Source organism: Hordeum vulgare, chromosome 1H (genome assembly GCF_904849725.1).
Source record: "Hordeum vulgare subsp. vulgare chromosome 1H, MorexV3_pseudomolecules_assembly, whole genome shotgun sequence".
Lineage (NCBI taxonomy): Eukaryota > Viridiplantae > Streptophyta > Magnoliopsida > Poales > Poaceae > Hordeum > Hordeum vulgare.
In genome coordinates, this window is record NC_058518.1 from 98,628,570 (window position 1) to 98,700,658 (window position 72,089).

The window sequence follows — 72,089 nt, forward strand, 5'->3', positions numbered from 1 at the left end:
ATAAGCAAGAAAAAATGAGGGTTTCGAGAAGAATTCATGCAAGGATGCATGCTCATCACCTTTGTTCAAAGCATATTTGTTGAACTCCCGCTTCTCCTTTTTTGACAACTCCGAGAGGCTCTAGGTGAGATGCAACTCCATAGCCAATCGTCGAGCAACCCGACCCTACAAAAATAAAATAAAGTTTTGTTCATAGAAAAATTGTTCCAGAAATATACTTTCAGCATAAGAAATAAGATGAAAAAAGAGAGTCCACATTAATAAAAAGAATTTGCATCACTAAATTTAATTACAAGAACAAGGGCCCTAACTAGTACCTCGCTCTTGTTCTAGTTAATGTTTGGTCATTCTTTTTCTCTTTCTTTGAGGGACTTGGTCGTTCTTTGTAGCAAGTGAAGAAGACTCTCAAAGTATTCCACAAACCAAAAGGCAAATGAGTAGATGACAAACCAAGAGGATACACTAGCTGCAGTTGAGGGGGGTCGAGATTAGGGGGTCCTTGGGCCGCCTACCTCTCCTTATGGACCGGACTCTGTGGCCTGTTCGACCGTTGGAAGAAGTGTTGGATTCGAGATGGACTCTTCTGAAGACTTGGCGTGTAATCCAAGGGGATGTAGTAATCGGCATATTCCTTCTCTATTGTAACTGACGTTGTGTAAACCCTGACACCCCTCGCATCTATGTAAGCCAGGGTTCGAAGCTCGTAGGACAGATGAAGCTCATTATGATTTGGGTGTAGACCACAACATCGATCACGCAGTAGATCAACTCTGTACTCTGTACTAACTCAACGATAACAACAAGAGCAAGATGTAGGATTTTACCTCCATTAATAGGGCCCGAACCTGGGTAAAACACCATCTCCATCGTCTCTTGTTACACATCGACCCTAGATTTGCAGTTCGGGCCCCCTACTCAAGATCGGCCTGTTTTGACACCGACATTGATGCTATCATTGAGAGCTCCGCTGCAGGATCATGAGAAGGATCGATGGCTCTTGTCATCATCGGCAACGAGATCCGCACCAGGGATATCTTTGTCCCTCGATAGATTTTCGTGTTCGAAAGTGTTGTGTTGCATGCCGATCCCGCCGGTCACTTGGACGATGTCGGAAGTTTCTCCCCCAATCATGAGATTCAGTTTGGGAACTTGGAGTTCGTCGCCGATCCCCGGAGAGATTCTATTTTGACAACATCCCTCCATAACGATGCTTTAACATCACACGAGGTGGGTTTCGTCCTTGAAACAACTCATGCTCAGGCTCCAATCTCGGTTCCCCAACCGGATGTGGCGAATCACCAACACGTGGCCGCTTCCCAGCCTCAGCTCTGAATACTCCAAGGGTGGCAACACCCCCGGTTGATCCCATAGGCTCCGGACTCACGGACGCCGTGGATATTGAGCAATTAGACGAGTTGCTTGGCCGAATAGAGGGTATGGGTGTATCCCATGACCAACCATTGGTCTATGACCAGATAGGGATCAAACCTGATGACACGGAAATTTATGTCCCACCCAATACTCACCTGATCGCTACTATTGAGGAACCAAAGGGGGGGTTGCCCTCCCGACCACCGGAACTTAGGACCTCTTGCATCCCAATATCCGGTAACCCGGATTCTCTCGTGAACGAGTTGTGCCCCGAACTCAATTCAGACTCCGAGTTATCGCGTCCGGTCAGCCATACAGGCCCCAGACCTGGCACGCGGAACTCTCCAACTATACGATCAGTAATACCAAAGGAACGCGTGTTGTCAATACACCATATTCTTTCCCACCCACCTCCGAGTCTAGGAATCATCTAAACATCATAGAAGAACCTAGTATATGGGACCTCCATCATGTCATGCGGGCGCCAGGAGAGTTAGGCCAACAATTCTAGGTTAGATTCCTAATAAACATAAACCGGATATCGGATTAGAACTGCCGGGAAATTATAAACATATTTCGGTATAACAGCCATGATGAGGGAATCTTGAAAGCCCTTGCTCGTTGCCGCATCCAAAGCCTAATTGAGTTTTCGGCATTGGTACATAAATACTATGCCATGGGAAGTAGCTGGCAGTCTCAGCAGCTGCAAGCAGAGTCAACCCGCACCGAGCAACCGAGAAATGCTCAGAAAAAGCGCATACTTTGACAGCAACTAAGTAAATGCGGGTCGTCAAAAAAAGCCCCTTCATGGATCTCAAACCGTACTCGATAGGCTATTGGATAGCCCTTGTCCCATTCACTCTGAATTACCTCACATCGCCTCAACCCACATGCTTCGAGCATCTTGCGTCATCAGGCACGTGGATAAAAGTGGAGAAGCTATTCTCGAGGCCCAGTCACAGCAAGGGCGTTCACTCAAATCCCCCATAACAGTGTCGATGTGCCCATGATCTATGAGACTTTATCCTCAAATAATCAAAGGAAAAGAGCTCTCCGAGAAGCCGACCAAGTATTTATGGTGGCAGCAGCATACCCATGGACAAACACACCCATCACATTTACGGAGGAAGACCAGCCTGGAATACGATCCAACCAAACACCAGCCACATTAGTCTTCAATCCCATTATAGACGGTTTTAAATTATCTAAGGTGCTAATGGACGGCGACACTGGCCTAAACCTCATCTATGAGGATACATTGGAGAAAATGTAGTTCGATCGATCCCTCATAGAATGCAGTAGCACAACTTCGAGGAATCATCCTCGGAAGAGAAGCTTGGCGCACGGGTCGGGTCTTCCTCGATGTGGTCTTCGGCACCCATGAGAATTGCAGGTCCAAAGAGCTCTCCTTCCATATCGTACCCTTCAAAAGTGGCTATCACGCCCTCCTAGGGCAGGAGGTCTTTACCAGATTCTAGGTACAGACCCCATTATGGGTATATGAAACTCACAATGCCCAGACCCAGTGGTGTCATTAACCTCACAAGTGATCTGGATAGAGCCCTACGGGCTAAAAATAAAACCGCAGCGCTCGCCCTTGAGGCACTCTCAGAAGCCCTTGCGACCGAAGAACTCACCGAACTGAGATCGGTGGTTGACAGGGATGACGTGACTCTTAGCAAGAGGCCCAATCCACATCTTTCAATCTTGCCGACGAAATAGTCAAGTTTCAAGTACACCCGATGGACCCTGCGAAAACGCGTCCATCAGAACACATCTTGACCCCGCGATCGATGAAGCAGTGCGCGGATTCTTGCGAGAAAACTGGGATATATTTGTGTGGCACCCTTCAGTCGTACCAGGATCCCGCGAAGGCTGGCCGAGCACAACTTGAACATAATAGACGGCTTTAGACCTATCAAACAAACTCTGCATCGTTTTTCCGAACCCAAGCATCAAGCCATAGGCACGGATCTAGAAAAATTGCTCGAAGCCGAATTCATTCGGGAAATCAAGCACCCCGAGTGGTTAGCAAACTTGGTCATGTTCCCAAAAAAGGACAAATCTCGACGATTGTGTGTTGATTTAAAAGAACTTAAAAAGACCTGCCCTAAGGATCTGTTTCCTTTGTCTTGCATTCACCAAATCATTGATGCCACCGCAGGACATGACTCACTCTATTCCTCGAAGGTTATTCCATATACCATTAAATAAAGATGAAGGAATCCGATCAGGTGGCAACCGCTTTCATGACTCCATGTGGGCCATTCTCCTTCGACACAATGCCCTTTGGAAATACAGGTGCCACGTATCAACGCATGATTCAAACATGTCTAGAAAAACAAATTAGCAATATAGTTAAGGCATATGTGGATGATGTGGTAATCAAAACCAAACACGTTAGTCACCTAGTGGACGACCTCGAGCAAACTTTTGACAATCTCGGACAATATGACATATGACTCAACCCAGACAAGTGTTTCCTCGGTGTTCCCGCAGGTAAACTACTCGGATTCATCGTCTCCCATACGGAGTAGAGGCCAATCCAGCGAAATCTAAGCCGTATCCGGATTGGCGATCTCAACGGAGCTGAAACATGTCCAAAAACTGGTAGGTTGCATGGCGTCGCTAAGCCGCTTTATCTCCCGCCTCAGCGAAAAGGCATTGGCGATCTATCGCCTGCTCAAGCAAACCAAAAACTTCGAGTGGACCGAAGAGGCAACAACAACCTTGGAAAAAATCAGAACATTGCTGGCCAACAACCCAATACTGACAACACCCACAACAGGGGAACCAATGCTATTGTACATATTGTACACGGATCAGGTTGTCAGCGCAATACTCATGGTTGAACAAGAAGCGACAGGCCACCAATTACGAGTACAGAAGCCAGTCTACTATGTGTATGAATTCCTCAACCCATGCAAGACTCGCTACCCTCACTACCAAAAGATAGCCTATACAGTCTTCATGGCATCGCGCAAGCTCCAACACTACTTTCAAGAGTGTTAGGTAACCGTAGCATCTGAGGTACCCTTGAACGACATAATCAACAACAAGGACGCCATTGGACGCATAGCTAAATGGGCCATAGAACTATTACCCTTTGAAGTTATATACAAACCATGCCGAGCTATTAAATCTCAAGTGTTGGCTGACTTCCTAGAAGAATGGACGGAAGCAGGACTCCCTAAAGAGTATAGTACATATTCCCATTGGACGATGTACTTTGACAGCTCCAAGATGCTAACTGTCCTGGGGGTTGGTGTCATACTTACATCCCCACTGGCGATAATATTAGGTACATTCTGCAAATCATGTATACTGATTCCAATAACGCGGCCGAATACAAAGCTCTGCTACATGGCTTAAGGATGGCAACTTCGATGGGTGTACAAAGGCTAGATGTACGACGAGACTCGAACCTTGCTATCTCCCAAATTAATGGTGAATTTGATGCTAAAATTTTGAAGATGGCAGCTTATATGAATGTTATCCTCAAAATATTGGCTCAGTTTGAAGGCTTAGCATTCCATCATGTCTCTAGGGACAATAATCAGGCCAATGATAGCCTCGCTCGCATGGGTGCCAAACATGACCCTGTCCCCAAAAATACCTTCTTGGAACGACTGTTTAAACCTTCCATGGTATGGCAGGTCGAGCATGGGGATGTCGAAACCACAAAGAAGGAGCAAATTGCTCTCCCTAAAGTTGAATTAGATGACCAAACCATTGGTGTATCCGCATTAGAGGAAACACTTTTAGCTCATGAGATCATGGCTATAATAGAGCCATGGACTCCTTCGCTAGGAACTCCCTGATGACTAGACAGGAGCAAGACAAATAGTTAGAAGATCCAAGTCTTACAAAGTTCACGAACGGGAACTTTATAGAAAAAACACTACCGGTGTCCTCCAGCGATGCATATCCAAAGAAGAAGGTAAACAACTCATGGGTGAAATACATGTAGGTATGGGTGGCCATCACGCGGTGGCTAGAACTCTGGTAGGCAAGACATTCTGAGCTGGTTTCTTTTGGCCAACATCTCGAGCGGACGCTCATTTGCTTGTCCAGCATTGTGTTGGATGTCAACTCTTCACAAACTAGGGCCACATGCCTGCGACAGCTCTTCGCACAATATCGATCACTTGGTCGTTCAGGTCTGGGGGCTAGATATGATTGGGCTTCTGAAAGGAGGATCCAAGAAAAAGAAGTACTTACTAGTTATGGTTGATAAATTCACAAAGTGGATTGAAGCCAAACGGGTAACTTCTGCCAAATCTGGACCGGTCATCGAGTTTATATCCGATGTGTTTCACCTTTATGTCATTCCGCATAGTATAATCATGGATAATGGGTCCAATTTTGCAGCCTAGGAGGTTAAGGACTAGTGTGCGAATTTGGGCATTAAGCTCGACTATGCCTCTGTCAACCACCCACAAACAAATAGACAGGTTGAATGGGCTAATGGTCTCATTATGAGCGGCATTAAGCCTCGTCTAGTTTGGTCTCTTAAAGAATATGATTGCCATTGGGTAGAGGAGCTCGACTCTATATTGTGGGGCATGCGTAAAACTCCGAACACGTTCATGGGTTGCACACCATTTTGTATGGTATACGGGGCGGAGGCAGTCCTCCCCTGTGACATTATCCACGATGCACCTAGAGTGTGCATTTACAAGGAAAAAGAAGTCGACTTAGATCGACAGGATGACTTGGACGCATTGGAAGAGGAGCGCGACATAGCCCTGGCATGGTCCACCTTTTATCAACAGCACATTCGGCGCTACCAGAGAAGGGAAGATCGGGAAAAGACTTACAATAGGGGTGTCCTTGTGCTACGCCTCCCCGAGAAGAAAAAGAACAAACTTGCACTCGAATGGGAGGGGGCCTTCATCATCGATGGTGTACTTACTGAAGGGGTATAACATCTCCACAATGCGTCGGACAATTTTCTTGAACCAAACCCCTAGAATGCGGATCGTCTTCAGTGTTTCTACAGCTAAGCTGATGCAGTTACACTTACAATTTCCTCGTTATCTTTTTTTCAAATTATTTTGTCCTTTTTCCTCTATCAAAGGGATTAGCGTATCCCCGTTCATGTTCGGATTAATCAAACCGTGTCTGTGAAATATGTAATTTCTATAGACACTTGGGGGCTTTGTAAAGCCGATAATAATACATTTGTGCATTATTTTTATATAATGTGTCTTCTCTTCTTATACTTAAAGCCTCAATATGCACTAAATTTGAATTAAGATTTTGCCAAGCTGGGTTGCCTGGCTCATGTCTATGTTCCCGATTGCTCGGCTAGAGGATAAAGGGAGCACCTCTACGATTGTTATGAACACGTAATTAAGATACCAACCTCAGACTTGTCAAGCCAAAAGCTAGGGTTCTTAATGAAAAATTGGCCTGACAAAGGATGGTAATAACAATAATTTGGTGGCTAACACCGAGGGTTAAAATCCCCAAACATACACTAGCTCCGTATAAAGCGGATGCTCACAAAACCCTGAGAAAGGAACCTATAAAGGAACTATTTCCTTGGGAAGATGTTTCTTGTTAAGTAAAAAGTAATATAACATTACTCCATGATAATTATCTATCTAGTAGCATGAATTGGCCGGATTGTGTGGTTCCCCAAACTGGTCACTGATTTCATAGGCTACATAGTACGTAACAGTTCCTGATGGTTATCCATGAAGATAGAAGCGGATGATCGGTTAAAACAACACTAACAAATCAGACGGAGATTTGCAAATACTCAGTTGCATAAAATCATGCATTAGGATGTTGATCTAAGTTATCTATTATTGCATCTAGGCGGCAATCTTGTTGCGACACACATGTGGCCGGCATTACTTGGTCATAAACCAAGTGAAGCGACACCTCTTGACCGTTGGGCCCAGCTGGCCCGACGCGTGCCAGTTCCTCAGGATTGAGCTTCATAAACCTTGTCTTCACCATCGCCCATGCCTCCCGAGCACATTATTAGGAGGCTGACGTCTTCCAGAGCTCAAATCGGCCTTGGACCCCTTTAAAGAGCTCAGCCAGTTCTGCCATCCTTTCCAGACGCTTGTGGGCCGACCATAAGGCCTTTAGCATGCTTCTCATCGCTTTGCGGCCACGCCCATAACTTAGGGACAAATCTTTGAAAATATCACCACTAAATAAACTGGCTTCTTCCTCGGGATGCCCGGTCAAGAGTGTTGTACCAAAGGAAGGGACTTGTTGATCAGATTCTAGAAGTCATTTCACTAAATTCACACACCTCGGTATGTTACTTACCGAACATTCCACCTTTTAGTCTCTTGTTTTCTTTGGTGGCTTGCCCTAGTTGAGTGTTTAAACTCTCAACCTGGCTTATATATACTTGCTTTTCTTCCTCAAGCTTCTTATTCTCATCTACATTTCAGAATAAGGAGTTGCAGTTGGCCTCATTGTCAGACTCGGCATATCTTTGCAATTCTTTGGCCGTTTCTTGATCTTTTTTCAAATGGCCTATAGATTCATATGATACAAAATATGTTTTCATTTTAAGAAGAAGGAAAATAGGACAACTATGCATATGAGGTCCAAACAAAAAATCTTACCATGTGCTTTTCTGGTGAAACTTTTCACTTGTTCTAACTCAGCTTTAGCAGCTTCGAGTGTGTTCAGTAAGTCCCAATCTCCTCGGACAATTCTTTAATTTTGTCCCTCGCGGCCCACAAAGAATGTCGACGGTTAGGGTTAGACCCTCGAATAGGCCATCCTGCCCAGTCGAGGATCGGGGGCTAGTAGCTGGGAATTTATACGCAAAAATAGCAAAAATCCAAATACATACCTTAAGGCTTGTTGAAATATGGATGGCTACTCCTTCGAGTCCTGCTCGTACAGCTCCGAGGTGCGCATCAACCGAACTCAAGGCGTTAAAATCTTGTTTGGTAAAATAAAGATGGCGCATGGATTCTTTCCGTCGTCGATGGTTCAGTACACTCTCCACTTCAGAATTGGTAACAAAAACATCATCGTACTCCTTGGTGGCCTGACCTACAGGAGGGATTTCCACATGGTCCACCACCGTCAAAGGGGGTGGCTGTGTTCGGTCCTATCAAATACAGTGATAGGTGTAAATACCCGTCTTTTATTGAAAAAAACCAATGCTTGTTCTAAAAATGATACCTCTTGGAGGAGGGAGAAGTGCGAGCAGTCCCTGTAGAGGCTCCACGTTTGGAGGGCCGACCGGTATTCAGCGTAAAATCAACATACCCTATAATAATAGGTGTTCAATGCGTGGAGCGTTTACCCGTTGTAACAGGAGGGGTCGTTGGGATAGCCGAACGACCTTTTCGTGAAGGCGCTTTCTTCTTTTTCTCCTTGTTTGATAGTTAGAAATGAGGGTGACCTCGGTGTCATTTATACTCTTCTGATAAAAGAACCCGCTTGCAAAAATTATTGACGTATCTAGGTCATCATGGAATCTGGGGTCGTCATCGTTGGCATAGTTCTTTGGCTGAGGAGGAGGGCACGTGATCTTTTCTACCACACGCCTCCAATCCTGTTTAAAGAACAAAATTTTAGGAACTTAGTAAACCAAGAAATGACATAGGAATACGAATTAAGGCAATTAAACTATACTGACCCATTCGATGGTATTGTGGTTTGAATGACCGTGACACCCTTGATTTAATCGTATGCTAATCATACACGCAAATGCGTACGATCAAGCTCAAGGACTCATGGGAAGATATCACAACACAACTCTAGACACAAATAAAACAATACATGCTTCATAATACAAGCCAGGGGCCTCAAGGGCTAGAATACGGAAGCTCGATAAACACACGAGTCAGTGAAAGCAACAATATGTGAGTACAAACATAAAACATGGGGTGCCTTAGAGAAGGCTAGCATAAAATATACAACGATCAAACAAGGCGAGGCCTCCTTCCTGGGAACCTCCTAACTACTCCTGGTCTTCAGTAGCCTCCACGAAGAAGTCACCAACGGGGGGGAGGCAGGCATCGGCACGAAACTCCATTTCGTGGGCTCCAACATCTGGTCGCAGCAATGGATCAAGGGGGCAAAGGGGGAGCAACGCAACGGTGAGTACTCATCCAAAGTACTCGCAAGTCTTACATCAGAACTATGCTAAGTATGCAACAGTATTAAAGAAGGGGGGGGGTTATATGTGGACTCACTGCAGCAATGCGAGAATAGAGAGAAGACCAAGTCCTATCGAAGACTAGCATCTTCAGGGTCTTGCAGCAATAGACGAGAGTAGAACAAGGAGCACAAATAATAGTCATATTGTTGCAGCAATATTAATATGAGGTCACGTCCAGAGATCCTCCCTCGACTCCATGCAAGGAAGCAATCCCAGGGCAACAATTCTAGTTAAGTAACAATTGTAGTTGTATAAGATCAGGGCACAACTCCAAGTCGTCCTATAACCGTGTACACGGCTATCCGAATAGTTAATTTTCATCCCTGCAGGGGTGCACCAAGTTTCCCGTCACACTCGGTAACACTCTGGCCGGACACACTTTTCTCGGTCATGCCCGGCCTCGGAATATCGACACGTCGCAGCCCCACCTAAGCTCAGCAGAGAGGTCAGCTCGCCGGTCTAACTCCTAAGCACAAAGGGTTCACGGGCCCACTTGCCCTTCGCTCTCCTGCACGATGCGAGGGCGGCCGATGTCAGTCCTAGCACCCCTTAATACAAGAGTGATGCATTTCGGGACCACTCGGGCGCGCGCCACTACATCACTAATGTATGAAGAGCTTCGGCTGATACCGCGACATCGAGTACCCATAATTCTTCCCACGTAGCCGGTTAGTGCGAAAAGGTCTCCGACCAAGCCAGATCAAATACCCAAATCCATTATCATTTTAATTATGTCATCGACACAAACACGCAGAAATCCATCCGCCTAACATCTATTCATCAAAGATCCTAGTAACATGGTCAAGTAACCGTGTGGTAGAAACATCAGGGGAAATCCGAGGTATCACCCTCGTGGGATTCCGAACGATGTATCCGTCAAGGTGGACTTAGAGGAATCACCCTCGAGGGTCCCACACTTGAGGGGTTGCACGACAGAGGCATCGTCGGGAATGGTGAAAGAGGAATCACCCTTGATAACCAGGACCGACTAGCTGTGCTACAGAGATATCATCAGGAGTACTTCGCAAGGTGTCACCCTCGGTACCGGATAGTATCTCTGTAGCGTCGCACAACTAAGGGGGGTGTATGTGCTGTGTCGGATCTGGCTCGTCGATCAGGGATCGAGATTTGAAAACAAAGCGGGGCAACTGGACTACGGGGTCAGAGGGGATGACTGCTCCACCTATACTAAGCAAATTAAAAGTACAGTACTAAAAGTAGCAGTTCATAAAAAATAGGCTATGCATCAGATATAGGAGCCAACTACAACAGTAGAAAAATTCTAATGCAAGCAGGAGGAAGAAAGACATAGACGATATATGGATGATCAAGGGAGTTTTGCTTGCCTTGTTGCTCTGCGACAAAGGGCTAGTCGTCAGGAGGGTAGATGTAGCCGGCAACAGTGTCAGTCTTGGGGTCTACCGGAAGAAGAGGGGGGGAGAAACAATAAATAACAGCAACAGGTGCAACACTAAGAATGACATGGCAATATGCAGGCTAGGCATGAGCTAACGTAGTAACATCCTTCATAGACGGGTGCTACTTCTTGAGCTTGCATTGGTTTTTCCCTTGAAGAGGAAAGGGTGATGCAGCACAATAGAGTATGTATTTCCCTCAGTTTGAGAACCAAGGTATCAATCCAGTAGGAGTATCAAGACAAGTCTCCAAAGTACCTGCGCAAAAACAAACAAACTTGCACCCAACGCTATAAAGGGGTTGTCAATCCCTTCACGATTAATTGCAAGGTGAGATCTGAAGGTGGAAAATGCAACAAAGTAAAAGTGTAGAGCTGAAAATATGATGTGAAGTAGACCCGGGGGCCAAAGTGTTCACTAGAAGCTTCTCTCATGATAGCAAGTATTACGGTGGGTGAACGAATTACTGCCGAGCAATTGATAGAATCGCGCAAAGTCATGATGATATCTAAGGCAATGATCGTACATATAGGCATCACGTCCGAGACAAGTAGACCGATACTTTCTGCATCTACTACTATTACTCCACACATCGACCGCTATCCAGCATGCATCTAGTGTATTAAGTTCATAACGAACAGAGTAACACCTTAAGCAAGATGACATGATGTAGAGGGATAAATTCATGCAATAGATATAAACCCCATATTTTTACCCTTGATGGCAACAACGCGATGTGTGCCTCGCTACCCCTTCTATCACTTGGTGAGGACACCGCACGGTATGAACCCAAAACCAAGCACTTCTCCCATTGCAAGAATTATAGATCAAGTTGGCCAAACGAAACCCACAACTCGAAGAGAATTACAAGGACACGAAATCATGCATATAAGAGATCAAAGGAGACTCAAATAATATTCATAGATAATTTGATCATAAATCCACAATTCATTGGATCTCGACAAACACACCGCAAAAGAAGATTACATCGGATAGTTCTCCATGAAGATCATGGAAAACTTCGTATTGAAGATCGAAGAGAGAGAAGAAGCCATATAGCTACTAGCTATGGACCCGAAGGTGTGTGGTGAACTACTCACGCATCATCAGAGAGGCAATGGTGTTGATGAAGAAGCCCTCCGTGTCCAAATCCCCCCTCCGGCAGGGCACCAGAACGGTCCCCAGATGGGATCTTGCAGAGACAGAAGCTTGCGGCGGCAAAGAAGTATTTTTGTGGCTCTGTGTGGTAGTTTTTGATTTTTAGAGAATTTATAGGCGGAAGAAGTAGGGCAAAGGAGCCATGGGGGGCCCACAAGCCTGCTAGGCGCGACCCCCCAGGCCACGGCTAGGGGGCTTGTAACCTCCCCCGGGGTCCTTTTCCTTGGTTCTCAAGTCCCTTCTGTATCTTCTGTTATGGAAAAAATCATTCCGCAGGTTTTATTCCGTTTGGACTCCGTTTAATATTCTTCACTGAAAAAGGTCAAAAACAGAGAAAAACAGAAACTGGCACTTGGCACTGAGTTAATAGCTTAGTCCCAAAAAAGAAATAAAATAGCATATTCATGCATACAAACATCCAAAGTTGACAAGATAATAGCATGGAACCATCAAAAATTATAGATACGTTGGAGACATATCAAGCATCCCCAGGCTCAACTCCTGCTCGTCATCGAGTAGGGAAGTGATAAAGACTGAATTTTTGATGTGGAATGCTACCTAACATATTTGTCCTTTGTAACTTCTTTCTTGTGACATGAATGTTCAGATCCTTAGATTCAAAACAATAGTTTACTATTGACATGAAAACAATAATACTTCAAGCAAACTAGCAAGGCAATCATGAAATTTTGAAATAATAAGGCCAAATAAAGTTATCCCTACAAAATCATATAGTCTGGCTATGCTCCATCCCCACACAACGAATTTAAATCATGCACAACCCCGGTATTGGCCAAGTAATTGTTTTCGCACTCTTACTTTCTCAAACCTTTTCAACTCTCACACAATACATGAGCGTGAGCCATGGATATAACACTATAGGTGGAATAGAGTGTGGTGGAGGTTGTGAGGCTCGACGTATCAACGGGCTATGGAGATGGTCACATTGACTCGGCGTATCAACGGGCTATGGAGATGCCCATCAATAGATATCAATGTGAATGAGTAGGGATTACCATGCAAAGGATGCACTTAGAGCTATAAGTGTGGGAAAGCTCAAAAGGATAACTAGTGGGTGTGCACCCAACTTGCTTGCTCACGAAGACCTAGCGCAATTTTGAGGAAGCCCGTCATTGGAATATACAAGCCAAGTTATATAATGAAGATTCCAAATAGTATATGGAAGTGTCAAAACAAGAAACTCTCTATCATGAAGAACATGGTGCTATTTTTAAGCACAAGTGTGGAAAAAGATAGTAGCATTGTCCCTTCTCTCTTTTTCTCTCTTTTTTTTGTTTGGGCTCTTTGTCCTCTTTTCATTTTTTTGGCTGGGCATCTTTGGCCTCTTTTTTTTTATTTCCTCATATGGGATAATGCTCTAATAATGATGATCATCACACTTTTATTTACTCACAGCTCAATGCTTAGAACAATGATGACTCTATAGGAAATGCCTCCGGTAGTGTACCGGGATGTGCAACGATCTAGCTTAGCGTATGACGTTGAAACATCTCGCTAGCTATCTTACGATCATGCAATGGCAATATGAAAGTGACGGCACAAGTCATGAGACGGAACGGTGGGATTTGCATGGCAATATATCTTGGAATGGCTATGAAAATGCCATAATAGGTAGGTATGGTGGCTGTTTTGAGGCAGGTATATGGTGGGTTTGTGCACCGGCGAAAGTTGCGCGGTACTAGAGAGGCTAGCAATGGTGGAAGGTGAAAGTGGATATATACCATGGACTCACATTAGTCATGAAGAACTCATATACTTATTGCGAAAGTTTTATTAGTAATCGAAACAAAGTTCTAAACACATACTCCTAGGGGAAGGGTTGGTAGGTGTTAACCATCGTGCGATCCCGACCGCCACACAAAGGATGACAATCAATAAATCAATTATGCTCCGACTTCCTAACATAGCGGTTCACCATACGTGCATTCTATGGGAATCACTAACTTCAACACAAGTATTTCTAGATTCACAACACCCTACTAACATAACTCTAATATTACCAAATCCATGTCTCAAAACTTAATTGTTAGGAATCAAACTTCCCTGACTAATCAATGCACTTGAATGTGGAAGTTTTTATTGTATCGTCTTTGGATGCCTATCATCTTTAGGACTACTTTCATAGCACAAGCCAATTACCAAAGTTACTTAGAGAGAGCACTCTCAAAAATATATAAGTGAAGATCGAGAGTTTTTATTTCTTCAAAATATGACACCGCCGTGCTCTAAAACGATCTAAGTGAAGCACTAGGGCAAAATTATCTAGCTCAAAAGATATAAGTGAAGCACATGCGAGCTAAATTGCCTAACTCAAAAGATATAAGTGAAGCTCAATGAGTATTCTAGAAAATTCACGATGAGTGCATGTCTCTCTCAAAAAGGTGTGCACCAAGGATGATTGTGACACAACAAAAAGAAAAGACTCCTATAATACACGATGCTCCAAGCAAAACACATATCATGTGGTGAATAAAAATATAGCTCCAAGTAATGTTACCGATGGATTGAAGACGAAAGCGGGGATGCCTTCCCGAGGTATCCCCAAGCTTAAGCTCTTTCCACTCTTTATCCCATTGTCCATGAGAACATCACCCAAAACTTGAAAACTTCAGAACACGAAACTTTAAACAGAAACTCGTGATATCATTACCATAAGAAAACAAACTACCAACTCTTTAGGCACTGTAGCAAACTTGATATCTATTTAGATTGATGTTAGATTACTGTATTCTCACTTTTCCATGGCTAGTACCCCCCCGATACTATCCATAATTTCATCAAAATAAGCAATCAACACAACAAACACAGAATCTGTCAAAAACATACCAGTGTGTAGAAATCTGTGTACTTCGTATACTTCTGCTATCTCAAAAATTCTGAACAATTATGAAAATTAGGGCAATTGTCATATAAACCATGAGCAAAAAGAATCAACTCAAAATTTCTTTTTGGATAGGAATTAAAAATAATTTCATGAGCACAAAGTTTCTGTCTTTTTCAGTATGATCAAACAACCATCACCAAAACTAGTCATAAAGGTTTTACTTGGCACAAACACAAAAAGGAACACAAAAAACACAATCATAATAGAATTATGATGGTGTGGACACAACAAAATAGACAGCAAAAAGCAAAGATAAATTCGTTGGGTTGCCTCCCAACAAGCGCAATTGTTTAACGCCTTTAGCTAGGCATAAGGCGATAGAATCAAGTATCGTCGTCTTTGGTGCTCAAAACATAAGTAGCCCTCATCATGGATTCATAAGGCAATCTTATTTTCTTTCTGGGAAAATGTTACATGCCCTTATTTAATAGAAATTGAAATCTAATATTCCCTTCCTTCATATCGTTGACACCACCAATAGTCCTAAGGAAAGGTCTACCAAGAATGATGGGACATGTTGGATTGCAATCAATATCAAGAACAATGAAATCTACTATTACATAGTTCCTATTTGCAATAATGGAGGCAATGGTGTTGATGAAGAAGCCCTCCATGTCCGAATCCCCCCTCCGGGAGGGCACCAGAATGGTCCCCAGATGGGATCTTGCGGAGACAGAAGCTTGCGGCAGCGGAAAAGTATTTTCGTGGCTCTCTGTGGCAGTTTTGGAATTTTAGAGAATTTATAGGCGGAAGAAGTAGGGCAAAGGAGCCACGGGGGGCCCACAAGCCTGCTAGGCGCACCCCCTAGGCCGCGGCTAGGGGGCTTGTGACCTCCTCCGGGGTCCTTTGCCTTGGTTCTCAAGTCCCCTGTGTATCTTCTGTTATGGAAAAAATCATCCTGCAAGTTTTATTCCGTTTGGACTCCGTTTAATATTCTTCTCTAAAAAAGGTCAAAAACACGAAAAAAACAGAAACTGGCACTTGGCACTGAGTTAATAGTTTAGTCCCAAAAAATATATAAAATAGCATATTCATGCATACAAAACATCCAAAGTTGACAAGATAATAGCATGGAACCATCAAAAATTATATATTCGTTGGACACGTATCAACCGGTCGGGAAAATATCAGATGATATTTTCCGGGTCTATGGCTACTACTGGTCAGACTGAAAATGATGAAAAAGTTCCACGTTTGCAATGCTAGGGACGCGTGACAGACGAACGGATGGTGTATCCGGGTTCGTCTCGTTCTGCTGATCAACTTTCATTTTGAAAATATTTTGATCTCACTTACGATTTATTTTATATAAATTTCTAAAGTTTTATTATTATTTAAGAATTAAAAACAGATTTAATTAATTATTAAAAGCTATTATGACATCAGCATGATGCCATGCTCACATCAGCAGTTGACTGGTCAACTGACCAGTGGGTCCCATGTGTCATAGACTCAATTTTTAGTTAGGTTAAATATTAATTAATCAGATTAATTAATTGGGGGACCCACGTGTCATACTCTAATAGGATAATTTAATTATCCTAATTAACAGATTATCTAATTAAACTATTTACTTAATTAACTAATTAATTAAATAATATATCTAATTATTTATTTTTTATTAATAAAAACATATATATATATATATTTAGCTTTATTTTTGTGTTTTTAGGGAGGACCCCACCTCTCATTTGGTGGGAGTGGTGGGGCCGTGCTGTCATTGGGACAGCGAGCCCACACATACACATACATTATGTACATATACTTTATGTTTCTTTTTCTACATACATGCATACATACACAATACATACATACATAATACATACATACATGCACATCTATACATACATACTTTTTCATATACATAAATACATGCACATCTATACATACATACTTCTTCATATACATACATACGCATCTACATGTATCACCATTTTTATTTTCTTCTCTTCTCTTTTTCTAACATCTCGTTTCTCTCTCACTACCATCTCTCAACTCACACAAACAAGCTACAACTAACAGGAAGGTCATAAGGGCGCGATGGAGGTCGCCGGAGGCCGCGGCGCGGGGCATCGGAACAGAACCGGAACGAGGAATAGGAGGAGAGGGTGGCTGGAGCCGCGGTGCCTCACCACCATTGACGGGGAAGCAGAGGCTCGGTGTAGAGGTGGCCGGAGGGGAGGAGGTTGAGGAAGAGGATGCCGGCGGATCCGGCGAGGAGGAGGCGTGCGGGCGTCGGATCCGGTGCGGCCCCGGGCGACGCGTGACGCCGAGGGCCGGTGCTGGGGCCGGCATCGGCCTGATGAGGAGAACGACGAGGAGGCAGGGGAGGTGCTCGGTGAAGCCAAGGCTCGCCAGAGTCGAGGGCGACGAAGGGGTCGGCGAGGCGGCACCGTTGGGGAAGAGGGAGCCGGTCGGGGTGGCGGCCGGCGGTGAAGTGGAGCACAGTGGCACGGTCGGCGGTGGGGTGGCGCGAGGCGACGGGGCGCAGCGGCGTGGCCTGGCGTGAGGTGGCGAGCGGGAGGTGAGAGCTCGATGGGGAGGAGCGCCGGTAGGTGAGCTGCGAGAGGGGAGGCGGCGACGGGAACTGGGAGGGGACGGGCGAGCGCTCTCGGAGAGGAGCGAGGCTTGCGGAAAGAGAGCGACAGGAGGGCCTCGATCCAGGGGCATCGTGGGGGGTTCGGTAGGGCACGGGAGCGACGGGGCCAGGGGTGGCGGCGCGGTAGGGAGTGGGGAGGGGCTGGACCGAGCGCTAGGGTTCCCTGCCTCGGGGTCTTATACCTCCCCAAATTAGGTGGGCTGGCTGGGCCATTTTGGCCCAGTTTGGCCCACGGGGTTTGTTTATTTTTCTTTTAATATTATTATTATTTCTTTTAGCTATTATTATCCGTATATAGTTTATGTTTTAAATACATAGGGGTTTTAAATAATTTGAAGAATGCCCGATTTACTTTTATAATTTATTAGGGAACTTTTATAACTCCCTCGACATTTTATTTTCGCATTCGAAAACTTTTCTTGTTTTGATTTTATTTTAAAATTGAATTTGGACCGGTTTGAAACTACGCGAGACTACCAATAGTAATCCCGGTGACGTGACACCATTAGCATAGGTTTACTGTAGCTTAATTTACCAGGGCGTCACAATGACCGTCCTTTGTGTTCTGGCTGATAAAGCCTTCCTTCTTGCCCTTATAGAGAGCGGCTATCATGGTAGCTAATGTCGCCAGATCCGCCGGACCTTCTTGCTTGTATCGGGTGGCATCGCTTGCACCGTTGAATTGCCAGAGAGGATGGGATCTCTGCTAGAGAGGTTGGACGCATCACCTTATTGCTTCCACCATAACGCCGATCATGGTAAGCTAGTAGTGTGTCAACAACTTTACCTTGGCGACTAGCTGCCTCAGTTCTGAGTCGTCTTCTTTGTACGGTCTTCTTGGGAGCCAATTAAACCGCTTCTTAAGTGGGGCGGTTGAGAATTCGGCCATACCCCTTCGAAAGGGGTCAAACAAAAGCACGTCTTCCATATAAAACCATTCGGAAGTCCATCCAGCTTCCATCGGGGTACCTACCGGATCCGACAATGGCTATGCACCATACTTCAGTCCTCCAAATTTTTGGCTAGTCCCTCCCTTGGTTCAGGGGACGAGGCGGAAAAATGTCTTCCACAATTTAAAATGGGCTTCACAACCTAGGAACATCTCGCAAAGAGTGACAAATCTCGTGATATGGAGAATAGATCCAGGGGTAAGGTGGTGAAGTTGGATTCCATAATATTCCAACAGGCGCCGTAGAAAGGGATGGATAGATCCGTCTAGGCCTCGTAAGAGGTAGGGAACGAAACATACCCTCTCCATCGTATTGGGAGTAGGAAACCTCCCAGCAAAGGCCTCTCCATTGGCAGAGGTCAGTCCAAGACGGGAGTGAGCCAGATCTGAGGCGGGGAAATATCCTTGCACCTCGAGCTCGCGCAAATGAAGGAGCGAGATGGAACATCTGGCCCAATCTCTAGGGAGAGAGCCATGAGGACGCGAGTAGGAGCCTGCAGCGGTTGCCATGACTTTGCTTCTTTGGTGTTCTTCTCGATGTGCTAGAAGGGATGGGGAGCATTGCTCGGGGCACGTGTATGTTATATGGTGCATGGCTTCTTTTCTTTGGGAACGAACCTCCCATTTCTTATTGGCGCACGGGAATCGAGGGGGGTGGTTAACTTTGTGAAATGAAAATATCCACTCTTTTTGGTCCCTGTGGAGTTTCGTCAGTTGCAAAGGAAGGAACAATGCGGAAGAAAGGATCAATCGGAAACAAAGAAGAACTCGCCTCGAAGCTGAAGACTGAAGAAACAAGGAAGTGGTGGACCTAAACTACGACATTGGAGGCTAGTTTGAGGGCTACTGAGGGAGTCCGGGATTAGGGGGTCCGTGGGCTGCCTACTTGTCTTATGGGCCAGACTCTCTAGCCTATTTGACCGTTGGCAGAAGTGTTGGATCCGAGATGGACTCTTTCGAAGACTTGGCATGTAATCCAAGGAGATGTAGTAATCGTCATGTTCCTTCTCTGATGTAACCGACCTTGTGTAAAACCTGACAGCCCTAGCATCTATATAAGCCAGGGGCCATAGCTCGTAGGACACATCAAGCTCATTACGATTAGGGTTTAGACCACAACATCGATCTCGTAGTAGATCAATTCTATACTCTGTACTACCTCATCATAACAAGAAGAGCAGGACGTAGGATTTTATCTCCATTAAATGGGCCCGAACTTGGGTAAAACACCATCTCCATCATCTCTTGTTACCCATCGACCCTAGATCCACAGTTCGGACCCTACTCGAGATCGGCCGGTTTTGACACCGACAATAGTAAACAATGAAACTTATGCATGTCATGATAAAAAAGCATATCGGCACTCAATGGTACACAATATGCATGACAACTTTGAGTTAGCCAAAAATAAACAGGAGAAACAGTAGCAACGCAAAGCAAAGTTTAGCAGAAAAAAAGATGAAATGAGTGAAGATTTTGTTTTAACTTGAATAACAAAGCTTAACCTCCAGTGAGCCAGAGGGAGAGGGGATTTGTTCTTGGGCCATTAAGTTGTGATACAAATTTATAAAAAGTATAACGGATAACTTTTGATGGAGCGAAGTGGAGTCCGAAGTTAGCCCATACTGGCTCGCCCCATGGCAAGTACGTCTGGGGGTGTGTGGGTGATACCACTCCCTCCTCTTCCCACGATATGGATCAATATTGACCTAGGTCGCCTCTACTATATATATACTTCGTAAGCCACCATGCATGGGATAAGTTGATCAGTTGTAAATCCCCAACGTTCATAACATCTGCCGATATAGTGAAGTTTCACCAGCTAGCGCGTGTGGTTTTGCCCCTTCATGTTGGAGGGGTTTCCACGCTAAAATCTTGTGTCCTCTATGTTCTGCTCAATCTTTTTCGTGTTTCTCGCCTACTATACCTCTGACATGCGCGTTTCCTTAGCCTCATAGAACCAGTAGAAGAGCATGTTGCCATGCTCCTCTACGAGAAGGCCTGATTCCCCATCGCCTGCATCGGTAGACGTGTGATACATCTCCAATGTATCTACAATTTTTGATTGTTCCATGTTGTTATATTATCATTATTTGATGTTTTATGATCATTTTATAGCAAATTTATATCATCTTCTAGGACTAACCTATTGACATGGTGCCTAGTGCTAGCTCATGTTTCTTTCCTTCGCAGAAAATCCATATGAGATGAGTTCCAATTGCCATGAAAACTTACGGAGATTTTTTTGGACCAGAAGGAAACTTGGGAGCCAAGAATGAGCAGCACACGAGGCCTAGGGGGGTGATACGTCTCCATCGTATCTACTTTTCCAAACTCTTTTGCCCTTGTTTTGGACTCTAATTTGCATGATTTGAATGGAACTAAACTGGACTGACGCTGTTTTCAGCAGAATTGCCTTGGTGTTATTTTTGTGCACAAATCAAAGTTCTCCAAACGTCCTGAAAATTTACGGAGATCATTTTTGGAAAATATGAAAAATACCTGCGCGAAGATCCACCCGAGGGGGTGGGCCAGTGGTCCACAAGCCCTGGCTCCGCCACCCCCCTGGTGGCAGTGGGCAAGCTTGTGGGGCCCACACGGCTCTGCCGCCCCCAATTCCAGCTCTATAAGTTCAATTTCGTCCCAGAAAAAATAAAAAGAGAAGTTTTCGTCACGTTTGCGCCGCCACAACCTGTTCTTCATCTGGAGGGCAGATCTGGAGTCCGTCTTGGGCTCCGGAGAGGGGAAATCGTTGCCATCATCAACATTCTTCCCTCTCCAATTACATGAAGCTCTTCATCGTTCGTGAGTAATCTATTCGTAGGCTCGCTGGCCGGTGATGAGTAGGATGAGATCTATCATGTAATCGAGTTAGTTTTGATGGGGATTGATCCCTAGTATCCACTATGTTCTGAGATTGATGTTGCTACTACTTTGCCATGCTTAATGCTTGTCACTAGGGCCCGAGTGCCATGATTTTAGATCTGGAATTATTATGTTGTCACCAATATATGTGTGTTTTAGATCCGATCTTGCAAGTTGTAGTTACCTACTATGTGTTATGATCCGGCAACCCCGGAGTGACAATAACCGGAACCACTCCCGGTGATGACCATAGTTTGAGGAGTTCATGTGTTCACCAAGTGCTAATGCGTTGGTCCGGTTCTTTATTAAAAGGAGAACCTTAATATCCCGTATTTTCCTTTTGGACCCCGCTGCCACGGGAGGGATGGACAATAGATGTCATGCAAGTTTTTTTCCCTAAGCACGTATGACGACACACGGAATGCATGCCTACATCACATTGACGAACGGGACCTAGCCACATATCTCTCCGTGTTATAACTGTTGCATGATGAATATTATCCAAACAAATCACCGACCCATTGCCTATGAGTTTGTCCTACTGTTGCTATTGTTGTTACTTGTCTTGCTCTGCTATTGTTACTACTGTTGTTACTTGTCTTGCTCTGCTGCTACTGTCGCTTGCTACTGTTGCTACTTGCTACTGCTGTCACTACTGTTGTTCCTTGCCACTGCTATTGCTCGTTACGCTGCTGCTACCTACTACAATCTTGATTCGCTGGTCATTGACGGGAACTGACAATTTCCGTTAACGAGGCAACTTGGCGCCATTGATACAATCGTTAGAAATAGTCTGTCGTGTCAACAGATCGATTCTGACACCGTTGTTATCATACTACTTTGCTGTTACTACTTTGCTTGCAGATACTAATCTTTCAGGTGTGGTTGAATCTAACGCATTCAGCTGCTAATACTTGAGAGTATTCTCTCACCTCCTGTTTGGTAATCAACAAATTTGGGTCGAATACTCTACCCTCGAAAACTGCTACGATCCCACGTGCTGGTGGGCCGTCAACAACATTCTTCTAGTTTCGATTGCCGGAGAGTGCTAGCAGCATTCTTCTGGTGCCGTTGCAAGGGAAGGTCTGCTATTACGGAGTTAGGGGGCCACTAGACATCGAGGCACGTTAGAGGCCCCTAGCGCGACCTGGTGTCTAGTTGGGCCCTCGAGCACCTCCTCCACCGCCTCTAAGCTCTATAAATACCCCTATATTCAGAAAACCATACAGGAGTCTTCGAAAAATTGTTTCAGCCACCGCAAGTTCCAGAGCCACGAAATCCAATCTATATCCCATTCTAGAGAGGAACACGGTCACGTAGGGGTTCACCATCTTCATTGGTGCTACTCCGATGATGCATGAGTAGTTCATATTAGACTTACGTGTCCGTAGCCAGTAGCTACATGGCTTTCTCTCTCGTTTTGTTTCTCAATACAATGGTCTCTTGGAGATCCATATGATGTAACTCTTTCTTTTGCGGTGTCTTTGCTGGGATCCGATGAATTGTGATTTTAGGATCAGATCTATGAAAATATATTCATGCTTGATTATTATAGCCTCGTATTTCTTCACCGATATTTGTTTTTTGTGTGGCCAACTTGATCTTTTATCTTTCAATGGGAAGAGGTTCTTTGTGATGGGTTCGATCTTGTGGTGCTCAATCTCAGTAATAGAAAGAGACATGACACACATGTATCGTTGCTATCAAGGATGAAACGATGGCGTCTATTCCTACATTAATAGATGTTGTCTACATCATGTCATCATCCTTAAGGCATTACTCTTTTTCTCCATAACTAAGTACACTAGATGCATGCTGGATAGCAGTCGATGTGTGGAGCAATAGAAGTAGATGCGGGCACAAGTCAGTCTACTTGTCTTGGACGTGATGCCTATATACATGATCATTGTCTTAAATATCGTCATAATTATTTGCTCTTCTATCAACTGCCCAATAATAATTCATCTATCCATCGTTTGCTATTTCTTGAGAGAAGCCACTAGTGAAACCTATGGCCCCAGGTCTATTTCACATCATCTATTTGCAATCTCTAGTTTGCTATTTGCATTTCCACTTTATTTGCTCTTTTGTTTTCAGATCTATATTATCAAAAAAACAAAAATATCTTCCTGCATTCTATTTTCTATCACTCTTATTTGCATCTATCAATATATCCTTACTTTACCCACAAGGGATTGACAACCCCTCCACACGTTGGGTTGCAATGATTTGCTATTTGTGTGCAGGTGTTCCTTACATAGTCTTGTCGATCTTCATAATCTATTGATACATTGGTTTCTGAACTGAGGAAAATACTTGCTGCCGTTGTGCTACATCACCCTTTAAGCATGGAGGGAAACCAAAGCATCTACAATACTAAGTAGTGTGCAACCCCATCAACCTCCTCCTCGCCGCCACAGTTGCCGATGATGGACCGGGTGACCTGTAAGAAGGCATGGGCAAAGAGGAATAGGAGAGGAGAGACTTGATAAAAAGTAAAAAATAAAGAGAAAGAGAAAGAGAACTAAGAAGAAGATGAGAGTAGGGATTATGAGTGACATATGGACACCTTGAAGAGAAGAGAGAGGAGCATAGTTTTTGCGGTTGTGAATTCGAGCATCTTCGGCTCTCTTTCTAGAACTTAACTTTTTGTAGTATTATCAAAACATAATTTCTCAAGTTTTGAGAGTTTAAATTTTCTTTCACAAAACCCAAGCATCCTGGGTCGCTCTCATGCAATAATACATCTCAAAAGTACCTATTTTCCAAACACTTTTGCTCTTGGTTTGGACTCTAATTTGCATGATTTTAATGAAACAAAATCAGGACTCACGCTGTTTTCAGCAAAACTGTCATGATGTTTTCTCTGCACGGAAATAATAGTTCTGAGAATTGGATGAAACTTTCTATGATTTTTTCTCGGAATTATAATAATTATTGGAGCGAAGTCCCACCAAAAGCGGACCACCTATTCGTGCCAAGCCAACAGGGCGCGCCCACCCTAGTTGGGTGCACCGTGATGACTTGTGGCACCCCGTGGCTCCTGTGACCCTAATTCCATTCCTATAAATTCACAATTATAGATAAAAAATAGAAGAGGATTTTTATCGCATTTTACAAGATGGGGTCGCCACCATCTCGTTTTCTTCCTCGGGAGGGCTGATCTGGAGTCCGTTTAGGGCTCTAGAGAGGGGGATTCATCGTCGTCGTCATCATTAACCCTTCGCCATCAAATTTTTCATGATTATCACCATCGGGAGTGAGTAATTCCTTTGTAGGCTTGCTGGACCATACTGGGATTGGATGATATTGATCATGTAATCTAGTTATTTTGATAGTGCTTGATCCCTAGTACTTACTATGTTTTGAGATTTATGTTGCTATGACTTTGCTATGCTTAATGCTTGTACCTAGGGACCGAGTGCCATGATTTCAGATCTGAACCTATTATGTTTAAAGAATATGAGAGTGTTTCGGATCCTATCTTGCAAGTTGTATGCACCTATTACGTGTCATTATCTGCACACCCCAAGGTGACAATAATTGGGATTCTTTTCGGTGATTGTCGTAGTTTGAGGAGTTCATGTATTCACCATGTGTTAATGCTTTGTTCTGGTTCTTTATTAAAAGGGGGCCTTGATTTCCCTTAGTTTCCTTATGGACTCCGTTGCCACTAGAGGGCAGGACAAAAGATGTCATACATGTTCTTATCGCAAGCATGTATGATTATATATGAAATACTTGCCTACATTACATTGATGAATTGGAGCTTGTTTTGTTTTGCTCTAGTGTGTAACTATTACATGATTGATGTCATCTAAATTATTATCCATCACCGGTCCACGTGCCTACACTTTGGATATACTGAATCTTTCTAACTTACTATTGTTGTCGCTACTGTTATAGTCACTACAAACTATTGCTGTTACCGTTACTACTTCTATTTTGTTGTGCTACTAAAATTTTGCTGTAGAGATATCCCAGGTGTGGTTGAATTGACAACTCAGCTGCTAAGACCAATAAATATGCTTTGGCTCCCCTTGTGTCGAATCAGTAAATAGGGTGTAGTACTACCCACGAACACTGTCGCCATGTCCTATACTTATGGATTATCAAGACCTTTTTATGGCGCCGTTGCCGAGGAGCATAGCTCTATTTATTGTGTTCACTTGAGGATATCCAATTACCACTATGAAGAATCTGAAAGATACTAGAACCAAGATCATACCCTCTAAGACAAGGGGAGGTAAGGAACTGCCATCTAGCTTTGCATTTGATTCACCTACTGTTTTGAATCAGCTTATGACACCACCACTTCTTGTTCGTTCTGATATGTCGCAAGTACTTGATGATGATACTTATGAAATTTATGATGATGCTACTTCTGTGCTTGATAAAAATGAATTTGTGCCACTTGGTGAATTGCTTGATGCTCATATTGCTAGATCCTTAGAAACTGGAAATCCTGAAACTGAAGAAATTATGAATCACCAATTATGCCTAGCTTTCCTAATAGATATGAATTGTCACAGGTTCCCGAGGGTTATGTTATGGATGGGGAGATAGCTAGAGGATTTCTTGCTTGTAATGACAGTGATGATTTGATAAAATTGCTATCCAAACTGAAAGAAAAATCTATGATCGAGAAAATGAAACATGATCCTAAATTTGCTACTTATTCTATATGCGTTACTCATAAGGATTATGAATTCTCTACTGATCCTGACTTAATCACTATAGTAAAATATGATCATTTACATCGTTATGAAACTGAAACTATTATGGCACACATCACTCAGTTAAATGATATTTTCACCTTGTTTGCCCATGAGGAAAAGATGTGTTATTACTATATCCTTAAGCATTTTTCCTTTTTCCTTAAAAGGTGATGCTAAGAAGTGGTTCCTCACTCGTGTTGCTGGTTGTGTGCGTAGCCCCCAAGATATGATATATTACTTCTCTGGAAAAAAATCCTGCTTATAAAAAACAAGCTGTTTTATAGGAAATATTTAACTTTGTGCAAATTGAAGAAGAGAATTTCCCTCAAGCTTGGGGGAGGCTTCTTCAGCTACTTAGATCTTTGCCTAATCATCCTCTTGAGAAAAATAAAATACTTTATATCTTTTATAATGGACTGACGGATGCTTCTAGGGACTACCTAGATAGTTGTGCTCGTTGTGTTTTCAGGGAATGTACTGTTGTACAAGCTAAAGAATTACCGAATAACATATTGCAAAATGTTGATAATTGGACACTTCCTGAACCACCACCAAAACCTATTCAAAAGAAGAGAGTTATTCTATTCCTCGGTCGTGAAGATATGCAAGCAGCTAAGAGAACTATGCAGGGAAATGGTACTAAATCTGAGGACATCAAGAATTGACCACCTTTTGAAGAAATACATGGACTTAGCACCCCTACAGAGGTAGTATAGGTAAATTCTCTCTGTAAATTTGATGCACGTGATATACCTTACACTAAATCACATAGTCTATGCATGGATGAATTTCATAATTACATTGCCAAGCAAGAGCACTTCAAAAATTATGTTAAAGAGTAATTACAACGTAATGCTATGATGATAAATCGCTTGAGTGGCTTGATGTTTAGAATTGCTAATGATGCCAAAGGTATAGGTAAACATGCATCCGTGGTTCATACTCAACTAGACCAAGTTGCTAAGTCAAAAAATGATTTGCTTGTTGAATTAAATGAGAACATGAATGGCCATGCTATTAGAGTAACGAATAGAGGAGGTAGAATGACTTACGAACCTCTTTATCATGAAGGTCATCCTAAAATAATTGAACAAGATTCTCAAAGAGTTATTGTTGATGCTCCTAGTCCATCTAAGAAGAAAAATAAAAGGAAAAATGGTAGGAATTTACATTCTTCTAGTGAACCTGTCATAGAAAAACTTGCTAAGAATCCTAAACCTACTGAGATCTTGATAACCCACATCCTAAAAATAAACGTTATGAGAAGAAAGACTTTGTTGCTATAAAACATGGTAAAGTAAGAAAGGCACGTGTCGGTGTCAAAACCGGCTGCTCTCGAGTAGGGGGTCTGAACTGTGGGTCTAGGGTCCATGGGAAACAAGAGCCGATGAAGATAGTATTTTACCCAAGTTCGGGCCCTCTTGATGGAGGTAAAATCCTATGTATTGCTCTTATTGTTATTGATGGACTAGTACAGAGTACAGAGTTGATCTACTGTGAGATCAGATGTTGTGATCTAAACCCTAATCGTAATGAGCTTAATGTGTCCTACGAACTATGGCCCCTGGCTTATATTGATGCGAGGGGTACTAGGGTTACACAGGGTCGGTTAGAATAGAGAAGGAATGTGTCGATTACCACATTGCCTTGAACTGCACGCCAACTCTTTGTAAGAGTCCATTCGAATCCAATACTCCAGAGAGTCCGGACCATGAGAATAGGTAGACAACCCAATGATAACCTAATCTCGGACTCCCTCAGTAGCCCTCGAACTAGCCACCAACGCCACAGTTTAGGTTCACCCTCTCCTTGTTTCTTTGGTATTTGACTTGCAAGGCGAGTTCCATACAATCTTTGGTTGACCCTGTTCCGCATTTGCTTCTTTCATTTGGGACTAATGAAACATCGCAGGGCCCACAAAGAATGACTATTTTCTTTCCACGGAATTGACGACCGCCTCGATTCCTGTGCCAATGGAAATGAGCGGTTCCTTCCCAGAGAAAAGAAGGGGTGTGCCATATAAATTACGTGTGCACCTCAGCAAGGCCCCATCCCCTCCAATGCATCGAGAAGAACACCATAGAAACGAAGACATGGTGACTGCCCCAAGCTCCACCTCACGTAGTCATGGCTCTCTCCGAGGAGATTGAGGAAGCTATTCCATCTCGTGCCTACATCTGCATGAACTTCGGGTGCAAGGGTATTTTCCTGATTCAGATCTGGCACCCTCCTGTCGCATGCTTACCTCCACAAACGGCAAGGAATTCCTAGAGAAATACCACATGCCCAATACCTTGGAGAGGGTATGATTCGTTCCCTTCCTCTTACGAGCTCTAGGCTTCCATATTCATCCCTTTCTTTGGGGTCTGCTATTGTATTATGGTATCCAACTTCATCACCTTACCCTTGGATCTATTCTCCACATTGCAGGGTTTGTCGCTTTTTGCGAAATGTTCCTGGGTTGCGATGCCCATTTTGAATTGGGGAAGAATTTTTTCTGTCTCCTCCCCCGAACTAAGGGCGGGACCATTTACGAAGTTGGAGGAGCCCAAGTATGGCAAATATCTAGGACTAGGTATCCGGTACGTACCCCGAAGGCAGCCCCCAAAGAGTGGACCTCTGAATGGTTCTACATTGAAGACGTGCCTCTGTTTGACCCTGTCCGAAGAGGTCTGCCTGAATTATCAACTGCTCCTCTTAAGAAGCAGTTCAACTAGCACCCACGAAGCCTGTATAAAGAAGATGGTCCGGAGGTAAGACAACTGGTAGCCAAGGTAGAGGTGTTGACACACTACCGGCTTACTATGATCGACGTAATGGCCGAGGCCATAAGGCGGTGCGTTCAACCCCTCCAACAGAGATCCCATCTGTTTTGGCAATTCAACAGTGCGAGTGATGCCACCTCATACAAGCGAGAAGGTCCAGAGGATCCAATGGTATTAGCTGTCGTATTGGTCGATCTTTATAAGGGAGAAAAGGAAGGCTTTATCAGCAAGAACACCAACGATGGTTATTCAAACCACAACCCCGTCGAATGGGTTAGTATAGTTCAATGGATTCTTATGCCGTCTCTGGTGTGACTAAGTCCCTGAAATTTTGTTTTGTAAACGAGAATGGAGGTGTGTGGCAGAGAAAATTAGCTGCCCTCCTCCTTAGACAGAGAATTATGCTAAGGACGACGACGTCGATCTTTTTTGCAAATGGATTCTTTTACCAGATGAATATAAATGACACCAAGGTCACCCTCATTGTTGACTATCCATAAATACCTCCTTCATCAAACAAGGAGGTGAAGAAGAAAGCGCCTTCCCGAAAAGGTCACTTGACTGTCCCAACGACCCCTCCTGCTATAACGGGTCGTCGTTCCATGCGCTGAACACCTATTATTATAGGGTCCGCCGAACCCGCGCCGAATACTGGCCAGTACTCCTAATGCAGGGCCTCTACAAGGACCGCTCCCACTGCTGCCCCTCCAAGAGGTATCAATTTTAGAATAAGCATTGTTTTCCAATAAATGACAAGTATTTACACCTATCGCTGTATTCGATAGGACCCAAACATAGCCACCTCCTTCAACGGTGGTGGACAATGCGGAAGTCCTTCCTGCGGGTCAGGCCACCGAGGATTATGACAATGTTTCGATTACCAACTCCAAAGTGGAGAGTGTAATGAACCATCATTGACTGAAAGAATCCATGCACCATCCTGACTTTACCGAACTTGAGTTTAACGCCTTGAGTTCGGTTGACACGCACCTTGGAGCTGCCCAAGCAGGACTCGAAGGAGTAGCCAACCGTATGTCAACAAGCCGTAAAGTATGTATTCGAGTTTTTGTCGTTTTGCATACAAATTTTCAGCCACTAGCCCCTGATCCTTGATTGAGCAGCATGGCCAATCTCAGGATCTAACCCTTACTGTCGACATGCTTTTTAGGCTCCAAGGGACAAAAACAAAGAATTGTCCCAGGAGATTGGGACTTACCGAACACAACTCGAGGCTGCTAAAGCTAAGTTAGAACAAATGAAGAGTTTCACAAGATAGGCTCATGGTAAGAGTTTTTGTTTTAAAATCATATGCATAGGTGTCCTATTGTCTCTTCCTTTTTTTAAATGAAAGCATATTTTGTAGAAGTTGAATCTATAGGACAATTGCAAAAAGATCTGGAAACGGCCAAGGAATCACAAAGATACGCCGAATCTCAGAATGAAGCCAGTTGCAACTCGTTATTCCGAAGCGTAAACGAGAATAAAAATCTTAAGGCAGAAAAACAAGAACATATAAGCCAAATTGAGAGTTTAAAGACTCAACTAGGACAAGTCACCGAAGAAAACAAGAGATTGAAAGGTGGAATGTTCGGTAAGTATTATGTCGAATTTATGAATATATCAAAATGACTTGTGATATCTGATCAATGATTCCATCCCTTTGGTAACACTCTTGATCAGGCATCCTCAGGAAGCCGCCAGTTCGTTTAGTGCTGACCTTCTAAAAGAATTGTCCATAAGTTATGAGCGCGGACGCAAAGTGATGAGAAGCATGCTAACGGCATTATGGCCGGTCGAAAAGCCCTCTGGAAAGGATGCCAGAATTGCTCAGCACTTTAAAGGGGATCGGAGCCGATTTGAACTATGGAAGACGTGGTCTGCCAGGAAGGTGCTCGGGAGGCGTGGAAGATGGTGAAGACAAGGTTTATGAAGCTTAATCCCAAAGAACTGGCATGAGTCGGGCTAGAGGGCGCGATTGTGAGGAGGTGCCTCTTAACCTGGTTTACGACCAAGTAATGCCAGCTGCACACTTGTTGCAACAAGATTGTCGCCTAGTTGCAATAACAGATAACTTAGATCACCAACCAGATGCGTGATTTCATGTAACCGACGATTTGCAATTCTCTGCCCAATGTGTTAATACTATCTTAACCGACCATCTTCTTCTGCCTTACTGGATAAACATCAGGAAGTGTTCCATACTATGTAACCTGCAAAATAGGTAAACAGTTCGGTGAACCATACAATTCGTCCATTTGGTGCTAATATATAGATAATTATAGTGGAGTAATGTTATATTACTTTTTTACTAAGTAAGAAACTTCTTCCAAGGAAATATTTCCTTTATAGGTTCCTTTCTTGGGGTTTTGTGAGCATCCATTGTGTACGGAGCTAGTGTAAGTTTGGGATTTTTCACCCTTCGTGTTAACCACCAAATTATTGTTATTACCTTCCTTTGCTAGACCAATTCATCATTAAGAACCCTAGCTTTTCGTCTTCGCCCATCTGAGGTACGTATTCGGATTACCCGGTCGTAACAATCAAAGAGGTGCTCCCGTTATCCTCTAGACGAACAATCAGGAAAGTAGAGGATAAACACGGGAGCCAGGCAACCCAGCTTGGCAAAATCTTAAGTCAAATTTAGTGCATATTGAGGCTTTAAGTACAGGAAGAGCAGACGCGTTATAAAAACGATGCACGAATGAATTATTATCGGCTTTACAAAGCCCCTAGGTGTCTAGAGAAATTACACATTTCACACACATAGTTCGGTTAATCCGAACATGGATTGGGATAAGTTAGTCCCCTTTGACAGATAAAAAAGTATACACCAAAAATTGGAAAAAGATAACAAGGAAATGAGTAAGGGTCACTGCATCAGCGTAGCTGTAGAAACACCGAAGACGAGCCATATTCCATGGGTTTGGTTCGAGATGAGTGTCCGACGCATTGCAGAGACGATATGCCCCTTCCGTAAGTATGTCGTCGATGATTAAGGGGCCCTCCCATTTGACTACAAGTTTGTTCATTTTCTTCTCATGGAGGCATAGCACAATCTCACCCACGTTGCAAATGTTTTCCTGAACTTCCCTGGTCTGATAGCGCTGAGCATGCTGTTGATAAAAGGTGGACCGCGGTAGGGCTATGTTGCGCTCTTCTTCTAGTGCGTCCAAGTCATCCTACCGACCTAACTCGGCTTCTTTTTCCTCATACATGCTCACTCTAGGTGCATCATGGATAATGTCATGGGGGAGGACCGCCTCTTCCTTGTAGACCAATGGTGTGTAACTCATGGATTTGTTCGGAGTTGTACGCATGCCCCGCAATACAGAGTCGAGCTCCTCTACCCAATTGCAATCAGATTCTTTGAGAGACCGGACTAGACAAGGCTTGATGCCACTCATAATGAGAATGTTATCCCGTTCCACATGTCCATTTGTTTGTGGGTGGTAGACGGAGGCGAAGTCGAGCTTAATGCCCAAATTCGCGCACCAGTCCTTAACCTCCCGGGCTTTGAAGTAGGACCCATCATCAATGATTATACTGTGCGGAACGCCATAACGGTGAATCACATGTGATATAAACTCGATGACCGGTCCGTACTTGGCAGAAGTTACTGGTTTGGCTTCGATCCACTTAGAGAATTTATCTACCATAATGAGTAAATACTTCTTTTTCGTGCATCATCCTTTCAGAGGTCCAACCATATCTAGCCCCCAGACCACGAAGGATCAAGTGATCGATATTGTCCGAAGAGCTGTTGCCGGCATATGGCTATGATTTGCAAAGAGTTGACATCCAACACAATGCTAGACAAGAAAATGGGCATCTGCTCGAGTTGTTGGCCAAGACAAACCATCTCGGAACGCCTCGCCTACGAGAGCTCTAGCTGCTGCGTGATGGCCACCCATACCTGCATGTATTTCAGCCAAGAGTTGTTTACCTTCTTCTTCGGATATGCATCGCTGGAGGACACCGGTAGTGCTTTTTATATAGAATTCCCGTTCGTGAACTTTGTAAGACTTGGATCATTGAACTATCCATCTTGCTTCTGTTTAGTCATTGGGGAGTTCCCGGGGAAGGATATAAGCCAGAAAAGGTTTGGTCCATGGTGCAATTATAGCCATAATCTCATGAGCTGAGAGTGTTTCCTCTAATGCGGATCCACCAATGATTTGATCATCTGGCTCAGCTTTAGGAGGAGCATTTTGCTCCTTCTCTTTGGTTTGATTATCCTCATGCTCATCCTGCCATATCACAGAAGGATTAAACAGACGTTCCAAGAATGTAACTTTGGGGACAGGTTCATGCTTGGCACCCATGTGAGCGAGGATATCGATCGCCTGCTTATTATCTCTAGAGACATGGTGGAACTCCAAGCCTTCGAACCGAGCCGATATTTTGAGTAAAATATTCCTATAGGCTGCCATTTTTTGATTTTTGGCATCAAATTCACCATGGATTTGAGAGATAGCGAGGTTCGAGTCCCCTCGTACTTCCAGCCTTTGTAGGCCCATCGATGTTGCCATCCTTAAGCCATGTAGCAAAGCTTCATATTCGGTCACGTTATTAGAATCGGTATACATGATTTGCAAAACATAACGAATATTGTCGCCAGTGGGGGATGTAAGTATGACACCAGCCCCCAAGCAAGCAAGCGTATTGGAGCCATCAAAGTACATCATCCAATGGGAATATGTACTATACTCTTTAGGGAGTTAGGCTTCCGTCCATTCAAATAGAAAGTCAGCAAATACATGGGATTCAATAGCTCGGCGTGGCTTGTACATAATTTAAAAGGGTAATAGTTATATGCCCCATTTAACTAAGCATCCAGGGGCATCCTTATTGTTGATTATGTCATTCAAGGGTACCTCAGATGCTACCATTATTGAACACTCTTGAAAGTAGTGTCCAAGCTTGCGTCAGTCCATGAAGACTATGTAGGCTATATTTTGGTAGGGGGTAGCGAGTCTTGCATGGGGTGAGGACTTCAGACACATAATAAACAAGCCTCTATACACATAATTTTGTTGGGGAACGTAGCATGGGAAACAAAAAAATTCCTATGCACACGAAGACCTATCATGGTGATGATCATCTATGAGAGGGAGATCAGATCCACATACCCTTGTAGATCGCTAAGCGGAAGCATTGATTAAACGCGGTTGATGTGGTGGTACGTCTTCACGATCTGTCCCATGAACCGTCCGCCGATCCATCCCACGAACCGTCTCACGATCCGTCCCGATCAAGTGCCGAACGGATGACACCTCCGCGTTCCGCACACGTACAGCTCGATGACGATATCCGCCTTTTTGATACAGCAAGAGAGACGGGGATGTAGATGAGTTCCCCAGCAGCGTGAAGGCGCTTCGGTGGTGGTGGTGATCTATTCCTACAGGGCTCCGCCCGAGCTCCGTAGAAATCCGATCTAGAGGAAGAACTACGAAGTAGAGGTTTAGGGTTGCACGTTGCAAAGTTGTGTCTCAAAAAGCCCTAAACCTCTAGTATATATAGGAGGAGCCAAGGGGTGGGTCTTGCTCCACAAGGGAGACTCCCTTTGGTCAGCCGAAGTGGAGGAGGGAGGAGTCCTCCTCCAATCCCACTTGGATTAGGACTTCTTCCTTAATTTCCCACCTCTTTTGGATTTTCCACTTTTTCCTCATGGGCTTTCCTTGGATGACTTTGTCAGCCCATTATGCCTTATTGTGCATCCAATAAAACTACGTGGACCCCTTGGGGAGTGGTGGGCTCACAAAGTGGGCCCCCGGAACCCATTCGTCACTCCCGGTACACTACCGGCAATGCCCGAAAACCTTCCGGAACCAAATACCAACTTCCTACATATCAATCTTCGTTTCTGGACCATTCCGAAACTCCTCGCGACGTCCGGGATCTCATTCGGGACTTCGAACAAAACTTCGGTCACCAACACATATAACTCAATTATACTGAAACGTCACTGAACCTTAAGTGTGCAGACCCTGTGGGTGCGAGTACTATGCAGACATGACCTGAGACACTCTCCGGTTAATAACCAATAGCGGGACCTAGATGTCCATATTGGATCCCACATATTCTACGAAGATCTCTATCGGTTGAACCTCTATGTCAAGGATTCAGTTAATCCCGTATGTTGTCCCCTTTGTCCTTCGGTATGTTACTTGCCCGAGATTCGATCATGGTATCTCCATACCTAGTTTAATCTCGTTACCGATAAGTCTCTTTACTCGTTCTGTAATACAAGATCCCTCAACTAACTCCTTATTCACATTTCTTGCAAGGCTTGTTGTGATGTTGTATTACCGAGTGGGCCCCGAGATACCTCTCCGTTACACGGAGTGACAAATCCCAATCTTGATCCATGCCAACCCAACAAACACCTTTGGAGATACCTGTAGAGCACCTTTATAGTCACCCAGTTATGTTGCAATGTTTGATAACCTACAAGGTATTCCTCCGGTGTCCGGGAGTTGCATGATCTCATGGTCATAGGAACAGATACATTGACATGCAGAAAACAGTAGCAATAAACTGACACGATCATACGCTACGTTTATAGTTTGGGTCTTGTCCATCACATCATTCTCCTAATGATGTGATCCCGTTATCAAGTGACAACACTTGTCTATGGTTAGGAAACCTTAACCATATTTTATCAACGAGCTAGTCAACTAGAGGCTTACTAGGGACAGCGTTTTGTCTATGTATCCACACATGTATTTGTGCTTGCAATCAATAAAATTATAGCATGGATAATAAAAGATTATCATGAACAAAGAAATATAATAATAACTAATTTATTATTGCCTCTAGGGAATATTTCCAAGAGTCTCCCACTTGCAGTAGAGTCAATAATCTAGTTCACATCACTATGTGATTTTAACGAATCCAACACCCATACAGTTCTGGGGTTTGATCACGTCTTGCTTGTGAGAGAGGTTTTAGTCAACTAGTCTGAACCTTTCAGATATGTGTGTGCTTTGCAAATCTCTATGTTATCCTGTAGATGTTGCTCCTACGTGCCATTTGGAACTATTCCAAATGACTGCTCCACTATACGAATCCTCTTTACTCCTTAGAGTTATTCGGATTAGTGTCAAAGCTTGCATCGATGTAACCCTTTACGATGAAATCTTTAATCACATCCATAATCGAGAAAAAATCCTTAGTCCATTAGTTACTAAGGATAACTTTGACCGTGTTCAGTGATTCAATCCTGGATCACTCTTTGTACCCCTTGAAAGACTTATGGCAAGGCACACATCAGGTGCGGCACACAGCATGGCATAGTTTAGAGCCTACGGCTAAGGCATAGGGGACGACCTTCGTCCTTTCTCTTTCTTCTGTCGTGGTAGGGCTTTGATTCTTACTCAAATTCACACCTTACAACACAGCCAACAACTCCTTCTTTGCTGATATATTTTGAACTCCTTCAAAAACTTGTCAAGGCATGCATTTCATTGGAAGTTCTATTTAGCGTTTTGATCTATCTCTATAGATCTTGATTCTCAATGTCAAGTAGCTCTATCCAGGTATTCCTTTGAAAACTCCTTTCAAACAACCCTTTATGCCTTCTAGAAATTCTACATTACTTCCGATCAACAATATGTCAACCACATATACTTATCAGAAATTCTATAGTGCTCCCACTCACTTCTTTGGAAATACAAGTTTCTGATAAACCTTGTATAAACCCAAAATCTTTGATCATCTCATCAAAGCGTATATTCCAACTCCGAGATGCTTGCACCAGTCCATAGAAGGATCGCTGGAGCTTGCATACTTGTTAGCATCCTTAGGATCGACAAAACCTTCTGGTTGTATCACATACAACCTTTCCTCAAGGAAACCGTCGAGGAAACAATGTTTTGACATCCTATGTGCAATATTTCATAAATAATGCAGCAATTGCTAACATAATTCCAACAGACTTTTAGCATCGCTACGAGTGAGTAAGTCTCATCATAGTCAACTCTTTGAACTTGTTGGAAACATCTTTGCGATAAGTCAAGCTTTTCTTAATGGGGACTTTTCACCATCATCGTCTGTCTTCCTTTTAAAGATCCATATATACTTAATAGTCTTACGACCATCAGGTAGTTCTTCCAAAGTCTATACTTTGTTTTATACACGGATCCTTTCTCGGATTTCATGGCCTCCAGCCATTTGCCGGAATCCGGGCCCACCATCGCTTCTCCATAGCTCGTAGGTTCATTGTTGTTCAACAACATGACCTCCAAGACAGGGTTACCGTACTACTCTGTAGCAGTACGCGACCTTGTCGACCTACGAGGTTTGTAGTAACTTGATCCGAAGCTTAATGATCATTATCTTCACTTTCCACTTCAATTGGCGTAGGCGCCACAGGAACAACTTCCCGCGCCCTGCTACACACTGGTTGAAGTGACGGTTCAATAACCTCATCAAGTTCCACCACCCTCCCACTCAATTATTTGGAGAGAAACCTTTACTCGAGAAAGGACCCGTTTCTAGAAACAAACACTTTGCTTCCGGATCTAAGATAGGAGATGTACCCAACTGTTTTGGATATCCTATGAAGATGCATTTATCCGCTTTGGGTTCGAGCTTATCAGACTGAAACGTTTTCACATAAGCGTCGTAGCCCCAAACTTTCAACAAACGACAACTTAGGTTTCTCCAAACCATAGTTCATATGGTGTCATCTCAATGGAATTACGTGGTGCCCTATTTGAAGTGAATGCCGTTGTCTCTAATGCCTAACCCAAAACGATAGTGGTATTTTGATAAGAGAAATCATAGTATGCGCTATATCCAATAGGGCGCGGCTATGACGTTTGGACACACCATCACACTATGGTGTTCTAGGTGGCATGAATTGCGACACAATTTCCACATTGTCTTAACTGTGCACCAGAACTCGCAACTCAGATATTCATCTCTATGATCATATCGTAGACAGTTTATCGTCTTGTCAGGACGATCTTCACTCTAAAATAGCCTTGAGCTTTTCAATATTTCAGACTTGTGATTCATCAAGTAAATACTCTTGTATCTACTCAAATCGTCAGTGAAGTAAGAACATAACGATATCCACTGCGTGCCTCAGCACTCATTGGACTGCACACATCAAAATGTATGACTTCCAACAAGTTACTTTCTTGTTCCATCTCACTGGAAAACCAGGCCTTCAGTGATCTTGCCCATGTGGTATGATTTTCATGTCTCATGTGATTCAAAATCAAGTGAGTCCAAACGATCCATCTACATGGAGTTTCTTCATGCATTTATACTAATAGGTATGGTTTGCATGTCTCAAACATTTCAAAAATGAGTGAGTACAAAGATCCATCAGCATGGAGCTTATTCATGCATTTTATACCAACATGGCTCAAGTGGCAGTGCCACATGTAAGTGGTACTATCATTACTACTTTGTATCTTTTGGCATCAATATTATGAACATGTGTAGCACTACGATCGAGATTCAGTAAACCATTGAAGGTAATTATTCAAGCAAATAGAATAACCATTATTCTCTTTAAATGAATAATTGTATTGTAATAAACACGATCCAATCATGTTCATGCTCAACGCAAACACCAAATAACAATTATTTAGGTTTAACACCAATCCCGATGGTAAAGGGAGCATGCGATGTTTGATCACCTCAACCTTAGAATTACTTCCAACACACATCATGACCTCACCCTTGCTAGTATCTTTTTAGTCCATGGCTATAACTTCGGGTTACTAACACTTAGCAACTAAACCGGTATCTAATACCCGGGTGCTACTAGGAATACTAGTAAGGTACACATCAATATCAGGTATATCCAATATACTTTTGTCGACTTTGCGAGCCTTCTCATCTACCAAGTATCTAGGATAGTTCCGCCTCAGTGACCGTTTCCCTCATAACGAAAGCACTTAGTCTCGGGTTTGGGTTCAACCCTGGGTTTCTTCAGCAGGAACTGTTTTGCCATTTCATAAAGTATCCCTTCTTACCCTTGCCCTTTCTTGAAACTAGTGGTTTTACTAACCATCAACAATTGATGCTCCTCCTTGATTTCTACTTTCGCAGTGTCAAACATTGCGAATAGCTCAAGGATCATCATATGTATCCTTGATATGTTATAGTTCATCACGAAGCTCTAGTAGCTTGGTGGCAGTGACTTTGGAGAACCATCACTATCTCATCTAGAAGATCAACTCCCACTCGATTCTAGCGATTGTAGCACTCAGACAATCTGAGCACATGCTCAACGATTGAGCTTTTCTCCCTTACTTTGTAGACAAAGAATCTTGTCAGAGGTCTCATACCTCTTAACAAGGGAACAAGCATGAAATCCCAATTTCATCTCTTGGAACATCTTATGTGTTCCGTGATGTTTCAAAACGTCTTCGGCACGCCAATTCTAAGTCGTTAAGCATTACACATTGAACTATCACGTAGTCATAAAAAACGTGTATGTCAGATGTTTGCAACATACACAGACAATGCTTGAGGTTCAGCACACCGAGCGGTGCATTAAGGACATAAGCCTTATGCGCAGCAATGAGGACAATCCTCAGTTTACGGACTCAGTCAGCGAAATTGCTACTATCATCTTTCAACTAAATTTTATCTAAGAACATATAAAAACAGTAGAGCTACAACGCAAGCTAAAACATAATTTGCAAAGCTATTTTTGACTATGTTCATGATAATTGAGTTTATCTAATCATATTACTAATAACTCCGACTCAAAATAGACATCCCTCTAGTCATTTGAGTGGCACATGATCGAAATCCACTATCTCAAGTCCGATCATCACGTGAGTTGAGTATAGTTTCAGTGGTGAACATCTCAATGTTGATCATGTCAACTATATGATTCATGCTTGACCTTTCGGTCTCTTGTGTTCCGAGGCCATGTCTGTATATGCTAGGCTCGTCAAGTTTAACCCGAGTGTTCCGCGTGTGCAACTGTTTTGCACCCGTTGTATGTGAACATTGAGTCTATCACACCCGATCATCACGTGGTGTCTCGAAACGACGAACTGTCGCAATGGTGCACAATCGGGGAGAAAACAACTTTATCTTGAAATTTCAGTGAGGGATCACCTTATAATGCTACCGTCGCTCTAAGAAAAATAAGGTGCATAAAAGGATTAACATCACATGCAATTCATAAGTGACATGATATGGCAATGATCTTGTGCTTCTTGGTCTCCATCACCAAAGCACCGGCATGATCTTCATCGTCACCGGCGCCACACCATGATCTCCATCATCATGATCTCCATCATCGTGCCGCAGTCGAGGTTGTTGTGTTATCTATGCTATCACTACTAAAGCTACAACCTAGCAATATAGTAAACGCATCTGCAAGCACAAACGTTAGTTTAAAGACAACCCTATGGCTCCTGCCGGTTGCCGCAGCATCGACGTGCAAGTCGATATTTAACTATTACAACATGATCATCTCATACATCCAATATATCACATCATGTCTTTGGCCATATCACATCACATGCATACCCTGCAAAAACAAGTTAGACGTCCTCTAATTTGTTGTTGCATGTTTTACGTGGTTGCTATGGGTATCTAGTTTGATCGCATCTTACTTACGCAAAACCACAACGGTGTTGTGCAAATTGCTACTTAACCTCTCTCCAAGGACCGCCTCGGTCAAATCCGCTTCAACTAAAGTTGAAGAAACAGACACCCGCCAGTCATCTTTATGCAACAAGTAGCATGTTAGTCGATGAAACCGGTCTCTCGTAAGCATACGAGTAAGGTTGGACCGGGCCGCTTCAATCCAACAATACGCCGAATCGAGAAAAGACTAAGGAGGGCAGCAAATCGACCATCAACACCCACAAAACTTTTGTGTTCTACTCGATATTACATCTACGCATGAACCTAGCTCATGATGCCACTGTCAGGGAACGTAGCATGGGAAACAAAAAAAATCCTACGCACACGAAGACCTATCATGGTGATGATCATCTACGAGAGGGAGATCGGATCCACATACCCTTGTAGATCACTAAGCGGAAGCGTTAATTAAACAAGGTTGATGCAGTGGTACGTCTTCACGATCCGTCGCACGAACCATCCCATGATCCGTCCCACGAACCGTCTCACAATCCATCCCACAATCCGTCGCGATCAAGTGCCGAACAGACAACACCTCCGCATTCTGCACACATACAGCTCGATGACGATTTCCGCCTTCTTGATCCAGCAAGAGAGACGGGGATGTATATGAGTTCCCCGGTAGCGTGACAACGCTCCGGTGGTGGTGGTGATTTATTCCTGTAGGGCTCCGCCCGAGCTCCACAGAAATCCAGTCTAGAGGAAGAACTACGAAGTAGAGATTTAGGGTTGCACGTGGCAAAGTTGTGTGTCAAAAAGCCCTAAACCTCTAGTATATATAGGAGGAGCCAAGGGGTGGGCTTGTGCCACAAGGGAGACTCCCTTGGGTCGGCCGAAGTGGAGGAGGGAGGATTCCGCCTCCAATCCCACTTGGATTAGGACTCCTTCCTTAATTTCCCACCTCTTTTAGATTTCCACTTTTTCCTCATGGGCTTTCCTTGGATGACTTTGTCAACCCATTATGCCTTATTGCGCATCCAATAAACCCATGTGGACCCCTTGGGGCATGGTGGGCCCACCCAGTAGGCCCCCGTAACCCATTCGTCACTCCCGGTACACTGCCGGCAATGCCCAAAAACCTTCCGGAATCCAAATACCAACTTCCTATATATCTCATCCGGGACTCCGAACAAAACTTCAGTCACCGACACATATAACTCAACTACGGGTTCAAGAACTATGCAGACATGACTTGAGACACTCTCTGGTCAATAACCAATAACGGGACCTGTATGTCCATATTGGCTCCCACATATTCTACGAAGATCTCTATCGGTTGAACCTCTATGTCAATGATTGAGTTAATCCTGTGTGATGTTCCCTTTGTCATTCGGTATGTTACTTGCCCGAGATTCGATCGTCGGTATCTCCATACCTAGTTCAATAGCGTAACCAGCAAGTCTCTTTACTCGTTCCGTAATACATGATCCCTCAACTAACTCCTTAGTCACATTGCTTGCAAGGCTTGTTGTGATGTTGTATTACCGAGTGGGCCCCGAGATACCTCTTCGTTACACGGAGTGAAAAATCCCAGTCTTGATCCATGCCAACCCAACAGACACCTTTGGAGATACCTGTAAAGCACCTTTATAGTCACCAGTTATGGTGCGACATTTGATAACCCACAAGGTATTCCTCCGGTGTCCGGGAGTTGCATAATCTCATGGTCATAGGAACAGATACATTGACATGCAGAAAATAGTAGCAATAAACTGACATGATCATATGCTACGTTTATAGTTTGGGTCTTGTCCATCACATCATTCTCCTAATGATGTGATCCCGTTATCAAGTGACAACACTTGTCTATGTTTAGGAAACCTTAACCATATTTGATCAACGAGCTAGTCAACTAGAGGCTTACTAGGGACAATGTTTTGTCTATGTATCCTCACATGTATTTGTGTTTCCAATCAATACAATTATAGCATGGATAATAAATGATTATCATGAACAAAGAAATATAATAATAACTAATTTATTATTGCCTCTAGGGCATATTTCCAACAAATTTGTGGTCTACCGCCTGTCGTTCAACCAGGAGTACTGCGCTCACGACCTAATTCGTGGCTGATATGTACAATAGCATTGGTTCCCCTGTTGTGGGTGTTGTCAGTATTGGGTTGTTGGGAAGCAATATTTTTATTTCTTCCAGGGTTGTCATTGCCTCTTCGGTCCACTCGAAGTTTTTGGCTAGCTTGAGCAGGTGATAGAGCGGTAGTGTGTTTCTACTTCTCAAACAACATCGCCAAAATTTGACACGTTGACGGAGACTTGCTTGGGTTGGTTTTTCCCTTGGAGAAGAAAGGTTGATGCAGCAGAGGAGCAGTAAGTATTTCCCTCAGTTTGAGAACCAAGGTATCAATCCAGTAGGAGAATCTCGTCAAGTCCAGAGTACCTGCACAAACACAAAAGAGCTTGCACCCAACGCTATAAAGGGGTTGTTAATCCCTTCAAGATTGTTTGCAAAGTGAGATCTGAAGGTAGAAAGTGCAACGAAGTAAGAGTAAGGCTGAAAATATGGTGTGGAGTAGACCCGGGGGCCATAGCGTTCACTAGAGGCTTATCTCAAAATAGCAAATATAACGGTGGGTAAACAAATTACTGTCGAGCAATTGATAGAACCGTGCAAAGTCATGACGATATCTAAGGCAATGATCATACATATAGGCATCACATCCGAGACAAGTAGACCGATACTTTCTGCATCTACTACTGTTACTCCACACATCGACCGCTATCCAGCATGCATCTAGTGTATTGAGTTCATGATGAACAGAGTAACGCCTTAAGCAAGATGACATGATGTAGAGGGATAATCTCAAACCCATGATGAAAACACCATCTTTTTACCCTTGATGGCAACAACATGTGGCGTGCCTCGCTACCCCTTCTGTCACTGGGTGAGGTCACCGCACGGTATGAACCCAAAACCAAGCACTTCTCCCATTGCAAGAATCATAGATCTAGTTGGCCAAACAAAACCCACAACTCGAAGAGAATTCCAAGGATATGAAATCATGCATAAGAGAGATCAGAAGAAACTAAAATAAGATTCATAGATAATCTGATCATAAATCCACAATTCATCGGATCTCGACAAACACACCGCAAAAGAAGATTACATCGGATAGATCTCCATGAAGATCATGGAGAACTTTGTATTGAAGATCCAAGAGAGAGAAGAAGCCATCTAGCTACTAGCTATGGACCCGTAGGTCTATGGTGAACTACTCACGTATCATCGGAGAGGTCATGGTGTTGATGAAGAAGCCCTCTGTATCCGAATCCCCCTCTGGCAGGGCACCAGAACGTGCCCCAGATGGGATCTTGCGGAGACAGAAGCTTGTGGCGGCGGAAAAGTACTTTCGATGATCTCGTGATTTTTTCTGGGATTTTAGGGAATTTATAGGCGAAAGTCCTAGGGCAGAGGTGGCCCAGGGAGCCCACAAGACTAGGAGGTGCGGCTCCCCTGGCCGTGGCTAGGGGGCTTGTGGGGTCCCTGTAGGCCCCCTGCACTGATTCTTAGGCTTCTCGATCTTTTTCTATTTCAGAAAAAAATCTTTTTGGCAGTTTCGTTCCGTTTGGACTCCGTTTAAAATCCTCCTCTGAAAGGGGTCAAAAACATGGAAAAAACAGGAACTGGAACATGGCACCGAGTTAATAAGTTAGTCCCAAAAAATATATAAAAGGCATACAAAACATCCAAAGTTTGACAAGATAATAACATGAAACCATCAAAAATTATAGATACGTTGGAGACGTATCAAGCATCCCCAAGCTTAACTCCTGCTCGTCCTTGAGTAGGAAGTGATAAAGAATGAATTTTTGATGTGGAATGCTACCTAGCATAGTTGCCCTTTGAAACTTCTTTCATGTGACATGAATGTTCAGATCCGTAAGATTCAAAACAATAGTTTGCTATTGACATGAAAACAATAGTACTTCAAGCAAACTAGCAAGGTAATCATGAACTTTCAAAATAACAAGGCCAAGGAAAGTTATCCCTACAAAATCATATAGTCTGGCTATGCTCCATCATCCTCACACAACTAATGTAAATCATGCACAACCCCGGTATTGGCCAAGTAATTGTTTTCACACTCTTACTTTCTCAAAAATATTATAACTATCACGCAATACATGAGCGTGAGCCATGGATATAGCACTATAGGTGGAATAGAGTGTGGTGGTGGTTGTGAGACCAAAAAGGAGGAGATGGTCACATTGACTCGGCGTATCAAAGGGCTATGGAGATGCCCATTAATAGATATCAATGTGAATGAGTAGGGATTGCCATACAAAGGATGCATTAGAGCTTTATGTATGTGAAAGCTCAAAAGGAGAACTAGTGGGTGTGCATCCAACTTGCTTGCTCACGAAGATCTAGGGAAATTTTGAGGAAGCCCATCATTGGAATATACAAGCCAAGTTATATAATGAAGATTCCCACTAGCATATGGTGGTGACGAAACGAGAGGCTCTCAATCATGAAGAACATGGTGCTATTATGAAGCACAAGTGTGGAAAAAGATAGTAGCATTGTCCCTTCTCCCCCTTTCTCTCTTTTTTTATTTGGGCTCTTGGGCCTCTTTTTTTTATTTGGGCTCTTTGTCTTCTACTTTAATTTTATTTTATTTCCTCACATGGGACAATTCTCTAATAATGATGATCATTACACTTTTATTTACTCACAACTCAAAGCTTAGAAATGACTCTATAGGAAATGCCTCCGGTAGTGTACCGGGATGTGCAACGATCTAGCTTGGCGTATGATGTTGGAAGATCTCGCTAGCTATCTTACGATCATGCAATGGCAATATGAAAGTGACGGCACAAGTCATGAGACGGAATGGTGGGAGTTGCATGGCAATATATCTTGGAATGGCAATGAAAATGCCATAGTAGGTAGATATGGTGGCTGTTTTGAGGAAGGCATTTGGTGGGTTTGTGCATCGGCGAGAATTGCGCGTCACTAAAGAGGCTAGCAATGGTGGAAGGTGAAAGTGCATCTATACCATGGACTCACATTAGTCATGAAGAACTCACATACTTGTTGCGAAAGTTTTTATTAGTAATCGAAACAAAGTGCTAAACGCATACTCCTAGGGGAAGGGTTGGTAGGTGTTAACCATCGCGCGATCCCGACCTCAACACAAAGGATGACAATCAATAGATCAATTATGCTCCGAATTCCTAACATAGCGGTTCACCATACGTGCATGCTACGGGAATCACTAACTTCAGCACAAGTATTTCTAGATTCACAACACCCTACTAACATAACTCTTAGTATTACCAAATCCATGTCTCAAAACTAATTGAGAGGAATCAGAACTTCTCTTTCTACTCAATGCACGTGAAGATGGAGGTTTTGTATCCTCTTTTGGTACCTATCACTTTTGGGACCACTTTCAAAGCATAAGCCAACTATCAAGTCTCGCGCCGCCGTGCTCTAAAAGATCTAAGTGAAGCACCTAGAGCAAAATTATCTAGCTCAAAAGATATAAGTGAAGCACTATGAGCATTCTAGCAAAATCACGATGAGTGCATGTCTCTCTCTAACGGTGTGCAGCAAGGATGATTGTGACACAACAAAAAGAAAAGACTCCTGAGATACATGACGCTCCAAGCAAAACACATATCATGTGGTGAATAAAAATATAGCTCCAAGTAACGTTACCGATGGATTGAAGACGAAAGAGGGGATGCCTTCCCGGGGTATCCCCAAGCTTAGGCTTTTTGGTGTCCTTGAATTTGGCTTGCGATGCCTTGGGCATCCCCAAGCTTGAGCTCTTTCCACTCCTTATCTCTTTGTCCATGAGAACATCACCCAAAACTTGAAAACTTCACAACACAAAACTTAAAAAGAAACTCGTGATACCATTAGCACAAGAAAACAAACTACCACCTCTTTAGGTACTGTAGCAATCTTGATTTCTATTTATATTGGTGTTGGGCTACTGTATCTCACTTTTCCATTGCTAGTAACCCCCGATATTAACCATAGTTTCATAAAAACAAGCAGCCAACTCAACAAAAACAGAATCTTTCAAAAACAGACCAGTCTGTAGCAATCTGTATACTTCGTATACTTTTGGTACCTCAATTTTTTTGAACAATTACGACTGCCTAGGAAAAGGGCATATCAACCAGCAGCAAAAAGAGTCAACTCAATATCTCTATCTTAATAAAAATGAAAAATCATCTTGTGAGAGAAAAGTTTGTCTTTTTCCAGCAGGATCAAACAACCATCACCAAGACTAGTCGTAAAGACCACTTGACATGAGTGGTAAGTTATATAAAAAAAAGACTAGTCGTAAAGATTTTGCTTAGCTCAAACACAAAAAGAAACACAAAAAACACAATCATAACAGAATTATGATAGTGTGGACGCAACAAAACATAAAGAAAAATAAATAAATTCATTGGGTTGCCTCCCAACAAGCGCTATTGTTTAACGCCCTTAGCTAGACATAAGGCGATAGAATCATGTATCGTCGTCTTTGGTGCTCAAACCATAAGTGTCCCTCATCATGGATTCATAAGGCAATCTTATTTTCTTTCTAGGAAAGTGCTACATGCCCTTCTTTAAAGTAAATTGAAATCTAATATTCCCTACCTTCATATCGATGATGGCACCGATAGTCCTTAGGAAAGGTCTACCAAGAATAATAGGGCATGTAGGATTGCAATCAATGTCAAGCACAATGAAATCCACGGGTACATAGTTCCTATTTGCAATAATAAGAACATCATTGATCCTTCCCATGGGTTTCTTGACAGTAGAATCCGCAAGATGCAAATTAAGAGAACACTCTTCAATCTCATTAAAATCCAGAACATCACATAAAGACTTTGGAATCGCGGAAACACTAGCACCCAAATCACACAAAGCATTGCATTCGTAGTTTTTGATTTTGATTTTTATAGTAGGTTCCCACTCATCATGAAGCTTTCTAGGGATAGAGACTTCCAATTCAAGTTTCTCTTCAAGATATTTTATCATAGCTTCGACGATATTATCGGTAAAGGCCTTGTTTTGGCTATAAGCGTGCGGAGAGTTTAGCATGGATTGCATCAAGGAAATGCATTCAATCAAGGAGCAACTATCATAATTGAATTACTTGAAATCCAAGGTAGTAATTTCATTACTACTCAAAGTTTTAATATCTTCTACTCCACTTTCAATTCTTTTAGCATCAAGATAGATGGAGTCCGAATCATTGGGGAGTTTTTCAACCAAGGTGGATTCATATCCAGCCCCATCATCATTAGGTTTGACACAAGAAAACAAAAATTCAATGGGAGTCACACCAAGCACTTTAAGATCTTCGTGATTCTTCTCACGAGAACACGCCCTTTTAAGCCATTCATGTCTAGCACGAATTTGGGCGGTTCTTTCTTTGCTCTCAATCATGGAAACGCGCATAGCTTTCCAAGTTTCATCCATATTGATATTGGGAGGAGCACTTTTAACTTTCAAAGAATCAATATCACTAGACATTCTATCAACGCTCTTAGCCAAATCGTCAATTTTGAGTAGTTTTTCCTCTATGGACGCATTGAAAATTTTCTGCGAGTTGATAAACTCTTTGATATTACTCTCTAGATCAGAGGGTAACCTATTGTAATTTCCATGAACATTGTTGTAGGAGTTTCCAAAGTTATTAGAGGAGTTACTAGGAAAAGGCCTAGGAACATAGTTTCCTCTAAAAGCATTGTTGTTGCCAAAATTATTCCTACCAACAAAATTAACGTCCAAGCTAGGGTTGCTACTCTCAATCAGAGAAGACAAGGGCATATCATTAAAGGAGAACTTCTACTAGCAACCAAATTCATTAACTCATCCATCTTAGCACTCAACGAGTTAATTTCTTCTATTGCGTGTACTTTCTTACTAGTAGGTGACCTTTCCGTGTGCCACTGAGAGTAGTTCATCATGATATTATCTAGGAGTTTCGCGGCTTCTCCTAACGTGATTTCCATGAACGTTCCACCTGAGGCAGAGTCCAAGATATTTCTAGAAGCAAAATTCAAGCCAGCGTAGAAGATTTGTATAATCATCCAAAGACTCAAGCCATGAGCGGGACAATTTCTAATCATCAATTTCATTCTCTCCCAAGATTGTGCTACATGTTCATGATCAAGTTGTTTAAAATTCATGATATCATTACAGAGAGAGATAGTTTTAGCCGGCAGAAAATACTTGGATATATAAGCATCTTTGCACTTATCCCAAGAATCGATACTATTTTTGGGCAAAGACGAAAACCAAGTTTTTGCTCGATCTCGCAACGAGAAAGGAAAAAACTTCAATTTAATCACATCATTATCCACATCTTTCTTCTTTTGCATATCGCAAAGCTCTATGAAGGTATTAAGATGGGACGCGGCATCATCACTAGGAAGGCCGAAGAGTTGCTCTTCCATAACAAGATTCAGCAAAGCGGCATTGATTTCGTATGACTCCGCACTAGTGGCGGGAGCAATCGGAGTACTAATAAAATCATTATTATTAGTATTCGAGAAGTCACAAAGTTTGGTGTTTTCAGTCATGGTGACTTCGGCAAGCAAGAAAGCACACAAGCGAACAAAGAGCAAGCGAGAAAAAGGGCGAACGAAAAGGCGAACGAAAAAGGCAAACGAAAGAGGCAAATTGGTGAAGTGGGGGAGAGGAAAACGAGAGGCAACTGGCAAACAAAGTAAATGCAAGATATGAGTTTGCGACACCTACTTGGATGAGTTCTTGACTTGATCCTCACCGGCAACGACGCCAGAAATCCTTCTGCTACTTCTCAAACAACACCGCCAAAATTTGACATGTCGACGGAGACGTGCTTGCGTTGGTTTTTCCCTTGAAGAGGAAAGCGAGATGCAGCACACGAGCAGTAAGTATTTCCCCCAGTTTGAGAACCAAGGTATCAATCCAGTAGGAGAATTGTCGTGGGTATAACTCTGACAGTAGATGTGTAGGGTACGAAAGGATGGGCAGAGCCTTAGCTACCGCGAGGATGTATGAGTTCAGGCCCCTCTACGGTGGAGGTAAAAGCCCTACGTCTCAGTGCTCTTGGGAGCTTAGTGTCGAGTGGAATATGTGGTTATAGTAAATGCCAACCCCTGCACCAGTGGGGAAGGGCGGCTTATATAGAGTGCGCTGCCCTTCACAACGGTCCGGTGGACAGGGGTGGAGTAGTGGCGAATAAATGCCTACGTTACAGGTAACGTATGCCTTAAATGCTAATAATGGTGTATGAAAACGTATGACTGTTGCCCTCCAGGGAGGTTATGATATACAGAGTGGAATCCAGTCGGTACGTTTAATACGCTCCGAATGCTCGTCACCGACTGGATGATAGGCGAATCGTCACCGACTGGATGATGAGAAGTCCTTAGTTCAGTCGGAACTGTCTAAGGGCCTTGTCCCTTATGAAGGGTAGTCCTTGGGTAGGACCTATAAGGCAGGCCTATGACCCTACCCTGGGACTATAACCCCATCATTAGTCCCCGAATGGATCGGGGTTGGAACGACGAAGTGATGCCTGGAGTACGGATCCGACTGGTATGGATGTGACTTTGGCGTTGTTTGCCTCGATCCATTTTACCCTCTCAACCAGTGATCCGAGTGAATATATCCGTGAAACGAACCGTCAAGGACCGAGTGCTTCCGCGGAATCTTTCGACGTGACCGGTCAACTGACAGCGGCGGATTTTCTGGGATCCTCAAATTTCGGTTGCCGCGCGCTCAGCGGGGATGACGACATCGTCATCAAGTAGTTTCTGCCTCGTCGATTACCGCGCCTTTATCTTCTTCACTAATATCGCAGCAGCCGGTCAGGGGATAAGATTTCGGGGCCACCTGTTAGTTACCCAGTCGGAAGCTTATTTAAACCTCCCCAGCGGGGGTTTCTCGTTGCGCTCCCCTGATTACTCGCACTCGCCTTGCTTCTCCCGTAACTCCCTGCGCGCTCCAAGCCTCCTCCTTCCTCTCCTCCTCTGCGGATCTGCTGCCTCCACCATGACGAAGGGGCAGACGAGCAAGCTCGAGTCATAGAAGAAGAAGAAGAAGGCGGCGGCTCCTGCTCAGCTACGACAGCGGGCACTGCCTGCGGGCTGGATCCAGGGGGATTTCCTCCCCTCCACGGTGATGGCGGACGACCTGCTGGAGCTGGTGGAGCAAGGCATGATTGCCAACAAGTCGTGGGGGCTGCCGGCGGAGGGCGAGACGGAGCCGGCGCCACAGGAGGGAGAGCGCGTCTTTCTACTGAGTCAGGTGTACAGGGTCTTCTCCTTGCCTCCCCAGCCCTTCTTCAGAGGTATTATGAATCACTTTGGGGCGCAGCTCCATCATTTTCCTCCAAACACGATAGCCCATCTTGCTGCATTCGTCGTGCTTTGCGAGTGCTTTATCGGAAGTCCCCCCCCCATTGGGGGCTCTTTAAGTACATCTTCTCCGCTAGGTCCCAAACTGTCAAAAGCTTAGCCAGTCGGACGACAAAACCCATATCCTCCAGCTCTGCGCGGGCTTAGGCTTCCAGAAGAAAACCAAAAGTAGCTACCCCCCTCTTCAGTTGTCCGAGTCAGATAGGAACTGGCAGTCGACTTGGTTCTATTGCCAGGACGTCGCCTGTCTCAATGCTGCAACTGGGCTGCCACCTTTCAGCTTAGACCGACCGGCTCCTCCCAGGCAGCTTGCGCTCTCGAAGATGGAAAAGATCCAAATCCAACCTCTGGTCGAAGCGCTGATAGATGTCGTCCGAAAGGGAGTCACCGGCACGGATTTGCTGGAGACTTTTCTGGGTCGGCGCATCAAGCCGCTGCAAGGTCGACACCACGCCATGTGGCACTATGCGGGGCCTGGGGACTCCACTCGGACTCATCCAGAATGCGTGACCGGGGAGGTTGTGACTGCGTGGGTCCGCAGCATCACAGGCGCCTGCGATAATCCCAGAGGAGCCCGGCGAGTGAAGCCCTTCTGCGCTGACAATCCTCCTCCGAATGAGGTGAGCACCTCTTGTCGAGTGCTTTCAATCCTCTTAGATTTATCGCTTTTTTCTTGTATCACCGCCTGACGTCTGATGTTGTCGACTGCATTTTGTGCAGGCGTGGACCAACTGGTATTCTCCTGTCTCGAACGGGAATCCGGCTGAGGAAGAGGAGGGCAGCCAGGAGGGCAGCGTGGACAGCGCCGAGTACGTCTCCGACAGTGGGGAGATGGAGGAGGAGACCGAAGAGGAGGAGGGGGAGGCTGGGGAGCAGAGCTCGCCACCTCCACCATCAGAGCCTCGATCCAAGCGCCGTCACGAACCTGCGACTCCGTGGGCTCCTCCAGCGGCTCCGAGTGCTCCGCCAGCTCCTGTCGTGGCTCCGAGTGATCGGAGCGTGAAGAGGACCAGGGACACTGCTGCCGAGACCACATACCAACCGTCTAAGGTGGCCAAACCGAGTGGGTCCAAGCCTCGGAAAGCTTTGCCTCGGATGAGGATCGTTGTTCCAGTTGCCTCAGCGTAAGTGTCTTGTTCTCCTATCTTCTTTCAGTATTTTATTAAACTCATGCTTATCGGTCGAGTGGATTTTACTCGACAGAGCTGCTACCTCCGCCACCTCTCTGCCACGCCAGGACGATGATCCCATGGATACGGATAACGTTCCTACATCCCAGTAAGGTACGCTGTGACGACTCCGAGAGTTCGCATTATTGTTTCGCGAGTTCTGTCTTTAATCTTGCCCTTTTTCTGTAATCTCATGTTGTTCAGTTGGGCTTCCTTCAGAGGTGATTCATCTGGAGGAGGACGACCAGAAGGGGTCAGGGCAAACTTTGGCGCCTGTCCTTGAGGCTGTTCCATCTGTTGCTGCTCCCACCATGGACGCGCCGCCGACCGAGACGATGTTGTCGACTGAGACGGTGCCCCTCGCGGCTGAACCGACTGAAGCGGGACTTGGGATGCCCAAGGAGTCTCCTGTCGTGCCGGGTCCGTTGACCGCCCAGTACGACGCCCGACACCTCCCGGAAGACCAAGTGGGAGCCGCCAAGGAGGCCATGGTGCAGGTGGAGTTGATGGTGGGTGATGCCAAGGGAGCGTACGATTCCATCGCATCTTTGTACAAGAGAAGCTTGGAGCTCCGGGACGATATCCGAGTAAGTGCGCTAGTAAGTGTTTACTTTCCTCTTGTAACCCACTGGGAGTTTAAGTGATATACTCGGATACAGTAGGATTATTTTGCAGTGGGTTCACTCCGAGTGAACCGAGTGGGTGTAGTCCCCGAGACTTCTGTCGAGTGCTTGCACCGACAGTTGTCTTTATATACATTTTCCGTGACTTGATCGGATCAGAGCTGATCTGGCCGAATGGTACCAGTGGGGGCACTCCGAGTGCACCCACTGGAAGTAGTCCCCGAGAGTAGTTTTACTCAGGTCAGGTAATAGTAGTCTCCTAGGCTTGTATGTTTGTCATGTAGCTCAATAGGGCGGACCTGTTCGAGCTTCATGCCAGTGGGGTCACTCTTAGTGAACCCACTGGGTGTAGTCCCCGAGACCGCTGTCGACTGCTTGCGTCAGCAGGGGTCTGAAGAACTTTGAGCTTTTATTGTTTTCCTTGTTGAATGTGTCTGATCTTCTCTTCGCGCTGATTTGCAGAAGACTTGCGAAATGGGATCAGCGTACAATGCTCTGAAGGCTAAAAAGATTCAGCTTGCTGCGGAATTGGAGGCGGTTGTGAATGACTTAGCTTGTGTGAAGGGGGCTCTTACTGACCGAGAGAAGTCTTTGGAGGAGTCCCGGGAGGCGAACAAGGCATTGGTGGCCGAAATTGAGAAAATGGGCAAGCAAAGAACTGAACTGATGGGTCAGATGAAGTTGATGAACAGTCGGTGCATATCGCAGGAGAAGTACGTCAGCGACTGGGCAAGGAAGATGATTGCGCTGCTCGGTGGTAAGCTTTTTGCCGAGTGCTTCCTAACTTTGTAGTTCATTCTGCGCTTACTTTCTGCTCGTCTTTGCTTTGCAGATTTTTGTATGGACGCTGAGGCTGAAGCAGCTGACATTGAGCGGTCGGTTATTCCGAACGTTCCACTCGGCGACGAAGCCAATCGGGACTTGCTCCGAGCGCATATTCGCCTTGGCAGAGCGGGACCTTTCATTGGCCGCCTGAGAGAAGTCATCGCCCGGATCGACAAGGAGCTGTGGCCCGAAGACGATTCCCGGCGGGAAATAGAAGGGTTGATGACTCGGCTGGAGGACGTCCCTAACAGAGTGCAGGCATGGAAGAAGTTCGCCGCTCGTTGTGGTGCAGACGTGGCGCTATCGCTGGTCCGAGTGCACTGCAAGGAAGCTCGCGAAGAAAAGCAAAAGGCGTTGCAAGTCGCCAACACCAAGAAGCTTCAATTCGAAGATTTCATGGAGACCTTCCTTGAGACCGCCACTCGCATCGCAGACGGGATCGACCTTGACACTTTTGTGGAGCCTGCCAGTCCCGGTGCCAGTCCTGACGACGCTTGAAAAGCTTTACCTGTTGGGTAACGTAGCATAAATTCAAAAAATTTCCTACGCATGTTCAGATCTTCCTATGGAGAGACCAGCAATGAGAGAGGGGTAAGAGCATCTTCGTACCTTTGAAGATTGCTAAGCGGAAGCGTTGCTATAACGCGGTTGATGGAGTCGTACTCGCAGTGATTCCGATCTAGTGCCGAACAACGGCACCTCCGCGTTCAACACACGTGCAGCCCGGTGACGTCTCCCGCACCTTGATCCAGCAAGGAGGAGGGAGAGGTTAGGGAAGAAGACCAGCAACACGACGGCATGGTGTTGGTGGAGAGACGAGGTCTCCCGGCAGGGCTTCGCCAAGCGCCGGCAGAGAGGAGGAGGAAGAAGTGCAGGGCTGCGCCGAGGGAGAGGGAAAACTGTGTCCTCCAAAGGCCAAAAGTGCCCACTATATATAGGGGAAGGGGAGAGGGGGTGCCACCCCTAGGGTTCCCACCCTAGGGGGTGCGGCAGCCCTCCCAGATGGGGAAAGTGGCGGCCAGATGGGGAGGAGGGGGTGGCGCACCCCTCTGGTGGGCCTAAGGCCCACCTAAGTTAGGGTTCCCCCCCTCTTTTTCTTTCTCCTGCGCCATGGGCTGATTGGGGAGGCGCACCAACCCAACTAGGGGCTGGTTCCCACCCCCACTTAGCCCATCTTACCCCTTGGGGTCGCAGCCCCCCTTCGGTGGTCCCGGTGGTCCCGGTACGTTACCGGTGATGCCCGAAACACTTCCGATGTCCGAAACCATCCGTCCTATATATCAATCTTTACCTCCGGACCATTCCGGAGCTCCTCGTGACATCCGGGATCTCGTCCAGGACTCCGAACAACTTTCGGTAATCTCGTATAACAATTCCCTATAACCCTAGCGTCATCGAACCTTAAGTGTGTAGACCCTACGGGTTCGGGAGACAAGCAGACATGACCGAGACACCTCTCTGGCCAATAACCATCAGCGGGGTCTGGATACCCATGGTGGCTCCCACTAGCTCCACGATGATCTCATCGGATGAACCACGATGTCAAGGATTCAATCAATCCCGTATACGATTCCCTTTGTCTGTCGGTATAGAACTTGCCCGAGATTCGATCGTCGGTATACCTATACCTTGTTCAATCTCGTTACCGGTAAGTCTCTTTACTCGTTCCGTAGCACGTCATCGTGTGACTAACTCCTTAGTCACATTGAGCTCATGATGATGTTCTACCGAGTGGGCCCAGAGATACCTCTCCGTCACACGGAGTGACAAATCCCGATCTCGATTCGTGCCAACCCAACAGACACTTTCGAAGGTACCCGTAGTGCACCTTTATAGTCACCCAGTTACGTTGTGACGTTTGATACACCCAAAGCACTCCTACGGTATCCGGGAGTTGCACAATCTCACGGTCGAAGGAAAAGATACTTGACATTAGAAAAGCATTAGCATACGAACAATACGATCTAGTGCTAGGCTTAGGATTGGGTCTTGTCCACCACATCATTCTCCCAATGATGTGATCCCGTTATCAATGACATCCAATGTCCATGATCAGGAAACCATGATCATCTATTGACTAACGAGCTAGCCAACTAGAGGCTTGCTAGGGACACATTGTGATCTATTCATTCACACATGTATTATTGTTTCCTGTTAATACAATTATAGCATGAACGATAGACGATTATCATGAACAAGGAAATATGATAACAACCATTCTATTATTGCCTCTAGGGCATATTTCCAACAGTCTCCCACTTGCACTAGAGTCAATAATCTAGTTACATTGTGATGTATCGAACACCCATAGCATTATGGTGCTGATCATGTTTTGCTCGTGGAAGAGGTTTAGTCAACGGGTCTGCAATATTCAGATCCGTGTGTACTTTACAAATATCTATCACTCCACTCTGGACATGGTCCTGGATGGAGTTGTAGCGGCGCTTGATGTGCTTCGTCTTCCGGTGAAACCTGGGCTCCTTGGCTATGGCAATGGCTCCAGTGTTATCACAGAAGAGTGTCATAGGACCCGACGCGCTTGGAACCACTCCAAGGTCGGTGATGAGCTCCTTCATCCAAATTCCTTCATGAGCCGCTTCTGAAGCAGCTATGTACTCCGCTTCACATGTAGATGCTGCCACGACTTCTTGCTTGCTGCTGCACCAGCTCACTGCCCCACCATTCAACACATATACGTATCCGGTTTGTGACTTAGAGTCATCCGGATCTGTGTCGAAGCTAGCATCGACGTAACCCTTTACGACGAGCTCTTCGTCACCTCCATAAACGAGAAACATTTCCTTAGTCCTTTTCAGGTACTTAAGGATATTCTTGACCGCTGTCCAGTGTTCCGCACCGGGATTACTTTGGTACCTCCCTACCAAGCTTATCGCAAGGTTTATATCAGGTCTGGTACACAGCATGGCATACATTAGAGAGCCCACGGCTAAAGCGTAGGGGACAGAACTCATCTTCTCTCTATCTGCTGCCGTGGTCGGCGACTGAGTCTTACTCAATCTCATACCTTGCAAAACCGGCAAGAACCCTTTCTTTGAGTTTTCCATATTGAATTTCTTCAATATCTTGTCAAGGTATGTACTTTGCGAAAGACCTATGAGGCGTCTCGATCTATCTCTATAGATCTTGATGCCTAATATGTATGCAGCTTCTCCAAGGTCCTTCATTGAAAAACTCTTGTTCAAATAGGCCTTTATGCTCTCCAACATCTCTATATCATTCCCCATCAATAATATGTCATCCACATATAGTACGAGGAAAGCTACAGAGCTCCCACTCACTTTCTTGTACAGACAGGCTTCTCCGTAAACCTGTATGAACCCAAAAGCTTTAATCACCTCATTAAAGCGACTGTTCCAACTCCGAGATGCTTGCACCAGCCCATAGATGGAGCGCTGGAGCTTGCATACTTTGTTAGCACCTTTAGGATCGACAAAACCTTCTGGTTGCATCATATACAACTCTTCCTTAAGATTCCCGTTAAGGAATGCTGTTTTGACGTCCATTTGCCAAATTTCATAATCATAAAAGGCGGCAATTGCTAACATGATTCGGACTGATTTCAGCTTCGCTACGGGAGAGAAAGTCTCTTCGTAGTCAAGTCCTTGAATTTGTCGAAAACCCTTTGCGACAAGTCGAGCTTTGTAAACGGTTACATTACCGTTTGCATCAGTCTTCTTCTTGAAGATCCATTTATTTTCTATGGCTCGCCGGTCATCGGGCAAGTCCACCAAAGTCCATACTTTGTTCTCATACATGGATCCTATCTCGGATTTCATGGCCTCAAGCCATTTGTTGGAATCCGGGCCCGCCATCGCTTCCTCATAGTTCGAAGGTTCACCGTTGTCTAACAACATGATTTCCATCACAGGGTTGCCGTACCACTCTGGTGCGGAGCGTACCCTTGTGGACCTTCGTGGTTCAGTAGTAACTTGATCCGAAGCTTCATGATCATCATCATTAACTTCCTCTTCAGTTGGTGTAGGCATCACAGGAACAACTTCTTGCGTTGTGCTACTTTCCTGTTCGAGAGGGGGTGTAATTACCTCATCAAGTTCTACCTTCCTCCCACTTACTTCTTTCGAGAGAAACTCTTTCTCTAGAAAGGATCCGTTCTTGGCAACAAAGGTTTTACCTTCGGATCTAAGATAGAAGGTATACCCAATAGTTTCCTTAGGGTATCCTATGAATACGCATTTCTCCGCTTTGGGTTCGAGCTTTTCTGGTCGAAGTTTCTTCACATAAGCATCGCAGCCCCAAACTTTAAGAAACGACAACTTAGGTTTCTTGCCAAACCACAGTTCATACGGTGTCGTCTCAACGGATTTAGACGGTGCCCTATTTAAAGTGAATGCTGCAGTTTCTAATGCGTATCCCCAAAATGATAGTGGCAAGTCGGTGAGAGACATCATAGATCGTACCATATCTAATAAGGTGCGATTACGACGTTCAGACACTCCGTTGCGCTGCGGTGTGCCAGGCGGCGTTAGTTGTGAAACGATTCCACACTTTCTTAGGTGTGTGCCAAACTCGTGACTCAAATATTCTCCTCCACGATCAGATCGTAGACACTTTATTTTTCTATCACGTTGATTCTCAACCTCACTCTGAAATTCCTTGAACTTTTCAATGTCTCAGATTTGTGCTTCATCAAGTAGATATACCCATACCTACTCAAATCATCGGTGAGAGTGAGAACATAACGATAACCACCGCGAGCTTCAACGTTCATTGGACCACACACATCAGTATGTATTATTTCCAATAAGTCGGAGGCTCTCTCCATTATTCCTGAGAATGGAGTCTTAGTCATCTTGCCCATGAGGCACGGTTCGCATGTGTCAAATGATTCAAAGTCAAGAGACTCTAGTAGTCCATCAGTATGGAGCTTCTTCATGCGCTTAACGCCGATATGACCAAGGCGGCAGTGCCACAAGTATGTGGGACTATCATCATCAACTTTGCATCTTTTGGTACTCACACTATGAATATGTGTAACATCACGATCGAGATTCATCAAGAATAAACCATTCACCAGCGGAGCATGACCATAAAACATATCACTCATATAAATAGAACAACCATTATTCTCTGACTTAAATGAGTAGCCGTCTCGCATTAAGCAAGACCCTGATACAATGTTCATGCTTAAAGCTGGTACTAAATAACAATTATTAAGGTTTAAAACTAATCCCGACGGTAGATGTAGAGGTAGCGTGCCGACGGCGATCACATCGACCTTTGAACCATTCCCGACGTGCATCGTCACCTCGTCCTTGGCCAGTCTCCGCTTATTCCGCAGTTCCTGCTTTGAGTTGCAAATGTGAGCAATAGCACCGGTATCAAATACCCAGGAGCTACTACGAGCGCTGGTAAGGTACACATCAATAACATGTATATCATATATACCTTTAACGTTGCCGGCCTTCTTGTCCGCTAAGTATTTGGGGCAGTTCCGCTTCGAGTGACCTTTTCCCTTGCAGTAGAAGCACTCAGTCTCAGGCTTGGGTCCGTTCTTTTTCTTCTTCCCGGCATCTGGTTTACCGGGCGCGGCAACAGCTTTGCCGTCTTTCTTGAAGTTCTTCTTACCCCTGCCTTTCTTGAAACTAGTGGTCTTGTTGACCATCAACACTTGATGCTCCTTCTTGATTTCTACTTCTGCAGACTTGAGCATCGAGTACAACTCGGGAATGGTTTTCTCCATCCCTTGCATGTTGTAGTTAAGCACAAAGCCTTTGTAGCTTGGTGGGAGAGACTGGAGGATTCTGTCAATGATAGAATCATCAGGAAGTTCGACTCCAAGTGAAGTCAGACGACCGTGTAACCCAGACATTTTGAGTATGTGCTCACTGACAGAACTGTTCTCCTCCATCTTACAGCTGAAGAATTTGTCGGAGACTTCATATCTCTCGACACGGGCATGAGCTTGAAAAACTAGCTTCAGCTCTTGGAACATCTCATATGCCCCGTGTTGCTCAAAACGTCTTTGGAGCCCCGTTTCTAAACTGTATAACATGCCACACCTGACCAGAGAGTAGTCATCACTCCGCGCTTGCTAGACGTTTAGAATGTCCTGGGCTGCTACGGGAGCGGGAGGGTCACCTAGCGGCGCATTAAGGACATAAGCCTTTTTACTTGCTTCAAGGATGAGCTTCAGGTTGCGAACCCAGTCCGCATAGTTGCTACCATCATCTTTCAGCTTGTTTTTCTCTAGGAATGCGTTGAAGTTGAGGTTGACGTTGGACATCTACAATATTTATAAAGACAACTTTTAGACTAAGTTCATGACAATTAAGTTCATTTAATCAAATTAAGTATGAACTCCCACTTAAATCGACATCCCTCTAGTCATCTAAGTGATACATGATCCATGTTGACTAACCCGTGTCCGATCATCACGTGAGACGGACTAGTCACCATGGTGAGCAACTTCATGCTGATCGTATTCAACCATACGACTCATGTTCGACCTTTCGGTCTCTTGTATTCGAGGTCATGTCTGCACATGCTAAGCTCGTCGAGTCAACCTAAGTGTTTTGCGTGTGTAAATCTGGCTTACACCCGTTGTATGCGAACGTTAGAATCTATCACACCCGATCATCACGTGGTGCTTCGAGACAACGAACCTTCGCAACGGTGCACACTTAGGGGAATACGTTCTCGAAATTTTAGGAGGGATCATCTTATTATGCTACCGTCGTTTTAAGCAATAAGATGTAAAACATGATAAACATCACAATGCAATCATATAGTGACATGATATGGCCATTATCATCTTTGCTCATTCGATCTCCATCTTCAGGCATCGCATGATCATCATCGTCACCGGCGTGACACCATGATCTCCATCATCATGATCTCCATCATCGTGTCTCCGAGAAGTCGTCACGCCAACTACTACTATCACTACTACTATGGCTAACCGTTAGCAATGAAGTAAAAGTAGCAAGCACAAGGCGTTGCATCTCATACAATAAATTAAGACAACTCCTATGGCTCCTGCCGGTTTTCATACTCATCGACATGCAAGTCGTGAAACCTATTACAATAACATGATCATCTCATACATCATACATGCAACATCACAACTTTGGCCATATCACATCACATGTCAAACCCTGCAAAAACAAGTTAGACGTCCTCTAATTGTTGTTGCAAGTTTTACGTGGCTGATTTGGGTTTCTAGCAAGAATGCCTTCTTACCTACATGACAGCCACAACGATGATATGCCAAAGCTATTTACCCTTCATAAGGACCCTTTTCATCAAATCCAATCCGACTAGAGTAGGAGAGACAGACACCCGCTAGCCACCTTTATGCACGATGTGCATGTCTGTCGGTGGAACCAGTCTCACGTAAGCGTACGTGTAAGGTCGGTCCGGGCCGCTTCATCCCACAATACCGCCGGAAAATAATAAGACTAGTAACGGCAAGAAAATTGACAAACCATCGCCCACAACTTTTGTGTTCTACTCGTGCATAGAATCTACGCATAGAAAACCTGGCTCGGATGCCACTGTTGGGTAACGTAGCATAAATTCAAAAAATTTCCTACGCATGTTCAGATCTTCCTATGGAGAGACCAGCAACGAGAGAGGGGTAAGAGCATCTTCGTACCTTTGAAGATCGCTAAGCGGAAGCGTTGCTATAACGCGGTTGATGGAGTCGTACTCGCAGTGATTCCGATCTAGTGCCGAACAACGGCACCTCCGCGTTCAACACACGTGCAGCCCGGTGACGTCTCCCGCACCTTGATCCAGCAAGGAGGAGGGAGAGGTTAGGGAAGAAGACCAGCAACACGACGGCATGGTGTTGGTGGAGAGACGAGGTCTCCCGGCAGGGCTTCGCCAAGCGCCGGCAGAGAGGAGGAGGAAGAAGTGCAGGGCTGCGCCGAGGGAGAGGGAAAACTGTGTCCTCCAAAGGCCAAAAGTGCCCACTATATATAGGGGAAGGGGAGAGGGGGTGCCACCCCTAGGGTTCCCACCCTAGGGGGTGCGGCAGCCCTCCCAGATGGGGAAAGTGGCGGCCAGATGGGGAGGAGGGGGTGGCGCACCCCTCTGGTGGGCCTAAGGCCCACCTAAGTTAGGGTTCCCCCCCTCTTTTTCCTTCCCCTGCGCCATGGGCTGATTGGGGAGGCGCACCAGCCCAACTAGGGGCTGGTTCCCACCCCCACTTAGCCCATCTTACCCCTTGGGGTCGCAGCCCCCCTTCGGTGGTCCCCCGGGACCACCTCCGGTGGTCCCGGTGGTCCCGGTACGTTACCGGTGATGCCCGAAACACTTCTGGTGTCCGAAACCATCCGTCCTATATATCAATCTTTACCTCCGGGCCATTCCGGAGCTCCTCGTGACGTCCGGGATCTCATCCGGGACTCCGAACAACTTTCGGTAATCTCGTATAACAATTCCCTATAACCCTAGCGTCATCGAACCTTAAGTGTGTAGACCCTACGGGTTCGGGACACAGGCAGACATGACCGAGACACCTCTCTGGCCAATAACCATCAGCGGGGTCTGGATACCCATGGTGGCTCCCACTAGCTCCACGATGATCTCATCGGATGAACCACGATGTCAAGGATTCAATCAATCCCGTATACGATTCCCTTTGTCTGTCGGTATAGAACTTGCCCGAGATTCGATCGTCGGTATACCTATACCTTGTTCAATCTCGTTACCGGTAAGTCTTTTTACTCGTTCCGTAGCACGTCATCGTGTGACTAACTCCTTAGTCACATTGAGCTCATGATGATGTTCTACCGAGTGGGCCCAGAGATACCTCTCCGTCACACGGAGTGACAAATCCCGATCTCGATTCGTGCCAACCCAACAGACACTTTCGAAGGTACCCGTAGTGCACCTTTATAGTCACCCAGTTGCGTTGTGACGTTTGATACACCCAAAGCACTCCTACGGTATCCGGGAGTTGCACAATCTCACGGTCGAAGGAAAAGATACTTGACATTAGAAAAGCATTAGCATACGAACAATACGATCTAGTGCTAGGCTTAGGATTGGGTCTTGTCCACCACATCATTCTCCCAATGATGTGATCCCGTTATCAATGACATCCAATGTCCATGATCAGGAAACCATGATCATCTATTGACTAACGAGCTAGCCAACTAGAGGCTTGCTAGGGACACATTGTGATCTATTCATTCACACATGTATTACTGTTTCCTGTTAATACAATTATAGCATGAACGATAGACGATTATCATGAACAAGGAAATATGATAATAACCATTTTATTATTGCCTCTAGGGCATATTTCCAACATTACCTCGGAAATGCCGAGTTGTATCTGTATCAAACTTTGGCCACTGCTGTTGGCCGTCACATTTGTGGTTCGGTGTGGATAGGCTTGATCCACATCGAGCCGACTATCGTAGATCCAACTTTGAATTCGAATCGAACATTTTGCTCTTCATTCGCTAAAACTTTTTTTTGACACGATTTTGGCTCGTGGTTTTTGTTTCGCGTTTCTTGGTGAAGCCAATGGCAAACATGCGGAGCGTGTAGTTGTCAGTTGTCTTCACATCCACATGAGCCTCAATGAGGGTCTGTCAAGTCTCTGAGTGCGTACTCGGAGCGAGCTTTTACTTAGGCGACTCTTTGTCGCGGCTAAGTCTCCGAGTGCGACTTTTAGTGCACACTCGGAGCGAGTTGTTACTCATGTAGTTGTCAGTTGTCTTCACATCCACATGAGCCTCAATGAGGGTCTGCTAAGCCTCCGAGTGGTTCTCTAGGATACACTCGAAGGAAGCTTTTCACTTAGGCGATTCTGGATCACAGCTAAGTCCTCGAGCGCGACTGTAAGGTTGCACTCGGAGCGAGTTGTTACTCATGTAGTTGTGAGTTGTCTTCACATCCACATGAGCCTCAATGAGGGTCTGCTAAGCCTCCGAGTGGATCTCTAGGATACAATCGAAGGAAGCTTTTTACTTAGGCGATTCTGGATCGCAGCTAAGTCCCCGAGTGCGGCTTTTAGGGTGCACTCGGAGCGAGTTTTTTACTTAGGCGATTCTGTGTCGCAGCTAAGTCCCCGAGTGCGACTTTTAGTGCACACTCAGAGAGAGTTTGTACTTAGGCGATTCTGGATCGCAGCTAAGTCCCCGAGTGTGACTTTTAGTGCGCACTCGTAGAGAGTTTGTACTCAGGCGATTCTGGATCGCAGCTAAGTCTCCGAGTGCGACTTTTAGTGCACACTCGAAGAGAGTTTGTACTTAGGCGATTCTGGATCGCAGCTAAGTCCCCGAGTGCAACTTTTAGTGCGCACTCGGAGAGAGTTTGTACTCGGGCGATTCTGGATCGCAGCTAAGTCCCCGAGTGCGACTTTTAGTGCACACTCGGAGAGAGTTTGTACTTAGGCGATTCTGGATCGCAGCTAAGTCCCCGAGTGCGACTTTTAGTGCACACTCGAAGAGAGTTTGTACTTAGGCGATTCTGGATCGCAGCTAAGTCCCCGAGTGCGACTTTTAGTGCACACTCGAAGAGAGTTTGTACTTAGGCGATTCTAGATCGCAGCTAAGTCCCCGAGTGCGACTTTTAGTGCATGCTCGGAGAGAGTTTGTACTTAGGTGATTCTGGATCGCAGCTAAGTCCCCGAGTGCGACTTTTAGTGCACACTCGGAGAGAGTTTGTACTTAGGTGATTCTGGATCGCATCTAAGTCCCCGAGTGCGACTTTTAGTGCACACTCGGAGAGAGTTTGTACTTAGGCGATTCTGGATCGCAGCTAAGTCCCCGAGTGCGACTTTTAGTGCGCACTCGGAGCGAATTTTTTATTTTTTAGACCGGAGTTTGTCAACGCGGAAGATTTTTGAACTTGCAAGAAATCAATCTGCTTTGTATTACTTCAATGATACTTGTTCTTTACATTGCCTCCGTCGGCGGTCATGTGTAGAAGCGCTTCAGGAGATCTCCGTTCCATGCTCGCGGCTCGTCCGTTTCCCTGTCGAGATTGTAGAGTCGATATGCTCCATTGTTCAGCACCTTGGAGATGATGAAGGGTCCTTCCCAGGCGGGAGCCAACTTGTGAGGTCTCTGCTGATCCACTCGGAGCACCAGGTCGCCTGCTTGGAATGTACGACTCCTGACGTGTCGCGCGTGAAAACGCCGCAGGTCTTGTTGATAAATTGTTGAGCGAGTCAGTGCCATCTCACGCTCTTCTTCTAGAAGATCCACTCCATCTTGCCTGGCTTGCTCTGCTTCGGCTTTGGAGAAGAGTTCGACTCGTGGAGAGTTGTGAAGCAAGTCACTCGGAAGGACTGCCTCTGCTCCATAAACGAGAAAGAACGGGGAACGCCCTGTAGATCTATTAGGAGTTGTGCGGAGGCCCCACAACACCGAAGGCAGCTCGGTGACCCATGCGCCGGCAGCATGTCCAACTTCTCGCAGGAGTCGAGGTTTCAACCCTTGAAGAATAAGTCCATCCGCCCGCTCTGCTTGCCCGTTTGTTTGGGGATGCGCCACAGATGCAAAATCCACTCGGATACCTTGGCCTGTGCAAAAACCTTTGAATCTGTCCGAGTCAAAGTTTTTGCCATTGTCAGTGATTATGCTGTGCGGAACCCCGAATCTACCGATGATGTCTCTGACAAACTTGATGGGCGTAAGGGCGTCGAGCTTCTTGATGGGCTTGGCTTCAATCCACTTGGTGAACTTGTCGACTGCCACCAACAGATGATTGAATCCCCCTTGGCCTGTTCTGAATGGACCGGTTGTATCTAATCCCCACACTGCGAACGGCCAAACAAGAGGGATTGTCTTCAGCGCAGATGTTGGCTTGTGGGACTTGTTCGAGTAGAACTGACAGCCTTCGCATCGGTCGACCATATCCTTCGCCATTTCATTCGCTTGCAACCAGAAGAAACCAGCTTGGAATGCTTTGGCGACGATTGCTCTTGAGGAGGCATGATGGCCGCAGGTTCCCGAGTGAACTTCTTCCAGGATTAACTGTCCCTCCTCAGGGGAGATGCATCGTTGAAGGACGCCTGAAACACTTTCTTTGTACAACTGGCCATCAATGACGGTGAAGGACTTCGACCTGCGGACGATCTGCCTAGCTTGGACTTCGTCTTCTGGTAATTCTTGCCTCAGGATGTACGCGATGAACGGCACAGTCCAATCGGGGATGAGAGCAAGAATCTCCATGATCAAATCCACCACAGCAGGGACCTCGACTTCAGTCAGATCTGTTGAGCTCTTTGGTTGTACTAGTTCCTCTGTGAAAGGATCTTCTTTTACCGAGGGAAGGTGTAGGTGCTCGAGGCAGACATCACTCCGGACTGGTCTCCGAGTGGATCCAAGTTTCGCCAATTCATCAGCTGCTTGGTTTTTCAGTCGCGGAACATGGTGAAGTTCCGGACCTTCAAACTTCTTCTCGAGCTTCCTCACTACGTTGCAGTATGTAGTCATGGTGGGGTTCCTTACATCCCACTCCTTCATCACTTGATTAACCACCAAATCTGAATCACCATAAACCATCAGGCGACGGACGCCGAGTGTGATGGCCATGCGCAATCCATAAAGGAGAGCTTCATATTTTGCCTCATTATTGGAGGAATCGAAATGTATGTGCAACACATACTTAAGTTTATCACCTTTTGGCGATATGATCACTACGCCAGCGCCGGAGCCATTCAACATCTTGGACCCATCGAAGAACATTGTCCAATGAGCCGAGTAGATGTGAGTCGGTTGCTGTTGTTCTACCCATTCTGCTATGGAGTCAGCTAGAGCTTGAGACTTTATAGCCTTCTTGGCTTCGAACTTGATGTCGCAGTATAACATCTCCATTTCCCACTTCGCCACTCGGCCTGATGCGTCCCGATTGTGGAGGATTTCCGACAATGGATCACCAGAAACGACAGACACTAGGTGGTCTTGGAAATAATGAGCCACCTTCTTCGCAGTCATGTAGATCCCGTAAATAAGCTTTTGATAATGGGGATACCTCTGCTTGGAAGGAGTCAGGACTTCGGAGACATAATATACTGGCCGCTGAACCTTGTACGCTTTGCCTTCTTCTTCGCGTTCGGCTGTGAGAACAGTGCTAACGACTTGATTTGTAGCCCTGATGTACAGAAGAAGGGGTTCTTTAGTGAGCGGGACAGTAAGAACCGGCTGGGTGGAAAGCAGGGCTTTGAGGTCGTCGAATGCAATTTGGGCTTCGTCTGTCCACTCAAAGTATCTGATTTCTTCATGAGTCGGTACAAAGGTAGCGCCTTCTCGCCGAGTCGACTGATAAACCTGCTCAAAGCCGCTAGGCAACCTGTGAGCCTTTGAACATCATGTATTCTGACCGGTCGCTCCATTCGAACGATGGTCCCGATCTTTTCGGGGTTGACATCGATCCCTCGTTCGGAAACGAAGAAACCAAGTAACTTTCCGCTGGGAACACCGAATGAACACTTGGCAGGGTTGAGCTTGATATCGTACCTACGAAGGTTGGCGAATGTTTCCGCCAAGTCAGTCAGCAGGTTGGAACCTTTGCGTGACTTGACTACGATATCATCCATATACGCCTCCACATTTCGACCGATCTGGTCAAGGAGGCATTTTTGGATCATGCGCATAAAAGTTGCTCCTGCATTCTTCAAACCGAATGGCATAGTGATGTAGCAGAAGCACCCGAATGGGGTGATGAAGGCTGTTTTTAATTCATCGAGACCATACAGACGGATCTGATGATAGCCCGAGTAGGCATCAAGGAATGACAAACGCTCGCAACCCGCAGTCGAATCAACAATTTGATCAATGCGGGGGGAGCGGGAAATGGTCTTTCGGGCAGACCTTATTGAGATGCTTGAAGTCGATGCACATTCGGAGAGACTTGTCCTTCTTGGGCACCATGACAACATTGGCGAGCCACTCGAAGTGGTGTACCTCGCGAATGAAGTTGGCTGCCAAAAGTTTAGCCACCTCCTCTCCGATTGCCTTCCTCTTGTGCGCGGCGGACCGACGCAGGCGTTCTCGAACGGGCCGAGCAGCATGATCCACATGCAGTCGGTGCTCAGCCAACTCCCTGGGTACACCTGGTATGTCACACCTTTGGGACCCGGCATCTTCAGCTTCATATACACGTAACATGGACGGGCCATGAAATGCGCATACGCCGGACGGCCCAGAATCGCATGGTATGCACTATGGAAGTCCACCACCTCGAATGTCAGCTTTTCCTTGCGGAAGTTCTTGTCGGAGCCGAAAACGACGTCCAACGCGATCTGGCCGAGTGAATTGGCCTTTCATCCAGGGACGACTCCGTGGAACTGCATGCTGCTCTCGCTAAGTTTGGACATCGGAATGCCCATCCCTTTGAGAGTGTCGGCGTACATGATGTTCAAGCCGCTGCCGCCGTCCATGAGGACTTTGCGCAGTCGGACTCCTTCCACCACCGGGTCGACGACCGGAGCCTGCCTCCCTGGGGTGGGCATGTGTGCTGGATGATCCGACTGGTCAAAGGTGATCGCAATATGAGACCATTTGAGGAACGTGGGGTTGGTTGGGGTGGCCATGTTCACCTCCCTGTTCACCAGCTTCAGTCGACTCTTGCTTTCCACGTCAGCAAAAATCATCAGTGTTGCATGGACTTGGGGGAACGGGTCCTCCTTGTCCTGATCATCCTGTTCATTGTCCTTTTCACTCGGCTGCCCTTCGCCGAACCCTTGGATCAGGAGGCGACATTGCCGAGTGGTGTGCTTTGGGAATATGGCGTTGCCTTCTTCGTCCATCTTCGTGTGTATTGGACATGGCTGATCCAGGATGGAGTTTCCGAACTTCTTCTTCTTGGGGGTGAACTGAGCTTTCCCCTTGCCCTTGAACTTGGCATTGGTAACGGCTGCTGCCTCTGCCTACGGAGCGGACGGAGCTTTCTGCTTGTGCTTCTGAGTGTTGTTCCCATCTCCATCGGCGACTGCTTTATGCTTGCCGCTACGTATGCGGTCCTCTTCTTTGCTATTTGCATAGCGTGCGGCTATCTCCATCATCTTGTCCGACCGAACTTCAGGTACAGATCTTTGTACCGCACGCCTACCTTGAAGGCGCAGACTGCTTGGTGCTCTGTGACGTTCGCCACCGTGTGGTAGAGGGTCGTCCAACGCTGGATGAAATCGTGCAGGGGCTCATTCTGCTTCTGGACACAGTGCTGGAGCTCCACGAGACCAGCAGGGCGTTTGCACGTGCCCTCGAAGGTCCTGATGAAGACTCGGGCCAGATCTGCCCAGCTGTAGATGCTTGAAGGGGCCAACTGGTTCAGCCACGCTCGTGCCGAGCCGTCGAGCATCAGGGGGAGATGTTTCATGGCGACCTGGTTATCTCCGCCACAGATCTGGACCGCCACTCGGTAGTCGTCCAACCACGTTTCTGGCTTGGATTCTCCTGTAAACTTGCTGATCCCCGTCGCCAATCGGAAGTTGGGAGGGATGTCAGCTGAACGGATGGCCCGACTGAAGCACTCGGGGCCAAAGACGACGGTCCTGCTTCCACTCGGACGGTCTCTGTCGTGACCATCACGGTGAGCTCGACTCATGTCGACCTTCCTCTGGGCGATGTACCCTCTTGCATCGGGTCTTGGATCATATGTGTCACGACTGAACGCCGATCATCATGATGTTGGGGCCCGTAAGGCCCACCCCGCGGAGGGGTGCGTGAACGGCGACGATCTTCGGGATTCATGGAACGGCTGCCACCTCTGCGTCGCTGATGAGAGTCGGGGCTGAAAACCGACCGATGCGTGTTCGCGTGAACAGAACTGTTGTGGACCCTGTTGTGCGACTGGGAGACCGCCAAATTCTGCTGTTGTGCCATGTGCAACAGGGCACGGATCTGCTCGATCCCTCTACCAGCCTCTGAATCAGTCGGTTGGAGGGAATTGGCTATCTTGGCGGCGGCAGCCAGGATGAGGACGGGTGTGCGGAACACCTCCACGTTGCTCTGACGAGTGCGTCGACTGGTAGAACGACGGGGCTGATGGTGAGCGCCGGATGACTCGCCGACCTCATGCTCGTTCTGACCAGTCTGGCGGGGACTTTCATGGGAATTGTCCATGAGAACTTCGGCTGTAGGCCCGCGACCCAAGTACTCGGAAGGCAACTCAGTTGGAACTGAGTCCAAGCACTGGGATGGCGGCGCGACCACAACCGACTCGAGGACCGCCACTTGAGAGGACGCGTTCTGGCGCGCCTGGGCGTGTCGCACCCAACGCTGGAGCCGCGGACGGCGGGACCGCTTGTTGCGACGCGTGACGGGGGTGAAGATCGACACCGGAGCCGATTGCTGGAGAAGAAGGACGCCGCGAGCACCGGCACGGAAGTTTGTAGCCCCGCGACTGGGGAGCGCCTCGACGTCGTGAGGCGCGTCCCGATGCCATGCCGAGTCGTCAACGATGAAGGAGAGTGCGCCGAAGAGGATCTCATGACCCATGCACAAATCTCCACCGGACGACATGATGAAAAGATGAAGTCGCAAACTCGCCGAAAGTCGCTTAGACGCCTGCCCCACGGTGGGCGCCAACTGTCCTGGGTATAAGTCTGACAGTAGATGTGTAGGGTACGAAAGGATGGGCAGAGCCTTAGCTACGGCGAGGATGTATGAGTTCAGGCCCCTCTACGGTGGAGGTAAAAGCCCTACGTCTCAGTGCTCTTGGGAGCTTAGTGTCGAGTGGAATATGTGGTTACAGTAAATGCAAACCCTTGCACCACTGGGGAAGGGCGGCTTATATAGAGTGCGCTGCCCTTCACAACGGTCCGGTGGACAGGGGTGGAGTAGTGGCGAATAAATACCTACGTTACAGGTAACGTATGCCTTAAATGCTAATAATGGTGTATGAAAACGTATGACCGTTGCCCTCCAGGGAGGTTACGATATACAGAGTGGAATCCAGTCGGTACGTTTAATACGCTCCGAATGCTCGTCACCGACTGGATGATAGGGGAATCGTCACCGACTGGATGATGGGAAGTCCTTAGTTCAGTCGGAACTGTCTAAGGGCCTTGTCCCTTATGAAGGGTAGTCCTTGGGTAGGACCTATAGGCCCTGGGACTATAACCCTACCCCATCAAGAATCTCGTCAAGTTCAGAGTACCTGCACAAACACAAAAGAGCTTGCACCCAACGCTATAAAGGGGTTGTCAATCCCTTCAAGATTGTTTGCAAAGTGATATCTGAAGGCGGAAAGTGCAACGAAGTAAAAGAGTAAGGCTGAAAGTATGGTGTGGAGTAGACCCGGGGGCCATAGTGTCCACTAGAGGCTTCTCTCAAAATAGCAAATATCACGGTGGGTAAACAAATTACTGTCGAGCAATTGATAGAACCGCGCAAAGTCATGACAATATCTAAGGCAATGATCATACATATAGGCATCACGTCCGAGACAAGTAGACCGATACTTTCTGCATCTACTACTATTACTCCACACATTGACCGCTATCCAGCATGCATCTAGTGTATTGAGTTCATGACGAACAGAGTAACGCCTTAAGCAAGATGACACGATGTAGAGGGATAATCTCAAACCAATGATGAAAACCCCATCTTTTTACCCTTGATGGCAACACATTGATGCGCGCTCGCTACCCCTTCTGCCACTGGGTGAGGTCACCGCACGGTATGAACCCAAAACTAAGCACTTCTCCCATTGCAAGAATCATATATCTAGTTGGCCAAACAAAACCCACAACTCAAAGAGAATTACAAGGATATGAAATCATGCATAAGAGAGATCAGAAGAAACTCAAATAAGATTCATAGATAATCTTATCATAAATCCACAATTCATCGGATCTCGATAAACACACCACAAAAGAAGATTACATCAGATAGATCTCCATGAAGATCATGGAGAACTTTGTATTGAAGATCCAAGAGAGAGAAGAAGCCATCTAGCTACTAGCTATGGACCCTTAGATATATGGTGAACTACTCACGCATCATCGGAGAGGTCATGGTGTTGATGAAGAAGCCCTCCGTATCCGAATCCCCCGTCCGGCAGGGCACCAGAACGTGCCCCGGATGGGATCTTGCGGAGAGAGAAGCTTGTGGCGGCGGAAAAGTACTTTCGATGATCTCCTGATTTTTTCTGGGATTTTAGGGAATTTATAGGCGAAAGTCCTAGGGCAGAGGTGGCCCAGGGAGCTCACAAGCCTGAGAGGCGCGGGGCCCCCTGGCCATGGCTAGGGGGCTTGTGGGGTCCCTCTAGGCCCCCTGCCCTGATTCTGAGGTTTCCCGATCTTTTTCTGTTTCGGGAAAAAAATTGGCACTTTTGTTCAGTTTGGACTCCGTTTAAAATCCTCCTCTGAAAGGGGTCAAAAACATGGAAAAAACAGGAACTGGCACTTGGCATTGAGTTATTAAGTTAGTCCCAAAAAATATATAAAAGGCATACAAAACATCCAAAGTTTGACAAGATAATAGCATGAAACCATCAAAAGTTATAGATACGTTGGAGACGTATCATGTGTCACACCCCAAAAATTTAATAATATTTTTCTGAAATAATACATTGCCGAGAATAAAAATTTAGAGAAATAAATTGCTTCATGAC